The sequence below is a fragment of the Triticum urartu genome, chromosome 6A (genome assembly GCF_056163025.1).
Source record: "Triticum urartu cultivar PI428250 chromosome 6A, HENAU_Tu73, whole genome shotgun sequence".
Classification (NCBI taxonomy): domain Eukaryota; kingdom Viridiplantae; phylum Streptophyta; class Magnoliopsida; order Poales; family Poaceae; genus Triticum; species Triticum urartu.
Genome location: NC_141878.1, coordinates 24,444,124 through 24,516,212, shown reverse-complemented (window position 1 = coordinate 24,516,212; position 72,089 = coordinate 24,444,124). Strand labels below are relative to the sequence as shown.

Below are 72,089 nucleotides of genomic sequence, written 5' to 3'. Positions count from 1 at the left end.
TTTTTATCTCCTCGATGGAAAATACTGTATGACGGCCACGTCGTTTTCGGGTAATAAAACAACCTGTGGGGCGTTGCCCCCCGTCATTCTCAAAAAAAAAACAATTTTCCCTTGTTCGAAATGTTGGCGACCAAGATTGGCGGTGGAGCACTTTTTGTAAATGGACTAAAATTTTAACACGAAATAGAACACAAGGTCGGAAGGCTAGAAAATTTAAGCGACTGGGAATTGATAAAATTCGTCAATTTGGCATATGTAAGATTGTTTGACAACTTGCCAATGTCGGACTTAGGATTTTTTTTTTGCATCGAATGTGGGACTTAGGAGTTTGGAGCACTGATGGTCGATGCATGTACGGCCAGATCAATATATATAACCAACATTCATTTTCGCCAACGTTTGTTAATACATGCTAAGATATAGAAACTAAGTAAACAAATTAAGAGACGAAACGTGAAGCAAACCATCCTTCCTGTCGCTAACACAAATGCGCAGAGTACGGGGATTAGGCTGCTGATAATGATGCAGGTACCGTACTACACCGGCTGCAGTCTTTTTTTGACACTAATATCTGAATTATATTAACTAAGTAGAGTACAAAAGAAATAGCCAAACATAGGACAGTTGTACTTAATTTTATACAAATAATAATGTAAATTTTTTTTGAACTTGGTACAGATACATATGCTCAAGAAAATGCGAGTACCAATGTCAAGTCTGAAACTTGAACCTTGATAGGCTGGGGATAGCACTGTCTTCTAACCACCCAAGCACAGGTTAGTTCACAAATAATGTAAAATTTAGGACACGTATCTATGCCCTCAGGTAAATCCTTGTAGCCTGAATCCACCGCAGCTTGATTGGTCATCCCCCAATAGCCGGAGGAGAGAATGGTGACCCAAGATGAGCAGTAAGTGTGTCGCTCACACAAACTTATGGAGGGAAACTCCTCTTTGATGTTGCCGCAGTAGCCACCAGTCCTGTATGATGCAATCAGAGGGAAGAAGTCGAATCCAAAAAAGAAGAAAACTCTTTGCAGGCATCACGGTTAGTCACGGCAAATCCAAGAGCGGTAGTACGTAGCTGCCCTCGACAGGAAGTTTACAATACGGTCAGATCCGCATCAACCACGGTACGTGACCAATCCGTACTCTTGCCCCTGAACGGCATGGCTGATGTCAACTCTTTGGACTTGCTTACGATCTCGATGGCAGCTAATGAGAGTTCAAGCTATAGATCACCCACCTTTGAAACCAGGATATTACACTCCGTACGCTTCCGTAGCAGCCACCATACGCTTGCTGTTTAATTGCATAGGATGGAGAGACTTAAAGTGGAGCCATGTGCTTGCAGCCCTGACAAATCAAATCAAATGGGACACATCATGAATCTCCGTGTCATTTCCTTGTTTGACCATTTTTTATTCTCTTTTTCTTTCTATTGCACAATGAAAATTAGAGCCTTTAAGATAAGAAACACAAGATAGGCGAACAATAACCTAAGAGACAAGATCACCAAGTACGGAGAGGTGTGGTTCCATGCTAGTATATGCATAGAAATTCTAGCTGCGTATCGTCATCGGTAACCTAAAGTCTGACCGCATCCGTATATGTTTATCTACATTGACATCATAGTACGGTGTAATTTGTCTTGACATGTTTCCTTACCAGACAAGTATGCAATTTGAGAGGCCAGTCGCTCATTGACCAACCTGGAGTGCTCATGCTAACCAGGAGCAGATTCACTAGTAGAAAATAGGGCTTTGGTCCAGGCCGGGTCAGCCCATTAGTCCCGGTTCAGTCTAGAACCGGGACCAATGTGGGCATTGGTCCCGTTTCGTGAGCCCGGGGGGCCGGCCGGGCCACGTGGGCCATTGGTCCCGGTTCATCTGGATCTTTTGGTCCCGATTGGTGGGATGAACCGGGACCAATGGGCCTCGCTCTTGGCCGACCACCATTGGTCCCGGTTGGTGGCTTGAACCGGGACCAAAGGCTCCCCTTTAGTCCCGGCTCATGTCATCAACCGGGACCAATGAGGTGCCTATATATACCCCCTCGCGCAAGAGCAGAGCACAGTGCTCTGTTTTTTCTGGCCGAGGGGGAGAGGGCTTTGTGGTGCTCTAGCTCACCTCCTATGCACATGAGGTGTTCGATGGAATGCCCGAGCCACACTACTTAAACTTTCTCCTCTCGAAGCTCGACCTCCAAGCTCCATTTTCCTCGAGATTTGTCTAGATTTAGCGGTCCGTCACGCCCCGTCCCCGTCTTCACCGCCGTCGATCACCCGCGCTGATCTCATCACCGACACCACCGTGGTGAGCCTCTTGTTCTTATCTTCTTTCTGAAAGGAAAAATATTCTTACTTGTCTGTTTAGATAGATACTTGTATCATTTTCTTACATTTATTATTGCATCTTATATAGTGCGATGGTTTTGGTATCCGCCCCCGTCGGCCCTCGTCCTGTCTATGATTCGGATTTGGTATGTATATTATCTTCATAACTATTGGTTCATTTATTGTTTATGAAAATTATGCCGACCAACGTGACATAGATTTTATTTATCTAGGATGTATGTGAATCGGAAATGCCAACCGACCCTATTGTCGAGAGGTTAAATTTAGTTGAAGAAGAAAACAATTTGTTGAAGGAAAAAATAAAAAAAATTGAGGAGGAGAAGATGATATTGGAGTTGCATGTTGCGGATGTCGTCGATGATCACAAGATCAAGATGGATGCAATGCGCTTGAAGATTAGAAAGATTAGAAAATATGTCATTCATACCGAGGCTTGGTATCATTATGCCGTTGGATCAATTGTTACCTTGGTTGCGATTATGATCGCATTTGTTTTCGCATTGAAATGTTTTACATAGTTTCAATGTATGGTTTAATTAATTAGATGCTCTGGAGAGCTATATGTTGTTAGATGAGAACTATGCATGCACTTTGGTTTTAATGTGATGATGAACTTCTATTAATTTGGACACTTAATTATATATAATGCACGCAGATGAACCGGCAATGGATGTACGGTGACAGACACACCCGCGAGTACATTAAGGGCGTGCATGAGTTTCTCGATGCGGCTGAGGCAAACAAGCAGAATGGTTTTATGTGTTGTCCATGCACTGAATGTGGGAATACGAGGTCTTACTCTAACCAGAAAATCCTTCACTCCCACCTGCTTTACAAGGGTTTCATGCCACACTATAATGTTTGGACGAGGCACGGAGAAATAGGGGTTATGATGGAAGACGGCGAAGAAGAAGAGTACGATGACAACTATGTGCCCCCTGAATACGGTGATGCTGCAACGGGGGGAGCTGGTGAAGATCAAGAGGAACCAGACGATGTGCCCAATGATGCTGCCACAGGTGAAGCTGCTGAAGATCAAGAGGAACCAGACGATGTGCCCGATGATGGTGATCTCCGCCGGGTCATTGTCGATGCAAGGACGCAATGCATTAGTCAAAAGGAGAAGCTGAAGTTCGATCGCATGTTAGAGGATCACAAAAAAGGGTTATACCCCAATTGCGAAGATGGCAACACAAAACTCGGTACCGTACTGGAATTGCTGCAGTGGAAGGCAGAGAATGCGGTGGCTGACAAAGGATTTGAGAAGCTACTGAAAATATTGAAGAAGAAGCTTCCAAAGGATAACGAATTGCCCGACAGTACATACGCAGCAAAGAAGGTCGTATGCCCTCTAGGATTGGAGGTGGAGAATATACATGCATGCCCTAATGACTGCATCCTCTACCGCGGTGCATACAAGGATCTGAACGCATGCCCGGTATGCGGTGCATTGCGGCATAAGATCAGACGAGATGACCCTGATGATGTTGACGGCGAGCCCCCCGGGAAGAGGGTTCCTGCGAAGGTGATGTGGTATGCTCCTATAATACCACGGTTGAAACGTCTGTTCAAAAACGAAGAGCATGCCAAGTTGATGCGATGGCACAGTGAGAACCGAAAGAAAGATGGGAAGTTGAGAGCACCCGCTGACGGGTCGCAGTGGAGAAAAATCGAGAGAAAGTACTGGGATGAGTTTGCAAAGGACCCAAGGAATGTATGGTTTGCTTTAAGCGCGGATGGCATTAATCCTTTCGGGGAGCAGAGCAGCAATCACAGCACCTGGCCCGTGACTCTATGTATGTATAACCTTCCTCCTTGGATGTGCATGAAGCGGAAGTTCATTATGATGCCAGTTCTCATCCAAGGCCCTAAGCAACCCGGCAACGACATTGATGTGTACCTAAGGCCATTAGTTGAAAAACTTTTACAGCTTTGGAATGGAAACGGTGTACGTATGTGGGATGAGTACAGACAGGAGGAATTTAACCTTAAGGCGTTGCTGTTCGTGACCACCAACGATTGGCCCGCTCTCAGTAACCTTTCAGGACAGACAAACAAAGGATACCACGCATGCACACACTGTTTAGGTGACACTGAAAGTATATACCTGGACAAATGCAGGAAGAATGTGTACCTGGGCCATCGTCGATTTCTTCCGACCAACCATCAATGTCGACAGAAAGGCAAGCATTTCAAAGGCGAGGCAGATCATCGGAAGAAGCCCGCCATGCGCACCGGTGATCACGTGCTTGCTATGGTCAATGATTTACACTACGTAATCTTTGAAAAGGGTCCCGGTGGACTAGCTGTTCCAAATGACGCTGAGGGACACGCACCCATGTGGAAGAAGAAATCTATATTTTGGGACCTACCCTACTGGAAAGACGTAGAGGTCCGCTCCTCAATCGACGTGATGCACGTGACGAATAACCTTTGCGTCTACCTGCTAGGCTTCTTGGGCCTGTATGGGAAGACAAAAGATACACCTGAGGCACGGGAGGACCTGCAACGTTTGCACGAAAAAGACGGCATGCCTTCGAAGCAGTATAAAGGTCTTGCCAGCTACGCTCTTACGAAAGAAGAGAAGGAAATCTTCTTTGAATGCCTGCTCAGTATGAAGGTCACGACTGGCTTCTCGTCGAATATAAAGGGAATAATAAATATGCCAGAGAAAAAGTTTCAGAACCTAAAGTCTCATGACTGCCACGTGATTATGACGCAACTGCTTCCGGTTGCATTGAGGGGGCTTCTACCGGAAAACGTCCGATTAGCCATTGTGAAGCTATGTGCATTCCTCAATGCAATCTCTCAGAAGGTGATCGATCCAGAAATCGTACCAAGGCTAAGGAGTGATGTGGCGCAATGTCTTGTCAGTTTCGAGCTGGTGTTCCCACCATCCTTCTTCAATATCATGACGCACGTCCTAGTTCATCTAGTCGACGAGATTGTCATCCTGGGGCCCGTATTTCTACACAATATGTTCCCCTTTGAGAGGTTCATGGGAGTCCTAAAGAAATATGTCCGTAATCACGCTAGGCCAGAAGGAAGCATCTTCATGGGCCATCAAACAGAGGATGTTATCGGGTTTTGTGTTGACTTCATTCCTGGCCTTAACAAGATAGGTCTCCCTAAATCGCGGTATGAGGGGAGACTGACTAGAAAAGGCACCCTTGAAAGAGACTCAATAATATGCAGGGACGGATATTCTTGGTCTCAAGCACACTACACAGTTCTACAGAACTCTACCTTGGTGACCCCGTATGTCGATGAACACAATAACAGTCTGCGCTCCAAACACCCGGAGCAGTGCGACGACTGGATTACATGTGAACACATCAGGACTTTCAGCAGTTGGTTGGAAACACGTCTCAGAGGTGACAACACTGTTTGTGATGAGTTGTACTTGTTGTCCAGGGGACCATCTTTGACTGTATTGACTTACAAAGGATACGAGATAAATGGGAATATATTTTACACGATCGCCCAAGATCAAAAGAGCACCAACCAAAACAGCGGTGTCCGCTTTGATGCAGCAACCGAGAGCGGAAAGGATACATATTATGGTTACATAGTGGACATATGGGAACTTGACTACGGACCTAATTTTAAGGTCCCTTTGTTTAAGTGCAAATGGGTCAATCTGTTAGGCGGCGGGGTACAGGTAGACCCACAGTACGGAAGGACAACAGTGGATCTGAAAAATCTTGGGTACACTGACGAACCGTTCATCCTAGCCAATGATGTGGCACAGGTTATCTAATGGTACTAACAGAAAGTTTATAATTTTTCTAAAACTAAAAGCAAAAAGAATTAAAAAATAAAGCAAAAAACAAAAGAAAATAAATAATGCAGAAAACAAAATAAAAAAACTAGAAAAAATAGGGCTCACCCCTATAATATTTGTTATGACTAACTAAAATTACCAAATTGAGTATAATGATAAAACACAGTAATATTAAATAGCAGGAAAAAGATTGACTCAAAAATTAATTTTTATAGTAAAGTTATTCATAAACTAGTGATTCACACAAATTTTAAAAAAAATTAAATTTAAACTATTCAAATTTTAAAACTAATGGCACTAACAGAAAGTTTATAATTTTTGTGACCTAAAATAAAAAAACACTACAAAACTATAAGTATTTAGTTCTAAGTAGAAACAAAAAAACAAAAAAAGTGCCACCTACTGGCCCCCCACAGCCTGAATACGACTAGAAACCCTATCATGGGCCACGATTCAGGCCCGCGGGAGGCCCTGTAGGCCCACAGGCACAGATTGCAGTGTTAGGCCCGAAAGCCTGCTTTAGAGAGGAGCTCGAGAGGGAAGGCGCACCGCACCTTATAAACAGGTGCGCCTCCCTCTCAACTAGCGAGGTGGGACTAAATATTTGGGTTCGGGGCAGCACAGGCCTTTGGTCCCGGTTGGTGGCACCAACCGGGACTAAAGGGGGGCATTAGTCCCGGTTGGTGCTACGACCCGGGACGAATGCCATCCTTTAGTCCCGGTTGGTGCCACCAACCGGGACCAAAGGCCGCCGCTTCCCGCCCTTTGGGCTGCTGAAAAGAGGCCTTTGGTCCCGGTTGGTGGCACCAACCGGGACTAAAGGGTGGCATTCGTCCCGGTTTGTGCCATGAACCGGGACCAATGCTGTCGGTATATAAGCTGGACTTGTGAAAATTTCACAACTTCACCGTCAGTTCGTGCCCGACGCCCCAGTGCTGCTCCTCGTCGTCGTCTCCATCATCGCCCCTGCCTCCAACGCCGTCGCCACGCCGCCCCTGCCCCCGACGCCGTCGCCGTGCCGCCCTACCTCCGACGCCGTCGCCGCGCCGCCCCTGCCTCCGGTGCCGTCGTCGCGCCGCCCCTGCCGCCGACCACGTCGTCGCCGCGCCGGCCCCTGCCCCGCGCCCTAGCCCCTTCCCGCGGCCCGCCCCCGCCCGCCGGCGCCCTTGCCTCCCTCGCCGTCGCCATCGCCAGACGCCCCCGCTGTGAGCCGCCGCGCCGGTCCGGCTCTGTTTTGATTTTGCATTAGATTAATTTTTTGTTCATATATATAATGTATATTTGTATGTATGTGGCTATATGTAAGTTCATAGCATGTTTTTTATTAGATTAATTTCTTATTACATTTATTACATTAATGTTTTTGTTCACAGCATGTTTTTGTTCATATATGTATTTTTTCGTTCATATGTGTATTAATGTTTTTGTTGCATATATGTAATTTTTTTCAATGTATATATGTATGTGGTAGCTATATATGCATGATGAGGGGGGTGGGGGTCGATATACCCCCTCCCCGATAATTTCAACATGAGCAGAGGTCGATATACCCCCTCCCCGACAACATGAGAGAGGGACGAGGGGTCGAGAGAACTAAATAAGAAGAAGAAGAGGAGAGGAAGAAGAGGAGAAATAAATAAGAAGAAGAAAAAAGAAGAAAAAGAAGAGGAGAAGAAGAAAGGAATAGTGGAGAAGAAGAGAAAATAGAATATATTCTATTTTTTATTCTTATCCACTATTCCTTTCTTCTTCTCCTCTTTTTTTTCTTCTTTTTTTTCTTCGATCTTCTCCTCTAGTTATTCCTTTCTTCTTCTCCTCTTTCTTCTTCTTCTTCTTCTTCTTCTTCTTCTTCTTCTTCTTCTTCTTCTTCTTCTTCTTCTTCTTCTTCTTCTTCTTAATTTTTATCGGGAATGAGGGTGTCGAGGATCGCCGAGGGGTCGAGGGTTGGGAACTAGGGTAGAGGGTCGAGGGTCGTTAAGGGGTCAAGGGTCGAGGGTTTCAGGGTCGAGGGTTCGAGGGTTCTATAGGGTCGAGGGTCGAGGGTTCCAGGGTCGTCTAGGGGTCGAGGGTTCCGGGTCGTCGTGGGTTCGAGGGGTCGAGGATCGCCGAGGGGTCGAGAGAGGTTTCCTAGTGTCAAAGTATTGAAGAAATCCATGCCTTCATCATTAGCCGGAAGTAACCAGGGCATGTTGGTACGAAGTTCTGCAAAGTTGTTCTGGAATGGAGTCCCGGATAGGATAATCCGCCTTTTGGTACGAATTCAGCAAAGGCCTTCCAAATAGCGATATTCGGAAGGCTCTTCCTGAACTTTGTACCAAAAAGCGAATTATCCTATCTGGGACTCCGTTATAGAACAACTTTGAAGAGCTTCGTACCATCATGCACATGTTACTTTCGCCTAATGATGAAGACATGGTTTTGTTGAATCCTTTGACACTACGCAACCTCCCGACCCCTCGGCGATCCTCTCGAACATGAGAGGAAGAAGAGGATCGCCGAGGGGTCGAGGGTTCCAGGGTCGTCGAGGGTTCGAGGGGTCGAGGATCGCCGAGGGGTCGAGAGAGGTTTCCTAGTGTCAAAGTATTGAAGAAATCCATGCCTTCATCATTAGCCGGAAGTAACCAGGGCATGTTGGTACGAAGTTCTGCAAAGTTGTTCTGGAATGGAGTCCCGGATAGGATAATCCGCCTTTTGGTACGAATTCAGCAAAGGCCTTCCAAATAGCAATATTCTGACTAGCCCTGTGATGACTAGCTGATTGATGCATTCATTGTTTTGGTATGTACACATATTAATTAAGTCTTTGTTCTTTTTTCTAGCCCTCCGGATCGAGCACAACTTCGGTAAAGAGACGAGGCCCGAAGAAAAAGTTGAGCTCGGATGAAAAGTTTGAGATCATAGCAATCGCGCCCGACGGCCAACCGATTGAACCCATCCGAACAAAGAACGCATTTGTTGCTCAGTGCGGGGTTCTGGTTAGGGACAAGATCCCGATAAGCATCCAGCAATGGTTTAAGCCGGCTACAGAAGACCCTGAGGTGTCTTATGTCAATGATATGCACAAAAATGATCTTTGGACTGAGCTGAAGTCAAATTTCACCCTACCGCCAGAGGATAATCCAGAGAACCCAGTTAAAGAGAAATTAATCAAGTCTTTTGCTCTTAAGAGGATGGCAGAACTATTCAGGAGGTGGAAGAAAGAGCTGAATAAGTTTGTCGAAAATAATGAGACACCAGAATTCAAGGGCAGATATGAGAAGATCAGAGATCACTGGCCCGCATTTGTGGCCCACAAGACATCGGAAAAGAGTAAGAAGATGTCGGCGACAAACAAGCAAAATGCTTCGAAGAAGAAGCTTCACCATCGCACGGGGTCAGGTGGCTACCTCATAGCCCGGCCTAAGTGGTCCAAGACTGAGAATGATCTGGTTGATAAAGGGATCGAACCATAGACAATTAATTGGCCAGACCGTTGCCGGACTTGGTTCTTCGGGGCTGGCGGAACCTTGGACCCTGTAACAGGGAAGTGCATTTGGACGAACGATCAAATGGACATACCAGTCAGGAAGCTTAAGCAGTATATCGAAGCAGCGCAGTAAGGGGCGTTCTTTCCAGACAGAGAGAACGACGAGCTCACAATGGCCCTCGGGAATCCTGAGCACCCTGGACGGACACGAGGCACGCCAGGCTCCATTCCGTGGAAGGTTGGGTTTCCGGACGCAGGCGGTTACAAATCCCATGAGAGGAGGAAAAAAGTGCAGCAGACCCAAATGCAGGCGCTGCAAGCAAGGGTAGATGCGATAGAGGAACGAGAAGCAAATCGCAGCAAACGTACTGCCGAAGCCTCCCCCGAAGCTACCCCGCCATCTCAGCGCAGAAGCAGCGTGGCTTCCACCGAGCTGCTTCAGCCGGAGCATGCCTTGACGGCTCCTGCCAGCTATCCCGTGGATGCTATCACGGAGTCTCAAAATTGCCACCTTATGACGCAATGGATGAATTTGAAGGTCAAGGCGGCTGTTGGCTCTGTTTATCCTACTGAACCCGGCGCAACTTTTCACTGCCGGCCGATTCTAGAAGGATATGCTAGGGTGACGGTGGATGAAATAATGGAGGGATTTGAGGACCTCCAGCTTGACCACCCTACCGGTGAAGGGGAGACTCGGCTGGGGTCTACTCTGAAGACTCCATGCCTATGGCGGAAGGAGCTCATCAACCTTCCGAACTGGACGCCTCCGCCTCCTCCTCCTCCTCCGGCGAGTCAGGGCACTCCGCCTCCTCCACCGCCTCCTCCTCCGACGAGTGACGATCAGGGCCCTCGGCCGGCTCCTTCTCCGGCGCGTGGCGACACTCCGCCTCCTTCTCCGCCTGCGCCGACGCGCCCGAGCAGCCAGCCTCCTCCTTCTCCGCCTCGTCGGCAAGGGCGGAAGAGACCTGCCGCCGCTCCAGCTGCTCCGGCGCGTCGTAGTCCTTCTCCTCCGCCTCGTAAGCAAGTAAAGAAGACAACCGCTCCGTCTGCTCGGTCGGCGTCTAGCAGTACAACCAGAGGCGGGAGGACATACAGATTCGGTCCTTCTCTGAAGACTCCAGAGAAGTTACCATACGAGAGGACCCCGGAGGAGAACGCGAAGATCGCGCGAACCGAAGTGGATGACTGGTTTCAAGGGTTGAAAGCAAAGAGACATCCACCTCCGAAGGAGAAGGTAGATCCGGTGAAAGTGAAGCGCACTCTGGCTGCCCTGGCAAAACCACCCAAGTATCCGCCGAAAGGCAACTATGAGCGCATTATTGCAGAGACATGGGCCGAAGCGGAGCGGTCGGGAAGTACAGTCAGTGATCAAAGGCTGAAAGAACGACGAGCAGCTGGGAAACAAATTGCCCAGCTCGGCGAACAAGCGAAGCAATCATGCCCCCCCCCCTCAAGGTGCCTAGCGACATCGTCGATCCGAGGATGGTGCCCGGTTATGGCAATGTTGACGATTACCTGCCCGACGATGTACATTATGATCCCATGGAGGTGCAGATACACAGATACGAGTACGGGAAGCCTCTCGTCAAAGATGAAAAATCTTTAACAACGATGATGCGAAGATTACATGATTGGTACTTGAAAATCTGCAGAGAGTCTGGGGGGAGGAGTACTTTGTATGCGAGAGTTAAACCGGAGCATGACCTCGTTGGAATTGAACTGTTGCCTATTCCATTTGAGGAGTTCTATCAGTTTTTCAGTCAATTGGCCCTCGATAAAACAACGATCACCTGCTACTGTCTCTAAGTACTACTACTTTTGTCATTAAGTCTCTCTATATAGCTCATCTCTTTCATTGCATGTATTTATAATTATCCTCACTATATTATGCAGAATGAAGATCGCCGAATTGAAGAAAAGACAAATCGGTGATATTGGGTTCGTTAACACATATCTCATAGATGCAACTGAGGTTGAACATCGTCCCGGAGATACCGAGGCCAACTTGCTACGATCATTCAAAAAAAATGAAAACAAAGATATAATACTCTTTCCTTACAACTTCAAGTGAGTGTTACTGTCTTGTGCATATTCGGTTTCCCTTATATATTAGTCCAGGTTATAGTAATGTAATTGATGAGTTATGCATGTGTGTGCAGTTTCCACTATATTCTCCTAGAGATTAGGCTTGAGCAGGGAGTAGTAACCGTCTTGGACTCTAAACGAAAAGATCCCCAGGAGTATGCGGACATGACTGAAATCCTCAAGAAGTAAGTTAAATCGATCATTATCCACCATATCAGCAACTTTGTTCATTTCTTGATATCAAGTAATTGTTTTCTTTGTCCGGCAGGGTTTGAAGAAAATTCACCGAAAAGTTCCGGGACTGCCGAAGGAGCTGGAATTTAGACACCCGAAAGTATGTACTATAGTAGCATGTTCCGCGCATCTCCTAGTGATTCAAGCGCTAGTTTCATCAATACCATTTAGCATTCTTGCTTATCAGTTTGATTGATCTCTATTTCTTGTAAAGTGGTTATGGCAGAAACAAGGGAATGATTTCTGTGGATACTACGTCTACGAGTCCATCCGCCACACGACCTGTGAGCGGGGCGGGTACTCTGACGAACAATATGAAGTACGTAAATAACAACATTCACAATTTTATTTTATTACCATCATTTGTATTGAGTTTCATTCATTCATATATATATGTATTGACCCCCTTCTTCAAATTAGATGTTTCGGAAGCGGGATGAACTCCTAGCACCAGCTCGCATGCGAGCAATTCAAGAGGAATTGGCGGCATTCTTTCTTGACCAAGTGATCGCTGAAGACGGAGAATACTATGTGGACCATGAGTCCGTATGATTATATTTGTAAGAGATAATTATTGGATATATATGTAGCCGGTAGTGTCGGATAGATATACGAGAACTTGTTGTTTGACCAATCTCTCGGAGAAGGAGAGGTGGTCGATATCACTTCTCTCTGTATGCATATATGTTCATGACGATCTTCTGTTTCCTTCGTTTGCTTACTAGCTAACTAGCGTGTCTAGTCCTCTCTATACGTATGTATAGTACGTAACGTCGACCAAGCACGGACGTATGAGAGGACACTTCTCTTTATTAATTATAGCTAGCTAACACAATATATGAAACACCTAAATTAACCCCCAAAACCCCCAAACCCCCCCCCCCCCTTTCAAAAAAAAAACAAAAACTCCAGGCACAGAAATGCTGACGCGTGGATGCCTATTGGTGCCGGTTGGTGCCACCAACCGGGACCAAAGGGTCTCCTGCCTGGTCTCTGCGCACTGCCCACGTGGAGGCCCATCAGTCCCGGTTCTAGATTGAACCGGGACTAAAGGGTCGGAGTATTAGTACCGACATTTTAGTCCCGGTTCAGGAACCGAGACTAAAGGTCCTTACAAACCGGGACTATAGGCCCTTTTTCTAACAATGATTGGAACTCTTCAAAAAGGTTACGCACGTCCTCTTTTGTCGTCTTTGACCTCGCCAGCTATGTGACAAAGGACAAGTAGTACTTCTGCATGTACGGCAGATCGAGGCAGTTGCATAGTTGAATGTGACAAAGTTGGCTCTTTAATTTGTTGTTTGTGCCTTGAAATCAAGGCTTGACGAAGGAAGATCGTGAAACCTCTGGTACTGAGTCGACCATCCAACCCAACCAGGGTCCATGGAAACACTCGAGAGTCTAGACGATGATCTCCATGTACTGAGCAACTCTAACCGGCCCCTATAACCAGATCATTTTTGGAGCATCGCTTTTTCTTTTTGCCATGACTTTAAAATATGTCATTTCATAATAAAGTTTTGTAAGCACATGAAACATCTGACAAAGTTTGCCATAAAAAATTAGAATTTTTGGAATATGTTAGTTTCCTTTTTGATTTATTGTTTATCAGGGAGCATTTGAGATTAGGTCTAGATCTCGCGGCCTGCCCACACTTTCCTGCATGAACACTAGTGCAAGTGACTGGCTTGCTTCGTGTTGAAGTACTCCTTTCAACTTTGCTCAATGATCAGGAACAACCTAAGCTAAACTAGTTTTTGTAATAACCTACACACAACATGCAAGTCTTTGGCTTAGTTCTCGGCGCCAACTGAACCAACTGATTAACTGAGAAACCTGCAGACAGCACCGACCGTACTCTTGCATGTGCAACCGCCGCAACTAGCAAGTTCTTAATTTGCACAGTTTTTGTAGTTAGCGTACTACTCCTTAATTTTGCAGCTAGATCGAATCTGAATAAACCCTCAATATATTGACATACTCAACTCTTTGCACGGCTCCTCTGAGGCGACTCGGGGGCCAACCCTAGCGCTGCCGCTGCGTTTCCCCCAAGCCTCCCCTACCTCCACCGCCGCCTGAGGGTCTCCGAGGCGTGTGTGCTCGGCCCCAATGATGATGGTGGCGGGATCTGGCGCCTCCTCTCCGTTGGAGGGCCTTGGCTCCCCGGGGCGGCGGCCCCGGCTGGTGGACGCGGTGCAGCCGGCGGGCTGTGCTGGCGCGCTCTGGTGGGCAGCTTCCCACGGCCGCGCAGGCGGCGTGGGGGCTGCGGGCGCTGGCGCAGTGGTGGTTCCTCGCAATCTGTCATGGCTCCATGTAGAAGATCCGCCCCTGCTCCGATCTGTCCCGATCCGTGCTGGTGCCGGTCCTTGGTGGCTGCTTTCGGCGTCCCCTATTGCCGGCCTGGCGGATCTATGCGGGTGAGGTTCCGGGGGAAACCCCTGGCTGGCGCGGCGGCCTCCCCAAAGTCGACGCCTTTGGTGTCGATCCCCTTCCTGGAGGCTTTGGGGTGGATCCTCTCCCTTCCGCCTCCTCCTCAAGCTATGGCAAAAGCTTTTGTTCCCCTGTTCTGGGCGTCGACGGCACTCTGGTGTCGTGTCCTTCTTGAAGGCGGTGGCTGGGAACATCTCTTGGTGGCGGGGCTGCTGGTGGCGTGGTGGCCATGCGACTTCGGTCTTCTACTTGGTGTTGCGCCTTGCTTCGCAGGACTAGCGGATGGTTTCTTTGGTGGAGCGGTGCTTCATCCATACATTGATGGCGACGGATCTTGACGGCGTGGCGCAGTGCAGATTCGGAGTTCGATGTGGGAGGATGGACTCGCGCAGGAGGACGACGCTGTCTGGCATCATGGTGGCGTCGATGGCAGAGAGACCTGGCATGGTAGATGCAACAGTACAGCTCTGAAGATGGACTCGTGGAAGGTGGCTGCGGCGGCCTCATACCCGGCAGGCGTCCTGATTGAGGAGTGCGCCGGACTAGGAGGTGCCCCATACCAGGCAGGCGTCCTGGTTGGGACCTCGGGTCTTAGATGTTTATATTTGGCTACGATATCTGTTTGATATTAGGCCCAGGCTATCAGCGCCCCTTCATCAATTGGATAGGTGTAGCGACAGTTGTTGCTTAGACGGTGACTTTAGTCTTGCTGTTGTATGACTTTATAAGGTCTTGTGAGAATAATTAATAAAGTGGCTGTATGCATCGCTCAGATGCAGAGGCCGGGGGTCATCCTCCTTTTTTTTTAAAAAAAACACTTTGCACGGCTCTGTACTTGCAACAACTGTGCATGCACTTAACGACTTTTTAACGTGCAGTCCCATTCAAAAATATAGCTTATCTCATATAAGTGGTTGAGCAGCCCAGAGATAGGCCCGACGGCGGAGGACAGACAGACGCAACTTGATGCCGCCAATTAATAATTTGTCTATGAACCGATGAAGACGCAGCCAGCCACCGTAGAGTTGCATCCATGTGCTGGTGTTTTTCAAGAGTCAACTGATCTTGTACGGTGCACCTACAATTTTATATATCCACTTGATCGGTAGCTCTAGTTTTCAAATTACAACCACGCAACTTGTGTCCCCTACACTCTTTTGGCGACTAGTTAACAGTACGTATGCAAAACCCACGGCCAGTTACTGTCGGTGACACTTTTTATTTCGTCGTTTTACCATTTGCCAACCGGCTTGATATCGACGGATCTTGAATTCAACGTGCATGCATGCATGTGCACTGACTGAGGCTAGCAAATTTGACTTCCACACAGGCCGGGAATCGCGCACGGAAAACACGTCGCTGACTCGCAGCTACGTACACGACGTGCCTGCAACAGTACAAGCCCTGCTGACTCAGCTAGTTAACCTGCTCTGATAAATTAAGGTGAATGAGATACGTATCTTGACGATCGATCTCTAGATAAATCTTGATGACAGCTAGTATAAGGAAGGATCGATCCAATTTGTTCAAGTGCCGATGACGAGGTACCAACACAACACTCATCCAGACTCTTGCATGTGTAAGGCCTGGCCTAATGTTGTTAATACAGCTGATCATAGTCATGTTTGTACTTCCTCCGTTTCAGTTTATAAGTTCTACGCGTATACCTAGGTTACCAATTTTATCACTACTAGCAAAAGAGCCCGTGCATTGCAACGGGAGAGAAAACATAACGCACGCTCGTAACTCAACAACCATCACTCAAGACCACAATAGGTCCATCTTTTTTATTTTTCCGAGGCATCATATTTGTGTTACCACTTATCCTCCTTCTCACCCTCTTCGACGATTGCCTCGGTGCTCACACAAAACAACAAAAAACGTGTGTTGAATATGATTAATCCTAAAGCGTCTCTCTCTCCCTCTCCCTCTCTCTCTCGCTCGCTTTCTCTCTCTCTCTTGCGATGAGAAATCTGTTGTTTTCCCCTGCGACATTTTTCAGACGTATGCATGTGTAGTTATCGATGTTTACTTTTTCGTATATGGTTATAGTGGGGTGTTTATTTACAATCCGGATCGCCGCCGGTACGAAAAAAAATGAATCTTGCGCTATAAATTACAAGTTTGCTTCCATAACAATATTTTAAAAATATTTAATAGGTAAAATTAACATCATATTTAGATTCCACACATTTTTCTAATAAAATTACATAATATGTTAAAATCGAAGTTACGGTTTAAAAGATACAGATAATTTAGAAAATCATTTGGTTTGACTCAAATATATTCCAAAATAATATTTAAAAATACTTAACAGGTAAAAATATTCTCATATTCATATTCTATATATTTTTCTAATCAAATTTCATATATAACATGTTCAAATCGGAGTTACGGTTTAAAAGATATGTATAATTTTAAAAAGCATTTGTTTGACTTAAATATGATCCGCGGATGAATTACCTAAAACATCAGGGGGGGTTTAAAAAATGGAAAATAACGGTTCGGGTGTGACTTAAATCCGGACGGTGGGTTGATTTCAAGAAAAGACAGGGACTTTTATGTAAAATACGAAAATAACGATTCGTTTTAACTTAAAACAGGACTGCGGGTTGAATTCTCTAAAATAGAGGGACTTTTCTGAAAAATGCCATGACGGACGAAATAAACCCAATTTGCTTTATATATATTTGGGGCATCTAGGTGCCTGGGCACCTTGATGCTCGTTATAGCAAGTGGTATTCATGGTGCATGATGTACAATCCATGACATTTGACTTTCCAAATTTTGTTTTCGTACGCTATAAATTTTAATAGGCAGTGATTGCTTTCCAAAAATATATACTACTGATTTCCTTGCAATGATTCCTTTCCAAACAAAAAGGGTATGTATATACGCTCTAATTTTTAAGGTATCCAATATGACCAAACTATACAAAATATCATCACAAATGTTTGTATGTATAATTACGACGTATATTATGCAGTTTTCTGATGTTTTACTTTTCAAGGTATCTAGTATTAAAAAAAAGTTAAGGCCGGTTCACACTTTTACCAACTAATATTTCTATACAAAATAAGATGAACAAATAATATAAATGTGATCCTAATTATTTTTACTTTTAGGAATATATGATGCATGCTGATACCCACACATGATTTTTTTCCTATGTACATATACCCACGCACAATTCTTTTTAGTCTAAGTAATGTCCGATTGCATATCAATACCCACGTGCGGTTTTTTCGTACGTACATGGACGTAAGATATCATACCCGCAAACTCTTTTTCAATACATGCATGCTTTGGAGATATACACAAAACTGATATACTTTGAATGGTACATAACCCAAAAAATAATACACTATTTTTTAACACACGTAAAATATTTTGAGATATACCCATAAATGATATTGGGGATATATCCAGAAATAGTACAATTTACATATACGTAAGATCTTGACTAGGTATATGAAAAAGTTAGTACGTGACTAGTTATACGATTTTTATAGGTATATGAATTAGTACGTGACTAGGTATATGAATTAGTAAATGACTAGATATATACAAATACCTAAGATATTGTATGCACAAATTAATTTTTAATACATATATATGCCTTGAAGACATACCTACAATATCTTAGTGCACGTACCATGCATGGATCATTAATTGCTAATTTTCTCTTTCTTGTTTAATGAGGGCATTAAGTGTCCATATCAAGTAATAATTCTTTCCTAATGACAGAGTCAACATTTAAGGCATTAGTTCTAGTACTAATACAAGTGCACACATCTTAGTGTAATCCGACGGTTTGTAGGCAAGGTGCCCCATGCACCTAGGTGTCCCATATATATATATATATATATATATATATATATATATATATATATATATATAGAGAGAGAGAGAGAGAGAGAGAGAGAGAGAGAGAGAGGTAAAGATAATATGAACTGTATGACACAAAAATTATACCGTTTGAAAATAAAACATCTGAAGTTTATATTGGTATATTTTTTGTAATATATGACTTGTATTAGGTTGGTCAAATTGATGACTTAGGAGTACGCGCACGCCCTGTAAACTGAGAAAAAGGGAGTACCAGCTAGGACAGTTGTATTTAATTTTACTAAAAGAATGTAAAATTTTGGAAATACATCTCGAGTAAATCCTTCTTACCACTCGATTGGTCGTCCTCCAATTTACAGAGGAGAGAACGATGACCCAAGATAAACAGTATGCGTGTCGCACACACAAACCTATAGAGGGAAACACCTCTTTGATGTTGCCGCAGTAGCCACCTGTCCCGTATGATGGGATTAGGTGGAAGAAGTTGAATCCAATAAAAAGAAACAGGTGTGCTAAATCACATCTAAATGTGTACTCCCTTTGTAAATAAATATAAGAGTGTTTAGTTCACTGAGTATAAAATAATGCACATCTAAGTAATATGTCATTGATTTTACGCTCAGATTTATGTGTGTATTTTTCTTCCTTTTTTGTGTTTAATTGTGTCAATTAGATGTGCAATACTTAGGGTACGTCTAGATATACCCTAGACAGATCCAAAAAGAAACTCAAATGACAAGTACCATGCAGTAGGTGCATGACACTCTAGTCCTGGCGTTTTTCGATGGCAATTTCAGACATGCAAGGATGGCAGTTTTCAGTACACATGACAAGTTCAGTCAAAAATAAACTGAAGAGCGACTTGCCATCCTCGCGTCACTAAACTCACCGTCGACTGGAAGTTATCATGTGCTCATACCTGACATTGTTACTTATCAGAATCCAAAAAGAAAAAAACTCTTTGCGTGCATCACGGTTAGTCATGGTAAATCCAAGAGCGTTACTACGTGGCTGCCCTCGACTGGAAGTTTACAATACGGTCCGATCCGCATCAACCACCATAGGTGACCAATCCGTACTCTTGCTCCTGAACGGCGTGGCTGATGTCAACTCTTTGGACTGGCTAAGGATCTCGATGGCAGCAAATGAGAGTTCAAGCTATAGATCACCCACCTTTGAATCCAGGATATTACACTCCGTACGTTTCCGTAGCAGCCACCCTACGCTTGCTGTTTGCTTGCATAGGATGGAGAGACTAATTTTCTCTTTCTTTTCGTCGCACAAGATCACCAAGTACGGAGAGGTGTGGTTCCATGCTAGTACTCCCTCCGTTCGGAATTACTTGTCCCAGAAATAGATGTATCTAGAATTAGAATATGTCTAGATACATCGTTTCCGCGACAAGTAATTCCGAACGGAGGGAGTATATGCATCGAAATTCTAGCTGCATATCGTCATCGGTAACCTAAAGTCTGACCGTGTCCGTATATTTTGACTTAAGCGTGCAGTCCCATTCAAATATATAGCTTATCTCCTATAAGTGGTTCAGCAGCCCGGAGATATGTAAGCTCAACAGGTGGGGACAGATCGACGCCACTTTGATGCCGCCACCTAATAATTATTCTATGAGCGGAGCCTGACTTTTGTTGCCACCGTACAGTTGGATGTGCTGGTGTGGTGTGTTCCAAGAGTCAACTGATCTTGTACGGTGCACCTACAATTATAAACGTCCACTTGATCGGTAGCTCTCCTTTTCAACTGATTAGGCTGTTACTAGTTAATTACCACTACTCAACTTGTGTCCCCTACACTCTTTTGGCGTATGCAAAACCCACGGCCAGTTACTGTCGGTGACACTTTTACATCGTCGTTTTACAAATTCCCAGCCGGCTTGATATGGACCGATCCGGCCCTTACGTACGTGCGTGCTCTTGAATTCAACGTGTGTGCATGCATGTGCACTTACTGAAGCTAGCAAATTTGACTTCCACACCCGGCGGGAATCACGCACGGAAAACACGTCGTGGACTTACTCAGCTCCTGAACCTTAACCTGCTATGATAATAAATTAAGATGAAGCGATATACTTACGATATCTTGTGGATCTCCAGATATGTACATCTCGACGACAGCTAGCTAGTAGAGTATAATGAAGGATCGGTCCAGTTTGCCCAAGGATCGATGACGAGGTACCAACACAACACTCATCCGTACTCTTGCATGTGTGTAACGCCTGGCCTGGGCTAATGGTTGTCCACACAGATCACAGCGTCAACTCTTGGATCGCTTATCGACGTCAACACATAGGAGTTGTACGTTTGGATTGCATCTCTGGTGACTGATTTGAACCATTCACGTATAAGCTTTTCATATAGTACGTAGGTAGCTTCGCAACCCTGATAAGCTCAACGATTGTCATAGGCTATTACTTGGGACATGGAGTATATGCTCCCGAGTTCAAATGCTCCCTCATGAACAGTAAAATCGAAAACAATAGTAAATAAATTCAAAAAATTCTTATTTTTTAGGGTAATTAAACTTTGACCAATGTTTTGCATGCTTGCAAAATTTCAGCACGAAATAACATTTGTGGAAGTTGTGGCCAAAAAAACAAAATCAATGTTCCAAAAATGCTAGTTTTGAACACATTTTGGAGTGACAATTTTGTTTTTTTGGCCACGTCTTCCACGAATGTCATTTCGTGCTGAAACTTCGCAAGCGTACAACATTTGTCAAAGTTTATCACAAAAAAAATTCAGATTTTTTTGGAATTTTTAACTATTTTTTATTTTATTGTTCATATGGGTGCATTTGAGCTCGGGAGCAGAATAGTACTTTCGCATTACTTGCAAGTAATTACATGAGCTCCTTCCACGGCGTTCGCTTTCACTAACAATGTCCTCTAAACTTTGGTCAATTGGTTCTCTCCCAAACTTGTTTGGCGCTGTATAAACCTTAAACTAGTCTTAATTACTACTTTCTCTGTCCGAAAAAGCTTATCCCTTAAATGAATGTATCTAGCATTAAGTTAGTGCTAAATACATCCATTTAAGAGATAAGCTTGGTACAAACTTTTTTGGACGGACGGAGGGAGTACCAGCTAGCCGCAAGCTAGATCTTGATTAATACTAGTACTACTCACATAATATTACAACTACTGCTACCACAGCTAGCACCTGCATGTGCAACTACAATAGGCAAATTAACATTTCTCCACCGTCAACTCTTCACACGGTTTGCAGTAACACAACACGTACTGTAGCTAGCTCTGCAGTTACCTAGAGTCAACTCATGATCTATACAAGTACATCTTTGCAAAAAAGAAAGAGCTCTTGATTTGTACTTAGCGTAGGATCAAGTACGTTTAGGAATATCTCAACCTGCAAGTTTCGCAGTCAGATCGAATAAACCCTTTACTTACAGTGTCAACTGTTTGCACTGTCCTGTAAGTACTTGCACACTGCATATAATGCCCTGCACTGCATATATAGTATCTTCATGTAGTACAATCGTTGCAACAACTTCTTACTAAGTTACTATGTTAATTAAGGAGCAGAAAAATGTCAAACATATAACAAAAGATGTGCATTAATTTGAGCAAATGAAGGAAAACGATTGAAAGAGACAAAGGAAACCCAGGAAGCATATGCCAAACCGAAGCTGCTCCTGGTCTATAAATACATACCTCCTTGTAGTCTCTCGAGCAGCAACTCAAGCATCAGAACCTTGATACCTAGAGCTACCCCTTGCCTCCTAGTCCACACTTCAGCTCAGCTCCAAGGAGCAAGCAAAGCTCCCCGTCTCCCCAGCCTCAGAACAAGAGGATATGGAAACGGAGGTTGGCTCCCCGGCTGCCGCAACTGCGGCGCCCATCCACTTCTCGCTGCCGGTGGACTCTGAGCACAAGGCCAAGTCCATCAAGATCTTCTCCTTCGGCAACCCACACATGCGCGCCTTCCACCTCGGATGGATGTCCTTCTTCACCTGCGTCGTCTCCACCTTTGCCGCTGCGCCGCTCATCCCCATCATCCGCGACAACCTCAACCTCACCAAGGCCGACATTGGCAACGCCGGGGTCGCCTCTGTCTCCGGCGCCATCTTCTCAAGGCTGGCCATGGGTGCAATATGTGACCTCCTTGGCCCGCGGTACGGCTGTGCCTTCCTCGTCATGCTCTCCGCACCAGCGGTGTTTTGCATGTCTGTCATCGATGGTCCTGGGGGATACATCACTATCCGCTTCCTCATTGGTGTCTCTCTTGCCACCTTTGTGTCATGTCAGTACTGGATTAGTACCATGTTCAATAGCAAGATCATCGGGACGGTCGGCGGCTTGACAGCGGGTTGGGGTGACATGGGTGGCGGTGCCACACAACTCATCATGCCTCTTGTCTTCGACGGCATCTTGGCATGTGGTGCGACGTCCTTCACAGCATGGCGCATCGCCTACTTCGTGCCAGGAATGATGTTGGTGGTGATGGGCTTGCTTGTGCTCACCATGGGGCAAGACCTTCCCGACGGCAACCTAAGGAGCCTTCAGAAAAATGGTGACATGAACAAAGACAAGTTCTCCAAGGTTCTCCGGGGTGCCGTCACCAACTATCGTACATGGATCTTTGTCTTCATCTATGGCTACTGCATGGGCGTCGAGCTCACCACCAACAACGTCATCGCCGAGTACTACTACGACAGCTTCCACCTCGACCTCCGCGCTGCTGGTACCATCGCAGCTAGCTTTGGCTTGGCAAATATCTTTGCACGGCCAATGGGAGGTTACCTTTCCGACCTTGGCGCTCGCTACTTCGGCATGCGTGCCCGTCTTTGGAACATTTGGATCCTCCAGACAGCCGGTGGAGTCTTCTGCATCTGTCTTGGTCGCGCATCCAGTCTCCCCACCTCCGTCACATGCATGGTCCTCTACTCCATTTGTGTCGAGGCTGCATGCGGCGCGGTCTATGGTGTCATCCCCTTCGTCTCCCGCCGCTCCCTCGGGCTAATCTCTGGCATGAGCGGTGCTGGTGGTAATGTCGGTGGAGGGCTCACACAATTCCTCTTCTTCACATCATCCCAGTACACCACCGGCAAAGGACTCCAGTATATGGGCATCATGATCATGGTGTGCACGCTTCCTGTCGCGCTCGTTCACTTCCCGCAGTGGGGCTCCATGCTCCTCCCTCCAAGCGCTGACGCCACCGAGGAGGAGTACTACGGTGCCGAGTGGACCGAGGAGGAGAAGAGCAAGGGCCTCCACATTGCCGGCCAAAAGTTCGCTGAGAATAGCATCTCTGAGCGTGGCAAACGCAATGCCATCCTCGCCGTACCTTCCAGCCCACCAAACAACACGCCCCAGCACGTATAAGTCTTCGGTTTTTTTTTACTCTAGTGTGTGTACGGACCCTGTATATACAGACGTACATGCCCCTGGGATCGAGGTGGTAGACCCCATTAGGACGGTGTGGTATGTTTTCCACCCACACCACATGACTTTTGGGGCACTTACCAAAATCCCAATAGAGGAGGCCTTGGTCTGCAATAAGGGCTTGTAATATGTTATGAGAAGATATCATATGTGAATATGTATTGTTCTGACTCCTTGTGTGTCCTTAAATTTCCTTTTGTGCACTTGTAATTTGATTGAGTTGCAACGTTTTGCAACTTGTACTCCTATTTTCCCTTGTCCGATCGAGTTTGGCGACAGACGGTGACTTTGGAGTAGTACTATATGAACTGTATGTAAGACCACATGCCGGAGCGCTGCTACTTGTTAACTAACACATCGGTCAAGAGCTGCCTTGCTAGTGACAGGAGGTGTATTTTATTTCGGCAGGTAGCTTTACTAGCTCCTGAGTAAGCAAGTTTAGGAGACCACATGCTCTTGATACTATATGGAGCACCGTGAGACTTTAGGTTACATGGCAATCCAGCTCTGACACGCTGCTATTAGAAATAAGGATCCGTCGCGGAGTGATCCATATAAGCTATGCAAACTAGCTCATTTACTTAATTTTTTGGCACTACCAAACTGGTTATTTAGTCCGATAGAAGCTTTACATTGAATGTTTGAGCCCTCGGATTAGTTTGTGAGTAGGTTGTCTGTCCATATGTTGGTGTTGCTAAGTAAGTGTTGTCATCTACTAAAAGCGTTGCTACTTATCTGATACTCTAAGAGAGATGGAAGTGAAACTCCTCTCTGCCATAGTGCCATACGTTGCACTTTCCAGGTACTTACTTCACCGAAGTCCAAAGTGTAGAGCCATTCAAAGAGTTGACCCTAGCGGCAGCGTACGGCTGTACGGTGCCGTTGCTATGGAAGCATACGGACAACTATTATATTCTAGCATGAAAGGTGGGTGATCTATAGCCTGAGCTCTCATTAGCTGGCATTGAGATCAGCTATCTACTACATAAACTAATATCTACTAGCTAGCAACAGGACAAGTGCATTTTCTCTAAGCAATTCCGTCTATAGAGTAGGTGCGTTTGAGAGAAAAATAAGTCGAGATTGCCAACAAAAAGGAGACAAAATGTCAATAGAGTCAGTGATCAAAACAAGTACTCTATGGTGATTAACACATAAATATGCAAGCAGGCAAAGAGTTGACATTAGCACCGCCCGTATAAGCATATGCAAGAGGTGACATTACCCACGTCGACACCATGATTGATTCCGAAGAAGTGACCGGATATTTTTGTTCTCTGGATCACTTGATTATTTGTTTTGTCAATTTCAAAACATGAGTTGATTTAAAAGAAATCTAGTGTGTAGATATTAGAATGATTCTGGCCGCTAGGAGCGGAATATATTTTCTCAGATCACGATATTCATTTTTCCTCAAAATATTCAAATTGAGTTGAAAAGTTTCTACAAAAATTGAAAAATGATTTTCGTGGAAATCCAAAACAATCTGGTGTGTAGATATTGTGTGAATATATACCCTAGGAAGCACCATCAGTAAATTTTATTGTATATGGATCACAATATTCTACTTCTCACAAAATTCTAGAATTGAGTTGAAAAGGTTTTTTAAATAAAAACAAAAATAATCTTGTGTGTAAATATTAGAGTGAATCTGACCACATGAGTGCCGGCACTAGACTTTTATTACTCTGGATCACCATTCTCTTTTTCAGAAAATTCAAAGTTTAGTTGAAAAGTTATAGAAATATCAAAAAACAGTATAATGTGTAGATCTTAGAGTGTGTCACATCTCACATGCCATCAAGTTTTATGGGGGGACATGGATTTCTCTGTGTGAAAATAACAAAAGTGGCATTTATAGTAGTATTTTAAGATTTTGAAAAGGGGATTGAGTACATTATTTTTCCATGGCACACAAATTAGTTGCGATGTTTAGGAAACTTGAAATCTGGAAAGATATTGAAAATCATTTGCGTGGAAGTTTTCTTTAATATTTGGAAGAGTGATTTTTTTTATAGAAGGGATTACATGATCTCAAGTGCAATTAAGAGTTTCATGGGGGCACCTCTTTCTTTTAGATAGAAGTCTTGCTCAGATTCATATATTTTATATCTTTATAGAATTCATTACTACATAATTTTCTTGCGATGAAATAATCTATCTCTAGTATACATATTCATGCATGCTCTTAGGCACCTTCCAAGAGAAATTATGTTTATGTGTGTATATAATCACAGCCGAGGCATGACATGGCGGTTTGGCCTTATTCATGTGTCAAATAAGAATACGCCAGAATGATGATGAAACAATTGTGAAGGTCGTATTAATGGCCGGAGGTAGCAATACATATCACTAACCAAGAAGCATCAACAAGTCTTGGCATCAAAAAGTAATAAAAAGATCCTATCACACATAAGCATGTGTTTCTACACCAAAAGGATGTCCAAAGTCCTTGGCCTGCGTCACCTGCGTTGTTGTCTCAAATGGATGCTCTGACATTGGAAGGGGGAGGGGGTGGAAGGTGTGCGTGTGCGTGTTGAAGTGGGGTGGGTGGGGGGGGGGGGGGGGTGATACCTCACACATAACAAGTTTGTGTCTAGGTGTTTAAATGGTAATCATCATGGTGGTGATAACATCGGTAGATGCAAAAAGATCTTTGTGGCACTTATCTGTCCTGATGGCGTCCTTTGTGGCGCCGATGAGGAGCACACGAAAGATGTATTCCTGTGAGTGGTGACCTAATTTTGCGAGTTCATGTGCTCTTAAAGTCTTCTAGTACTCCACTTTGGCGAGTTCATGTGCTCTTAAAGTCTTCTGTACTACACTTTCTCGAGTAGATATGGATCACTCTAGCGAGATGGAGTGGTCAAACTAGACATCAGGTCTAAGGGCTAGTTTACACCGTTTAATTAAAGTCCAATTCAATCGCGTGCAAGATTTTTCTGGTTGTGCTTGGTCATCTTACTTGGCTGGTTCTCTGGCCGGTTGAGGATAAGAACATGTACAGCCAACCATGTTAAGGACCAAGAATACTGTATTTTCAGTCTGTGTTCCGTCGTTTCCATTGCTTTCTGTGCTAGTCTGCATCATATCTTCAGATTCTAATAACATATTATATAGTGATATACCACATTTTGTCCAACAATGGTGAAATCGACTAGGTAGCCGTAGCCCGTAGGTAGTACAAGTCAAACTAACAGTGCATTCGAAGAATTGACTCTAGCTGCAAGTACATGCACGGTGCACCATGGCCCGAGCATGCACATGGAATTAATTGTACGGTATGGTACTGACCGCCCGATTGAGTCGTGATCCTTAAAGTCATTGGATCCCGCACAAGCACATGACAAGTTTTAAGTTTTAATTGCCAAAACTTATGATATTTTTGGTCGCTCGTACCAAGATTTAGAAGTTGAAACAATTTTCTTGTCGCGGGTTCTGTAACTTACGGTTTTGCTAGTCGCTCGTACTAAGTTTTAGAAGTTGAAACTTAACAAAAAATTTAAAACTCATCAAAACATATTCAAAATAGATATCATTTGAAAGCCCTCCCTCGTCACCAAGAACATGAATATGCAAAGAGTACTTCATTTGAACTTTTGATTCAAAAGGTATGAAATATTAAAAATTTAAAGCGAAAAGAAAAAAAATGGCCCACCCCCATGTGCTACAAATCCCCGGTATTTGCTTCACGTTTTGTTGCTTAGTCAATTCAATAGGGTGGTACTCAGGATTGACCAACGTTGGTGAAAACGATTGTTGGTGCTGGTTGTCATATCATAGTCTAAAGCCATATATGGATTCTGGCCGTACGTACACCCATCGTCATGACACTCCGTTAGTTGGCAGCAAGTTGTAGCCAGCGACCAAAGATGTACTTTCAGCATGATGTACACAAGTTTGATGAAAACGATATGCAGCGGGCATATATATATTCTTGAAAATCTTACGGCGTCGCACTCAAAGAAAAATACGTGAAAGGGTGACTTTCGGCGAGAAGAGGACAAAGCTGAATCTTAGCTAAGATACAAATCGAACATCGTCATCAATTGATGCTTATAGTTAAATAATTGACGTCTTCATTTGCTTATAGCAGGGACTTGTGTGTTAAAAAGAAAAATACAGGTACGTCTCCCGTTGAATTTTCCCAGGGGTGCAAAACTACGTACACTACGATAAGCTATCCATCTATCTATGTGATTCAGATTGTTGGATGCACTGCACGATTTCTTCTCACTCCAGAGATAATTTCATGGCTAGCTGCTCCTCTAAGATTTGATACCCGAAAGATAGGAGTTGATGCATGTTTGATAAGTGCTAATTAGAGAGATGACCTCCTTTGCGCGGAACTTCAGCTGATTAGAGAGATGACCTCCTTGGCGATTAAGATCTCCTTGCGGTATTCGTGGGCACCTTTGCTGGTTACGAAAGCCAAACGGACTTCTTTGTGACACAAATCAATGTAGAGAACCGTTCAAAGAGTTGGCTATCGCTAGCATGGACGGCGATCTGAAGTCTCAAGTCCCATTAATTTGCCATCGACTCGTACATGTATGGAGATCAAAACAGTTGCTACCGAGTACCGACTGGTTTAAAGGTGCAGAGCAATTAGTCTCAGGTCGGCGCAAACTTTGGAAGGTGGCAACAAGCACACGTTCAATAATATAAGGCCCATGCATTAGGGACCGTGGGCATCGTCATCGGTAACCTACAAAGTAAGACCTGCGAACATGCTTACTACATCTACATGAATCAAGAGCTGGTTAGCTAGCGACCGGAGGTGTATTCTTGTCAGCTGGAAGGTTTTGCTAGCTGGACTGCTGGAGTAAGCAAATGTTAAGTTATAGGACTAGCTGGCTTATGGTTGATACTACAAGGTCCTCTGGGTCGTCGCCTTGGATGCCGGCCACACGGTGGCGGTCTGGCAGACCTATCATTGGGGCGAGTCGGGCCGGGCCCAGATAGCCGGAGGTGGTGCTGGGCACCATTGCCTATCAGCAACCAGACCTTGAATTTTGTGAACATTTAAAACAATATATGAACATTTTTATAAAACGAGATCATTTCTAAGAACTTTGTGGTTTTTTTATATTTTGAATACTATTCAAAAGTTTGAACTTTCATTTAAATAAGAATTGTTTTTTTAATCTTTAAAAAACAGGAAAATGAGAATGCTTTTTATAAAATGTGATCATTTTCAAATAAAAGTAAAATATAAACAATTAAATGGAAATAAGAAAAACTGAAAAACCCTAGTAAAAACTAGTAAGTAAAAACAAAAAGGAAAAACAAAAAACTGACCGGAACGTCCTAGAAAGTTCCTAAACCAGGAAAATCAGAGTCAGAATCTTCCCAAATTGGAATCTTGTACAAATGGCTAACGAGCTAAATGGGATTGGCACAGTCAATCACTCGCCTCGCTAGCTCTGTGAAATTTAGTCAGTCGCTCACTTGACAAATGGTTGTAAAGAGCACCAAATAGGGTATAGCGTTGAAGGTGCCCTTATATTTTAGAAACTGTTTTGATATCCAAACATCAACTTTTTATCTAACTATCCATGTGATTGAGAATGCTGAGTCCACTGCATGATTACTTCTCACTCCATAGGTAACTTCATGGCATCGAAAGGATTAATTTTGAATTTTCAAAATTAAGGCCTCCAAAATGCCCTACTCCCTCCAGGGCCCCATTTTCATTGTACTAGAAAATAGAGACTTACAAGTACTCCACAAAATTTTGGCCCCCTGAGAGATAGGAGTTGATGCATGTTCGCTGATTGCTAATAAGAGGGATGAACCTCAATGCGTGGCACTTCAGTTTCAAGCTGGTCTATAAAAGAAAATTGTGGTCAAAGTTATGTTTTGAAAACGGTTTTCATATCCAAAGCATCAGCTTTTCAAGGAGTAGCGCCGCACTGCAAGCAACTTTCGATCCTGTTTTCACTGTTTTGTTGGCTACGAAGTCTAAATGTAGTTCTTGTAGACAAAGTCATGGTAGACCGTGCAAATGGTCGTTGGCTCTAGCTGCAATGCATGCATGGAAGCGCACGGTGGTGCTGACTGGTTGCTGATTGTGTGTGGAGTGGTATGATGGCTGCAAACATGGACGGGTGATCTATAGCCTGAGCTCTCATTAGTTGTAGATGGTTTGGTGAAGTGTGAAACAAGCCATGTAAAGTGCAGAGAATTTGACCTAGCGCACCGTCATCACTAATCTAATGCCAAGAACCGGACAAGTTTTCCAAGGCAAGATACCTTATAGCCTAAATAGTTGTTGAGTAGAGAGACGCGTTCCTTTCCGTGGCACCCTTTTGTGCCGTATGTTCCTTATGAAGCTGTAATCACTCTTCTCCAAACCCATTATATGATAAGCAATGCATATCATATAAGATCTCCTTGCAGTATTGGTGGGCACATCGGTCATTGGTTACGAAATCCAAACGGGATTCTTTGTAAACGAAACGCAAGAGCGCTCCAACCTCAAAGAGTTGACTCCACCTGAGCTAAACACGTCGCAAGGAGTACGGTACGGCAATCGAAAGTCTTACGTCCCATGAAAATGGGGAGGTGCATTGGATTTAGACGTACGGTTGGTGAAGATAAGGAAATAGATCGATGAACGGTTGTTCAGAGCAAACTTTGCAAGGTGGGTACAAGCATGTGCTGTTATGCGGCACTTCAAGATAATATAAAGTCCCACGCATTGGGGCCGTACACATGCAAGATCATCAAGTACGGAGTACGGTGGTTGGTACTTCTATCTGTACTATTCTCGATGCATTGTCATCGGCGACCTAAAGTCCATTGACCATATATACGTGGTACTCCATGTATCAAGAGCTAGCTTGAGACAGGAGCTGTATATTCGTCAGCAGCAGGTACGTTTTGCTAGCTTTTTTTTCGAGAGCATACGTTTTGCTAGCTGGAGTAAACAAGTTTAGAGGACTATCTAGCTCATAGTTGACACTCTTCGTGGTGTCTATCGACTGCATGCTAACTTCACAATGTTTTTTTTCAATCAAAGGAGCCTCCAAGCCCAACAATGCTAAATGAAGGCTGGCCTCTATGGAGGCCTTAATTTTGATAAGATAAATCAAATACACGCTCTTACGTTTCAGTTTTTTTTTTGAAAAAAATACACGTATACCGAGAGACATAGTGTACATGTGTGCAATTTTTCATGATAAAAAACAAATTTGCGGCTTTTCAGCACACATACTGTTCATCCTCAAAGTCCTAGATTTTTGTTTGCAGCTTGCAATTCAAGGTATTTCATCGTGAAATTTTATATTACATCCTTGTATATGTATATATACTTTCTCAGAATTTCCTAAAACTGAAAATTTTCAATTTAAAAAAAAATTAAGGCCTCTATGGACCACAGCCTTCAAAACGCCCTACTCCCTCCAGGCCTGCAGTTTCATTGAAGGAAATAGATTCTTACAAGTGCACCACGAAATTTGACCCCCCGAATGATACGAATTGATGCATGTTCACTGATTGTTAATAAGAGGGACGAGCCCCTTTGCGTGGTACTTCAGTTTCAAGCCGGTCTAAAAGAAAATCGTGGTCAAAAGTTATGTTTTTAAAACGGTTTTGATATCCAAAGCATCAACTTTCCGAGGAGCGCCGTATTGGAAGCAACTTTCGATTCTGTTTTCACTCTTTAGTTGGCTAAGAAGTATAAATGTATGTAGATCTTGTAGAGAAAGTCATGGTAGATTGTGTGTGGAGTAGTATGATATTCGGGTTGCAAACATGGACGGGTGATCTATAGCCTGAGCTCTCATGAGCTGTAGATGGTTTGGTGAAGCCTGAAACAAGCCGTGTAAAGTGCATGGCAACCAGTACACGGTATACACACGTCCAGAGAGTTTGACCTAGCGCATTGTCATCACTAATCTAATGCCAGGAACAGGACAAGCTTTGCATGGCACCCTTTTGCGCCGTACGTTCCTTATGAAGCTGTAGGCAGTAGGCTCTTCTCCAAACCCCTTATATGATAAGCAAATGCATATCATATAAGATCTCCTTGCAGTATTCGTGGGCACGTTGGTCGTTGGTTACGAAATCCAAACGGGCTTCTTTGTACACAAAGTTCAAGATCGCTCTCTCGGAGGTGCTTATAAGGATAAGGTATGCGTGTGTACGTTCATAGGGGTGAATGTATGCGCGTATATATGAGCGCTTGTGTCTGTACCAATGTTAAAAAAAAGTTCAAGATCGCTCAAACCTCAAAGAGTGACTCTAGCTGAGCTAAACACGTTTGCCTAAAAAAAAAGCTGAGCTAAACACGTCGCAAAGTTATTCGCCGGCCTCTCTCTTGCACGCACGTGCAACAAAGAGTACGGTACGGCGATCGAAAGTCTCTGGCGTCCCTTGAAATGGGGAGGTGTATTGTATTTAGACGTACGGTTGGTGAAGATCAAAAAACAGATCGATGTACGGTTGGTCAAAGCAAACTTTGCAAGGTGGCTACAAGCATGTGCTATTATGCGGCACTCCAAGATAATATAAAGTCCCAGGTCATGTCGCCGTACACATGCAAGATCATCAAGTACGGAGAACGGTGGTTGGAACTTCTATCTGTATACTCGATGCATTGTCATCGGCGACCTAAAGTCCATTGACCATACGTGGTACTCCATGTATCAAGAGCTGGCTAGCTAGAGACAGGAGGTGTATATTCTTCAGCAGATACGTTTTGCTAGCTGGAGTAAACAAGTTAATAGGAGTAGCTGATGGCTCACACTTGACACTCCGAGGTCATCTGGGCCTCGCCTTCTACGCCAGCTACAGGACAAGGAGAAATTGTGTACTTGTAGTCTTGTACAACGTATTGTATATGTTTTATAATGTACTTGTACTCTCTATGTACTAATAAGTGTGCACGTGCAACGCACATCTCAAACAAGCAACACATGAAACTAATATGCATATTGAATTCCGAATCCACATTCTGGAAATTTAATAAAACAAACGACTATATTGTCTGATGATCCCCAGTCTAAAGGTCATATAGTAAAGAAATTTAATACAAAGCCCATCAATGCTTGAAGAGTTGCAAGCTTGAGGAGTCTGTCGGTTTTTAGGACCATTTTTGCACCCATTCTGAGTTTCTCTCATCTCCTGGAGTGCAACATTCATGAACAAAAAATGAAGGAAAATTAAGATTTTTTTTTAGTATGACATGGATTGAATGCAAGCGGCAAGCCACACTTTCTCTAAGTAAATCTTAGTTCTGGCCATATTAACCATGAATGAAACCTGTCCTATCAACATACAGTTTATTGCATAATAAAAGGAAAAATAATATAATATCTTTATTTTCTTGACACACATCTCATCAGTGAAAAAGCCCATGCTTTTATTACTCTCTATTACTAAATCATGTAGTGTTTATAGGGTCAGCCTGTTTGAGCATCCTCTACTTTTTCTCCTTTCTTTCTTTGCCATTAGAGTATGGCGATTGTTGCATCCCAAGTACGGGAAGGGCCTAAATGATCATATCGTGATGTGAATACTTAATATGCAAATATAAGACGCTATTAGATAGCAGGCAATGTTCACTTCTGTTAAAAAAATACCAGCATGATCACACATTTAATCGAGATGCATAAATACCTATATAGAATTCTCATGTATGTTTCCGAACTAACCTACACTTTAAGGCCATATTTACCAGCATGTAGGAGATCAGCTCTAGAGAAATAGCAATTCAATGCATCGGAAACAGGATGTTGAAATGAACAACAATACCTGGCAAACTCTATACATAACATGCCTGCTGTATTTGGCTCCTGAACTTTAGCTCCTCCTCCGTCCATTTTAGAGTCCCCATTCCTAGAAACAAAACATTTCATACATGAAAATCTTATATGCTCCAAGGAATAGTGGTAACCACAATGTTCAATTCAGGAGCTATTATCAGTATAAAATATAAGATGAAAAGTGAGAAATTTATTGTATGTGCTAAAAGTGCTTTGTAAGTAGAATTAATAAATGATGCAGATCTCTAACATCATAATTGGGAACCTAGAATACTCGCCGATGAGTGTCTGTATGGCATCAAGGGACGAATAAGGTCAGGGGCTAAGGCGGGTGGTTGAGGATTGAACATGATCTTGCCTGTCATCTGATTCTATGACTCTCGGGGCTGAGCATCCCCATGCCTTCTGCTTAACCGTGTCCTTGTCTGCGGCATGCAGTGTATGCAGCTCAGCTCGAGGAATACAACCCTTAATTCCCTCTATCAATGGAATAGTACGCAACCTGTGTATTCACGGAAAAAAAGTCCTCTCTTCTTTTTCATCACCATCTAGATGTTCTAACCAAATTGAATAAAACGTAGGAGCAAGCTAGCGCTCTTTATACAGTAGTTAAGCACGCGAAATGCACATCTTGACTACTATAAATACAAAAAATATAAATTGCAAGTGTTAGGAGTGTAAAAAATACATATGCGTTTAGAAGTATGCCAGCCTATGTGTTATGCTTATAGGTGAAATACGTACATGGCCAGCCACAAGATAATGCAAAAGATTGTCCATCACTTCCATAAGAATAAAATGCTCGGTTGTACCGAGTGCAGATTTTCTTTTCTTTTTACCTCTAGGACATATTAATGATCTATCATCAAAAGATTCAGTCAGGTCAATGAGGTCATGTATAGTAGGTTGCCGCCAATAGACGATTGCCCAGGCTTCTTTGTTTATCTTGTTCCTTCAAAAGCTCCACATAGTCACTTGTCGGAAGAAGACTTCAGTATACCAATAAATGAGTTCACGTATTTATAGTTAAACATCCCTTCATGATCATCTATTCGCTTATTAGATTTAAGAAAAATACTCAGATGAGTATTAGATCAGTACTCTGCAACCACAACTGAATTGGCATTGCCATCATCATTGTTGCAGACCTGCAGTCCTCATGCAATCACACACACCACCGTCATCACAATGACATTCATGCCATGGTAACTGTGTTGGTCAATGCCATTATTCTGGTCTCGTGTTTACAGAATCCAATACATACCATCTCGTTGAACCAACATGCATGCTGAAGTGACATGCTTGCGTATTGAAAGAACAGGTTCGAGGGGGCTCTTTTTATATATATAAAATATGATAAGTTATCTCTTTTATACCTGAGGTTGTTTTACATCGTTACATTCAGAATTTATGTCTAGTATAGGAACAGTTATGTTTATATTAATTCACTACACAAAAACGGTATAAGAAAAGTAAGATATGAGTCATAAAACCACAAAATTTACCTTCATGTGTATATTTTATACTATACTTTTACATTTGTAATTTTACATCACGTTATATTTCTTTACCGTTATAACTTTTTTACATTCTATTTTCATATCGGACGTAGGACAAATTTACGGTACCTAAAAATATGGTGTAGTGATGTAATTACAGAAGGGGTGAAAATAACTATTCTTTGCCCTCTGGGTGTATCATTGTTGTTTGGAGAACTTCTTAACGCTCGTTAAGGTCCTAACGGCTTAAATGTTTTGAAAAAAAATATGAAACAAATAGTAGAACAACACACCTATAATATAGGATGACCCAGCGAAGCGATTGAAAAACGGCTTAAATGCCGAGTCCACTGCATGATTAGTACTCACTTCACAGTAACTTTGTGGTGTCCATTGACCGCATGCTAACTTCACAATGTTTTTTTACAATCAGCCTCCAAGCCCGACAATGCTAAATGAAGGCCAAGCTCTATCCAGGCCTTGATTTTGATTAGATAAATCAAATTCACACTTTCACATTTCAACATTTTTTAACCCTCAAAAAAACATTTCAATTTTTTTTAAAAAATACACATATACCGAGAGACATAGTGTACATGTGTGCAATTTTTCATGATAAAATACATTAAAATGAGAGCTGAACAAAAATATGTGGCTCAGCAAATGTACTGTTCATCCTCAAAGTTTTTGATTTTTTTTGCAGCTCGCAGTTCAAGATATTTCATCATGAAATTTTACATTACATCCTTGTACATTCGTATGTTTTTTATGAATTTCTTAAAACTGAATTTTTTTAAAAAAAATTAAGGCCTCCATGGACCACGGCCTTCAAAACGCCCTACTCCCTTCAGGCCCGCAGTTTCGTTGAAGAAAACAGAATCTTACAAGTACTCCACAAAATTTGACCCCCCGAAAGATAGGTGTTGATGCATGTTCGCTGATTGCTAATAAGAGGGATGAGCCCCTTTGCGTGGCACTTCAGTTTGAAGCCGGTCTATAAGAAAATTGTGGTCCATGTTATGCTTTGAAAACGGTTTTCATATCCAAAGCATCAGCTTTTCAAGGAGGAGCACCACACTTCAAGCAACTTTCGATCATGTTTTCACTCTTTTGTTGGCTACGAAGTCTAAATGTAGTTCTTGTACAGAAAGTCATGGTAGACCGTGCAAATGACCGTTGGCTCTAGCTGCAATGCATGCATGGAAGCGCACGGTGGTTGCTGACTGGTTGCTGATTATAGCCTGAGCTCTCATTAGCTGTAGATGGTTTCGTGAAGCATGAAACAACCATGTAAAGAGCATGGCAACCAGTACACGGCATGCACACGTCCAGAGAATTTGACCTAGCACATCGTCATCACTAATCTAATGCCAAGAACCGGACAAGTTTTCCAAGGCAAGATACCTTATAGCCTAAATATTTGTTGAGTAGAGAGACGTGTTCCTTGCGTGCCGGCCTTTTGCGCCATACGTTCCTTAAGAAGCTGTAATCACTCTTCTCCAAACCCATTATATGATATAAGCAAATGCATATCATATAAGATCTCCCTGCAATATTCATGGGCACGTCGGTCGTTGGTTACGAAATCCAAACGGGCTTCTTTGTACACGAACTGCAAAGAGTTGACTCCAGCTGAGCTAAACACGTCGCAAGGAGTACGGTACGGTGTTCGCAAGTGTGAATGACGTCCCATGAAAATGGGGAGGTGCATTGTATTTAGACATACGGTTGGTGAAGATCAAAAAATAAATCGATGTACGGTTGGTTAAAGCAAACTTCGCAAGGTGGCTACAAGCATGCATGTGCTATTATGCGGCACTCCAAGATAATATAAAGTCCCAGGTCATGTCGCCGTACACATGCAAGATCATCAAGTACGGAGTACGGTGGCTGGTACCTCTATCTGTATTATTCTCGATGCATTGTCATCGGCGACCTAAAGTCCATTGACCATACGTGGTACTCCAAGTATCAAGAGCTGGCTAGCTTGAGACAGGAGGTGTATACTCTTCAGCAGGTACGTTTTGCTAGCTTTTTTTTTCGAGCATGCATTTTGCTGAGTAAACAAGTTTAGAGTACTATCTAGCCCATACTTGACACTGTGAGGTCCTCTGGGTCACTCCACAGGTAACTTCGTGCTGTCCATCGACCGCATGCTAACTTCACAGTGCTTTTTTTTCAATCAAAGGAAACTCCAAGCCCAACAATGCTAAATGAAGGCTTGGGCTTTATGGAGGCCTTAATTTGGATAAGATAAATAAAATCCACACTCTTACGTTTCAGTTTTTGTTTTGAAAAAAAAATACACGTATACCGAGAGACATAGTGTACATGTGTGCAATTTTTCATGATAAAAAACAAATTTGCGGCTTTTCAGCACATGTACTGTTCATCCTCAAAGTCCTAGATTTTTGTTTGCAGCTCACAATTCAAGATATTTCATCATGAAATTTTACATTACATCCTTGTATATGTATTTTTTCATAATTTCTTAAAACTGAAAATGTTCTATTTTTTAAAAATTAAGGCCTCCATGGACCACGGCCTTCAAAACGCCCTACTCCCTCCAGGCCTGCAGTTTTATTGAAGGAAATAGAGTCTTACAAGTACACCACAAAATTTGACCCCCCCCCCCCCCACCCCGCGCGAAAGATACGAGTTGATGCATGTTTGCTGATTGTTAATAAGAGGGATGAGCCCCTTTGCGTGGTACTTCAGTTTGAAGCCGGTCTATAAGAAAATCGTGGTCAAAAGTTCTGTTTTTAAAACGGTTCTGATATACAAAGCATCAGCTTTCCAAGGAGGAGCGCCGCATTGCAAGCTACTTTCGATCCAGGTTTCACTCTTTAGCTGGCTATATACGACGTATAAACCTAGTTCTTGTAGAGAAAGTCATGGTCGACCGTGCAAATGGTCGCTGGCTCTAGCTGCAACACATGCGCATGGTGGCTGCTGATTGTGTGCGGAGTAGTATGATATTCTGGCTGAAAACATGGACGGGTGATCTATAGCCTGAGCTCTCATGAGCTGTAGATGGTTGGTGAACCGTAAAACAAGCCGTGTAAAGTGCATGGCAACCAGTACACGGCGTACACACGTCCAAGGCAAGATACCATATGGCCTGAGTAGTTGTTGAGTAGAGAGACGTGCTCATTTGCGTGCCACCCTTTCGCGCCGTACGTTCCTTATGAAGTTGTGCGATCTTCTACAAACTCATTAATATGATATAAGCAATGCATATCATATGAGATCTCCTTGCAGTATTCGTGGGCACGTCGGTCGTTCGTTACGAGATCCGAACCTCAAAGAGTTGACTCTAGCTGAGCTAAGCTAAACACGTCGCCAGCCTCTCTCTTGCATGCACGTGCAACAAAGAGTACGGTACGTCGGTACGGCGATCGAAAGTCTGACGTCCCATGAAAATGGGGAAGCGCGTTGTATTTAGATGTACGGTTGGTGAAGATCAAAAGTAGATCGATGTACGGTTCGTCAAAGCAACCTTCACAAGGTGGCTACAAGCCTACAAAGCATGTGCTATTATGCGGCACTCCAAGATAATATAAAGTCCCAGGCATTGGGGCCGAACACATGCAGTAATCAAGTACGGTGGTTGCTACTTCTATCTGTATACTCGATGCATCGTCATCGGCGACCTAAAGTCCATTGACCATACGTGGCACTCCATGTATCAAGAGCTGGGTAGCTAGAGACAGGAGGTGTATATTCTTCAGCAGATAGGTTTTGCTAGCTGGAGTAAACGAGTTTGGAGGAGTAGCTAGCTCATAGTTGACACTCCATGGTCATCTACGCCAGCTACAGGACAAGGACAAATTGTGTACTTGTACGACGTGTTGCACTGTTGTTGCAAAAGTCTTCATCTCCCAAGCAAATATGTACATTCACAAAAGCAAACACAAGTTGCAAGTATAGACGATGCATTAATTTCCACTTATTGATCTCTTCTCATCACATGATACAAGCAAAGATTAGCTAGCCTCCATGTACACACACACTAAGGGGCCTCCTCTAAGGGTGTTTTGATAGGCGCCCACAAAGTCACACAGTGTGGATGGGAATCATACCACACCGTCGTCATGGGGTGCACCACCGCCACCCGAGGGCCATGTACATGTTTTCATACGGGGTTTACATGAGGTTAAAAAAATCTGAGTCATACGTGTTGTGGTGTGTTGTTAGGTGGGGTGGCGGGTGCGGCGAGGATGGCGTTACGCCTGCCACGCTCAGAGATGCTGTTCTCGGCAAACTTTAGGCTAGCGATGTGGAGTCCCTTGTTTTTCTCCTCCTCCGTCCATTCCGCACCATAGTAGTCCTCCTCGGTGGCATTGGCGCTGGGCGGTAGGAGCATGGAGCCCCACTGTGGGAAGTGAACGAGCGCAACAGGGAGAGTACACGCCATGACCATGATGCCCATGTATTGTAATCCTTTGCCAGTGGAGTACTGCGACGACGTGAAGAAGAGGAATTGTGTGAGCCCACCTCCCACGTTACCGCCTGCTCCGCTCATGCCGGAGATGAGGCCGAGGGAGCGTCGAGAAATGAATGGGATGACGCCATAGACAGCACCGCATGCCGCCTCAACACAAATGGAGTAGAGGACCATGCATGTGATGGAAGTGGGGAGGGAGGATGCACGTCCCAGGCATAGGCAGAAGGCTCCACCTGCGGTCTGGAGGATCCAGATGTTCCAGAGGCGAGCACGCATGCCGAAGTAACGGGCACCAAGGTCAGAGAGATAGCCACCCATAGGCCGAGCGAATATGTTTGCCAAGCCAAAGCATGCAGCAATGGTGCCGGCAGCACGAAGGTCAAGGTGGAAGCTATCGTAGTAGTATTCAGCGATTACGTTGTTGGTGGTGAGCTCGACGCCCATGCAATAGCCGTAGATGAAGACGAAGATCCAAGTGCGGTAGTTGGTGACGGCACCCCGAAGAACATTTGAGAACTTGTCCTTGTTCATATCGCCATTCTTCTGGAGACTCCTCAGGTTCCCGTCAGGAAGGTCCTGCCCCATGGTGAGCACAAGCAAGCCCATCACCACCAGCATCAACCCTGGCACAAAGTAGGCAATACGCCATGCCGTGAAAGGTGTTGCGCCACATGCGATGATAGCATCAAAGACAAGAGGCATGATGAGTTGTGTGGCGCCGCCGCCCATGTCGCCCCATCCCGCCGTCAAGCCACCGACCGTCCCAATGATCTTGCTATTGAACATGGTGCTCACCCAGTATTGGCATGACACGAAGGTGGCAAGCGACACACCGATGAGGAAGCGGATAGTAATGTATCCAGCAGGACCATCGATGATGGACATGCAGAATACTGCCGGTGCAGAGAGCATGACAAGGAAGGCAGAGCCATAGCGTGGGCCAAGAAGGTCACAGATGGCACCCATGGCTAGCCTGGAGAAGATGGCACCGGAGACAGAGGCAACCCCGGCATTGCCGATGTCGGCCTTGGTGAGGTTGAGGTTGTCGCGGATGATGGGGATGAGGGGTGCGGCAGCGAAGGTGGAGACGACGCAGGTGAAGAAGGACATCCATCCGAGATGGAAGGCACGCATATGAGGGTTGCCGAATGAGAAGATCTTGATGGACTTAGCTTTGTTCTCCGAGTCCACCGGCAGCGAGAACCTGCCTGCCACTGTGTCACTGGTAGAGCCGGCCTCCATCTCCATTTCTTCCCCTAAGGCTGGAAGCTAGGCTTCTTCTTTCCTTCCCTCTTGGAGCTCTCAGAGCCGTGGACTAAGATGCAAAGAGCTTCTAATTAAGGCCTAAGTATCTCGAGGTTGCAATGGCTTTGGTTTGTGCTCGAGAGACTACAATGTGATGTGTATTTATAGCGTGCAGCAACCACTTCAGCTGGCATATTCTTTGGCATCTACGCTCCCGTGGCTTGCTTTTGTATCGTTCAAATATTTCACCCATTTTCCCTTGATCTGTTCACATTGGTGTACGCCATTAGTTATATGTTTGACCCGCTTCTGTTCCTTAATTAACGGGGCCCAACTAATTGCAAGGAATAACAGGGATCGTACATTTGTCCTGTTGAACTTATCAGGGCTGCATTAGCCGTTGCAACTACTTATATGATAGTATTGTTTAGACTGCATTAGCCGTTGCAACTTGCAGGTACTGGTCCGTGCAATGAGTTGATCCTGCAGGATTTATCGGATCTCGCCATAAAACTTGCAGGTTGAGGTATCCCAAACGTACTTCTACGCTAAGGAAAACGATCAAGAGTTGACTCTGCCTGCCTTTGCTGTAGGGCTAGATGTAGTCTGCAGGGTTACTGCATCCATGATTTCTTCTCATGGCACATGTGAGCCATCGAGTTGACGGCCCTTAAAGTTGCCACTCAATCCACTATATATCCTATATATAGTTGCTCCGCTCGTAAATATAAGTACTACCTTCGTCCTGGTTTATTGATCCATATTGTATTTGGTGCTGAATTTTGACTATCAATTTAACTAACAAAATGCACATGCATGTCATAAAAAATTATATCAATGGAAACTATGTTCAAATAAAAATTCAACAATATAATTTTTGTTGACATGTATTAACATTTTATTAGTTAAATATTTGATTAAAATTTTGCACATATTACAAAGGGGGCCAATAAACCGGGACGGATGTAGTATATATAGTCGGCTGACACACGTTGGTATTTTGTTTTTCGCTGTCACGATAAGTATTCAATCTTAACAGTGTACTGATAAATGGTGCATCTGACAGTGTAAGCGATACGAGTTTCACCTTATTTGCTGGGTAAATTCGTTACTAGTACTTTTTTCGGTCCTTTTTACTACGCGTATTAGATTTGTCTCAAGTCAAACTTTACAAAGTTTGACCAAATTGATATTAAAAATTATCAGCATTTACAACACTATATATATGACAAATTTTATCTATCACCGGTGGTAGTTACCACCACTTCAGTTTTGTATGTTGTATGTAGTATATATCAAATCGGAGAGTATGTACGCGTAGTATGTAGTATATAAGAATGTTTATATATATTTTGTAGTATGTATCATATTTTGGGTATTCTCCCTTCTACGTACAAATATGTACGTATTTCACAAATATAATAAAAATCATGGGCCAACTTGCAATTTTTTGTGTAACTACTTAAAATGATAAATTAGAATATATACTACCACATGGTGGTATATGAGACATATGGGATAACTACCCCCAGATGGTAGGATGAATTTTCCCTATATACACACACACACACTATGAAACTACAATTCATAGTGAATCTAATAGTATTGGTTTGACACTTTGAATGTTGACTTTTTTCTATAAGTTTAGTCAAAGTAGAGATACTTTGACTTCAAACAAATATTTTTTTTGAAAAACTTTGGATCTATTCATCTTCAATCATGACAGTACAAAGAACGCCAGAAATAATAAAAATTGCATCCAAATCCGCCGACCACCTAGCGATGACTACAAGCACTGAAGCGAACCGAAGGCGTGCCGCCGTCATTGCCCCTCCCTCGCTGAAGTCAGGCACACCTTGTTGTAGTAGACAATCGACAAGTCGTTGTGCTAAGGCCCCGTATGACCAGCGCACCAGAACAGCAACCACTTCCTATGAAAAATAACGTAGATCGAAAGAATCCAACACGCAGACACACGAATATATAGACGGAGAACAACCAGATCCAAGAAAATCCATCAAGGATAGATCTGACGGAGACGCACCGTCACACGCCCACCAATGATACTAAACGCACCACCGAAAGGGGGTTAGCCAGAGAGACCTTTATTCAATCTTCAGGGAGCCGCCGCCGTCTTGTCTTCCTAAGCAAGACACAAAACCTAATAAAACACAAAGAAACGACTAACAACGAAGCCCTCCAACCGGTCCTTGTCAAGATCCACCATGCCTTATGGTCCTAGGGCCACTAAAGACGAGGCGGACCTATGACGGCGCCGACATGCGAACTAAAAAGGACCGAAGTGAGTACAAGTTTGATCGATCTCTTGTACAGGGTAGTGCAAGTTTGTTGTTGAAAACCATGCAGAGGGTTGACTTGGCAATACTATTAGCCTCTCTTGCACATGGGAGAGCCAAGAGCAGGATTTGCACGGGATATGCTATATGTGCTGCTATAGTCTGGATGCATCGGCACATTCGTCAGTGTCGACATGTGCTCCATTATTAGTTGGCATCAAGACTAGCTTATGATACCAAGTCTAGTTTTATTTGGGTACCAGAAGCATTTCCTTCCTCCGTTTAGATGAGTAAGTTATCTTAGATTGTGCACCGCGATCAAGGTGGAGAGGTAAACAAGAGAACTTAATGTTTATTTGTTAATTAATATCATTGTATGCAACGAACTGACCACTGCATGTCATCTTTGATAGTCTCAAATCATTAAAAGCATACACGCCTCACATCTCCTATTGGTTGATTCATTTATTTATGTCAAAAAATAAGAAAAACAACGTGAGAGTTAATGCACCGCGCCTATATGTTTTGGGACTATTTTGTTTTCCTAAGGTGACTTATTCACCTAGACGGAGGGAGTAGTTAGTTTTGAGATATGTACTGGTACTATATAGCGTCTACATTTGTTCATACATGTAGCTTTCTGTTGTTGAATAATTGTAGCGTTTGTCTAACTAAGAAACTATTACGACGAGATGTACGTAGACACATCTGTTCCGCGGAGATTACGCGTCTGCCGTTGCCCAGGCCGTACGTTGAATTTAACAGGGTAGCTAGCTGCCAAGCTGCTTATATGATAAGCTTATATGTGGTTGAAATACATTATATGGGTACCAAGTGCACTGCATGTGCAAGTTGCAGCCAGAAAACACGTACGCCCCAGCACAAAACGTACGCCATCCGTACGTGTATGTATTGTCATCATCGAGGCATCTACTGCCGATGAACTTCTCAGCATGCATGTATCCCTCCTGCCGCTTAAGCTGACAAGCTACTTACGTCTGATATAAGTTCCGTAGAACTAAGGACGCATTTGGTATGCTGCATATACCTCAGCCAGACTCGCGTGGAAAGAAAATGATCTGTTTGGTTACCCGCATTCACAGTTGGGCATGCATATCGCGAACATTAAAGTACCTCCAGGCTTGCATCCAGAGGAACGCTAAAATCGGCCATTTTTGTGGACCCAGGCCCATGCGATGCAACCCTAGGCACGTGGGCGTGGGCGGTTGCACGCGTGGGTGCTATCCCGAGAAGTCGGGTTTTTTCAGAGGCATCGTCATAAATTACCCTCACTCCCTTCTTCACCGCTCTCTCCCCTCTTCCCCACTCACCAGCGACCATGACGACGGTGACCACCTGAGCTCTAGTGCAAATCGATCCAAGACGGCGGCGGCAACCACCGGAGCAACTGCAGACCTCCACTGGAGCGCATCGGCCATGGCGGTAAGACCTCATCCTCTCTGTACATTCACTTCTTTCGACTCGGTCTAGATAAGATTAGAGCACATGCTTGAAGAGTTAGTGAGGGAATTGAACACATCGGGCTGAAGGATTGCCATCAGTCAATTCTGCATCGACGACTACTAGAATTCATAGGTTATTTTTCGATTACATCGGGGGTGGGGATTGGTGTACAAACATGGCCATCTTCTTTTCTTCATCGTCATCTTCGTCCTCATCGTCTTCATCAAGAACGATGGGTCTTGCACGGTCGCCTACCGCCGGTGCCCTGGTCACCATCTGCACCTCGTCATTGTCGGCCTCCGGCGACCTGAACGTGCTACTCTAGTACATCAGGACATGTTGGTCTTGAGGCGCCTTGTACTGAATGTACTTGGCTCATCTTGCTCGTTGTCCGGTGTCGCCGGAGTCTGCCTGATTCATGGCCCAGTGCAGGATGTCCATTGACATCGCGCCCTTGGCTGGGTCCGGAATCAGTGTCTTCAGCTTGTCCGATGTAGCCTTCTTCATCACAGTATTAGCCTCCTTGTGTATGTCATCGATGTTGCTGAAGTTCGAGCATACTTCCATGGTGTGCTCGAACTTCTTGCAGTCACCGAGCGAGCACCCAAGGAAGGACATCCATCCAATACCCCACGGAAAAGGGTTGGGGTTGGAGTTGGAGTTCATGACGAAGGAGAGGTCGTGAGACAGAGATGTGGAAGAGGAGAGGTGGTGAAATAGAGAGGTGGAAGAGTAGAGGTGGTGAAACAAAGGGGGTTTGAGTGCGATGCTGGGTTAGTAGGGTGTGTTAATACAGGAGCGTTAGGCCGATATGAATGAATGTTGACCATTGAACTACATGCTGTTCATAATGCAGATGGACAAGGGCAAGGACGTCGTTCCACCATTCGAGAAGGGAGAGGAGGTTGTGCCTCCATTGGTCGAAGTGTCGGTGCAGGATCACCCAAGCGCTAAGCGAAGGAACTATGGCCACTACCATGAGGAGTCAGAACCAAACAACTTCTGCAAGGTTATCCTTGCTCCAAAGCTGGAGAGTCTGCCATTGCCTCCGGACTTCATGAAGTACTTCCCCTCCATCCCTACAGAGTTCAAGCTTAAGACGAACACCGGCTACGCATGGAGGGTGACAATGGGGGTGATCAATGGCAGGGTCACCCTTGATCAGGGTTGGACCACCTTCGCCGCCGTTCACCACATCATGATCGGGTACATGCTGACGTTCAAACTGCTGAGCCCCGACACCATGAAGGTCATCGTCTTCAACGATGAGGGCGTGGAGGTGGTCACCAACTGCAAGGAGCACGATAACGCCTTCGCCGCGACCGCCTGAGCTACTGTTGCCCGTTCTTTGTTGGTTCTTGCTTTAAGACTGGTTTCGTTTAAAATTTATCATACTATGTTGGTTTAAAATTTGTGATGGGTGGTTAAGACTTGTGTTTATGCCAAAGATTGTTTTGTTGCTCCTAATTAGTTCTTAGTAGTTCATGTGTGGCTTTGGTAACCTCACCACATCGAGAAGAAGCTTACCACACAACTATTCTGGATGTAACCAAACAACCAGGGCCAGCCCTGAAGGGGGGGAGGGGGGGGCAGGGGGGAGGCCGCCCCGGGCCCCCGAAATCCAGGGCCCCCCTCCCGGCATGTGCATAGGTAGCCAAAGGCCCAAGCCACATGCAGACGGGAACGACGCAACATTGTCCTCGTTTTCCTTCTTCCAGCCCATGGTGTATATGCTTCTACATTAGACCAGGCATGAGGCACGAATCAATCAGGAAACCTAAAAAAACGAATCAATCAGGATCCAGCAGCTTGGAGACACAAACATAGAACGCGTCGCCTATTTCGCCTCGCGCCCTAATCACGGCCGTACAACAGGGAGCTTTGATCGAGGATGAGGTCCAGTCGTCCAGATTGCATCGAATATGGCTGCACACGGGGTGGGGCGTCTGCACACCGGCGCTGGATATCACCTATGGATGTGGGCGGTTGCCGCCCGGCCGGCCGATGTATATTCCGTAAGTATCGTTAACCATTATGTTTCTGCAGTTTGATACTTTGTTCTTGTGGTCTAAATCTCAAAGAGATCAAGAACAAAGAGTGATGTTCTGGATAATGATTTTGACGACTAATTTTCAGATGAACCATGCAATGACGGAATAAATTGGGAAATTAGGTCCTGATTTATTAAGTTTTAGACGAACTATCACAATACTTCTGCTTTGATTTTTGAAGATATGAAAGAATATTTTTCATATCATTTATATTGATTTTTCATGATTCTAAATTAAATATTCAGGTATTGTTATTTATAATATTAATCCTACAATTAGTTCGTCTAAGAACTACTGTGCATATCGAATGCAAACATCATCACACTGAATACGGCTTTGCCTTTCGAAACTATGTCTTGTGATAGACATTTAGACACACACACACACCTTTACTTCCTCCATAGGTCATCATATAAAATTCTGGGTTACTCGTGAGTGAACCTGGGCTTCCTCCGGGACGCCTAGTTCGGGCCGGGCTATGCAAAGCCCGACCTCAAAATCCTAAGCCTGAGCCCAGCCCGACCCGGCCCAAATATCGAGCTTTCAAGCACCTTTTTTATAAAAATAATGAACTTTGGGATATTTAAATGATATATTATACCAATTTTCTAATAAAATAATAATTTATGCCATGTTCGGGCTTTTAGGCCGAGTTTCGGGCAGAAAAGCTAAGCCCGAGCCCGGCCTGGTTGTCGGGCTTTCGGGCCGGGCTGTCCATTCCCGGGTTTACTCGTGAGATAGTATAGTGACACAAAATCCAAAGTGTTTACGAAACTGAGTATTATTGTTATGATGATCAAAAGGGGGCCCCGAGTTTTAGTTTCGCCCCGGGCCCTCAAATTCTCAGGACTGGCCCTGCAAACAACCGGACTTATGTTTCCCCTCAAACAAGTCCGTAACCTAGCAGACCTTCCATTTTAGCACATGCAAGCGAGACGGGATGCAAGCAACCAATCAACATGCAGATGTTGATTTTTTGTTTGCATATGCTTAGCCAGACTCAACTGAGACAAGCATGCAAAGTGGCAACAAACGATGTAGGTAACCAAACGTGTCCTAAGTGTTTGTGCTCGATCCGTACATGCGTGGCCGCTCGCCCGCAACGGAGGAGCGCTTTGTCTTGCCCGTGAAGTGAGGGGATTTAGTGGGCGACCATGGGTGATGCTCTCGTCCGTTCGATCGGCATGCACATGTGCGCCGCGAGACCCGACTTTCTTCCCGTTCTCTCTCGTTTTCGACGTACGTACGGAAGATGTGTCCCCAACGACCGTGAGGTAAGATACTCGAGAGCTAGGGCCAACTCCAACGCGCGACTGAGGGCCAGTTCTTTTCGGCGATTCTCCCAGAATCGCCCCCCTTCCCAGATTCTCCCAGAATCGCCACTCCATATATTTTTTATAATCCTATCTAGTTAAAGTCTAATTAGCTAGGATTGTAAAAAAACATATGGAGTGGTGATTCTGGGAGAAGCTAGGGAGGGGCGATTCTGGTAGAATCGCCCAAAAGAACTGGCCCTGAAACGGACGTTCTGTCCAGGCGTTGTTTGGTCGTTTCTACCTTTTCACTAGCCTTTTTTAGGTGTACCTTTTCACTAGCCGTGCGCCCAACTGACAGACGCATTTCATCCGGTCGTTTGAATCTTTTGCAAAGAAAATCAAAAAACAAACAAAAAAACAGAATACATACATGTACCTTAATGCTTATAGGCCGGCCCATGTAGGCGTCTTGATGGCGAAGACAGACACGTGTACCGTGCGAGACCCTATTTGACGCGCGCGTGCATCCAGGACCCATGGTTTCGCTGAAGGGAAGCTACCGACAACATCACACAAGCTGACCCATTTCGGTAGCAATCGGTTCAGGAACTTTCTAGAAGGTTCCCTGAACCGGTTTTTTTTCTTTTACTGGTTTTATTTATATTTTTCATTTTTCTTCTTTTTCTTTCTTTTCTTTTTTTCACTTTTTATGTTTTTTCTCAAAATTCAAAATTCTCAAAAAGTGCTTAGATTTTTCAAAAAAAAATAAATATTGAAATTTCTAAAAAAATCATGTTTTTAAAAAATGTATGTATTTTTCAAATTTTGTTCACCTGTTTGGACTCTGTTGGGACTCTGTATGGCAGGTTGAGTCTCTTTGGACATGTCAGTCGATATTGTAGTAACCGCCATTTTCAAATAGATGAACAAAAAATTAAAAACTGTGAATTTTTTTGAAAGTTTATTTTTTAAAATTTTTTGATTTTTTTAAAAGTTTAAACAAATCTTTAGAATTTAACTTTTTTAAAATATGAACATGTGATGAAAAATGTTTTATTTGAAAATTTCAAACACTTTTTGTAAATTTGAAATTTTTTTAATTCTGGTTTTTAAAATAATTTTTTAAAAAAATTCTAAATATTTTTGAAAATTAAAATTTTTAAAACATGGATATTTTTGAAAATTTATTTATTTTGGAAAATCTGGACATTTTTTGAAAATCTTCTCATTTTTTTGTAAATTTCTGAACATATTTTAAAACACGTTGTCGCTCGCTTTGCTCATGCATGCTAACCAGCGAATGGCTGCTGGGGTGTTCTTTCTTCGTGCATGCTACGAGGGTATTTGAGCTGAGGTCGTGCATGCTACCAAACATCCAAAAGTAGGTTGAGGAGGGAACTTTTGAGATCATGCATCCCATGCACTCTACTTAAGACACCCTATTTACCGCCCATGCGGGGTGGGAGGATAGTCAAGCATTCGTAGAAGGCAAGCCAAAGTGAAAAAAAAGAGCTCTCATGTCGGTCTTTGTGAAATCACTATTTGAGGGTTACTCTTTGCGAAGTTCATTCTCACCTTTCCGGGGTCTAACAAGTGGCGCACTAAATGCGCGCCATCTCAACCTGTGAGTTTTTCCTTTTTTCGTAGATTCATTTTTCAAAACAATTTATCTCTTGAGCCATGCCTCCAAATATCGAATCATTTTCACCGTTAGATTCCTCGTGTCAAGATCTTTGAAACTAGATCCCATGCTAATACGTTTCAACGAAACAAAAACCAAGAAAAATAGTAGAAAAAACCATAACTGAAATCACGTTGTTTAAAAGAAAATCCATTCTAAAAGGCACAATTGTGCTTCTCGGGAAAGCAAATATGTGCCTCTCTTGGAACAAAAAAACACATTTCTTTTCCTTTCTGAGAGGCGCAGCTCGCTGATGCACAAATGCGTTTTCTTTTCCTTTCTGGGACACCTGCATGGGAGGTAAATCTGTACAGTTTTCCGAGAGGTAAAACTGGACTGCTAATGGGTTGTCCTCAATGCAGCCCATTTGAAAAGTAAAAGATATTTATATGTAAATCTCACACGATTTGTTTCACTGATTTTGTGTAGTATGTGTAATAATAAATATTCAGTATTTATTAAAAAAATGTTTCGGTATTTTGAGAAAAATATTCGGTAATTAAAAAATAATTCCTATTAGTAAAAAAGGTACATGCAATAAAATAAACATTTACGAGTATCCAGTTTTTGTAGAGCAATGTCCGTCAACTTGTGTAAAAATTGTTCACAAAGCATTCATGTAATTATGAATAATTACCAGGCATTAAAAACATTCATGTAATTAAAAAGTTCACTTTTATGAAAATGATTAATATTTTTGAAATAATTATATTTACTTAGATATATAATTTTTTGTCTATTGTTACAAAAATGATGCATTTAGAAAAATATCCATATAAATTTTGAAGAGAAAGAAACATATATAATAAATAATAAATGAAGAAAGAGGGCACATAGAAACAAATGTAGAAAACCCAACAACAGGGGCAGACAATGTTGATTGTTCAGTTATCTAGCAATTCAAAGAACATATACAATTCAAGGTGTTTAGGTGTGTTTGTAAAAATGAACCATGTCAAACTTGCCACTGATGTTCAAATAAGAGATTACACCAGTGGTGCTTGAAATTGCCATTGCTGTTTACTTTAATGCCTAAATTTGAAAAATATGCCGAACTAGTTCCACTACTTGTTCCCTTGTTCAAATATGATGTAAATCTTGTTTGGATACATTCGTGTTGCTTACTAGGCATGCCGGCATGCGCACGGGGCCACTTGCAATGTTGGGATAGGCTGACTTACAAAATATGCGTCTCTATGACATCGTGTTCCACCTGTCAGTGCACAAGACAAAGAACAAATTCTATGCGGAAAACTAGGCACTGGACCTCGTCCATATCACACACATGTGCTAAGCAGTTCGATCGAGGAAGTTTGCTGTCCGATAAGAATAGATAGGCCATAAGTAGTTGGAGATCGAGCTCAGGTTAAATGGGTTGTAGTTAGTGTGACCCATTTTTCATATGCTAGTTTTTACTTTCTTTGGAAATTATGAAAATATGTAAATTATAATCTATATCAATATAAAAAGACACAAAGGCCAAATCCAATTAATCTTTACCATCATCAAACCATGTCAATCCGAAGACCTAGATTGTTCCAATGGTGAGCGTTCAACTTGTTCAACGTGCAATTAATATCATAATAATTATTGACAATGACTCTAATGACATAATTAACGTGTAATTGATATCCCACCTAATATAATGTGTAATTAATTTTATTCCAAATTTCAACATGCATTGCATGTATGCATTTAGCAGTTACAATAAATATTCATGTAGTTAAAAAAATTCACGTGATAATAATAATAATTATGAATTATAAATATGTAAAAAGTGCTCATATGTTTAATAAATAATACCAATTTTTAAAAAAATTTATACATTTGTATTAAAAATATTAATACACTTTTAGAAAATCATCATGTTTTTAAAATAATATTCATGTAGTATGTAAAGTGTCCATGTTTTTTAAAAGGATATAGTTTTAAGAAAATTTTCAAGTGTTTTAATAAAAAGTTTATGTGTTGGTCAAAAGTTATATTTTTAAGTAAATAAAAATTGGAAAATATATGTGAAAAAATAATTGAGTAAATGAACTTCATCAAACAATTTGACTTATATTTGAATTTAGTTACACTAAAATCAAGTAAATAAACTATAGTGATTATATTGAGATGATAATTGACTTTAAGTTGAACTTCAATTAAACAATGTGAAGGTAATTTGCCCTAGAGGCAATAATAAAGTTATTATTTATTTCCTTATATCATGATAAATGTTTATTATTCATGCTAGAATTGTATTAACCGGAAACATAATACATGTGTGAATACATAGACAAACAGAGTGTCACTAGTATGCCTCTACTTGACTAGCTCGTTAATCGAAGATGGTTATGTTTCCTAGCCATAGACATGAGTTGTCATTTGATTAACGGGATCACATCATTAGGAGAATGATGTGATTGACTTGACCCATTCCATTAGCTTACCACTTGATCGTTTAGTTTGTTGCTATTGCTTTCTTCATAACTTATACATGTTCCTATGACAATGAGATTATGCAACTCCCGTTTATCGGAGGAACACTTTGTGTGCTACCAAACGTCACAACGTAACTGGGTGATTATAAAGGTGCTCTACAGGTGTCTCCGAAGGTACTTGTTGGGTTGGCGTATTTTGAGATTAGGATTTGTCACTCCGATTGTCGGAGAGGTATCTCTGGGCCCTCTCGGTGATGCACATCACTTAAGCCTTGCAAGCATTGCAACTAATAAGTTAGTTGTGGGATGATGTATTACAGAACGAGTAAAGAGACTTGCCGGTAACGAGATTGAATTACATATTGAGATACCGACGATCGAATCTCGGGCAAGTAACATACCGATGACAAAGGGAACAACGTATGTTGTTATGCGGTCTGACCGATAAAGATCTTCGTAGAATATGTGGGAGCCAATATGAGCATCCAGGTTTCGCTATTGGTTATTGACCGGAGACATGTCTCGGTCATGTCTACATAGTTCTCGAACCCGTAGGGTCCGCACGCTTAAAGTTTCGGTGACGATTGTATTATGAGTTTATGTGATTTGATGTACCGAAGGTAGTTCGGAGTCCCGGATGAGATCGGGGACATGATGAGGAGTCTCGAAATGGTCGAGACGTAAAGATCGATATATTGGACGACTATATCCGGACATCGGAAAGGTTCTGAGTGATTCGGGTATTTTCGGGGGTACCGGGGAGTTACGGGAATACGAGGAAGAAGTAATGGGCCTCATGGGCCAAGTGGTGGAAGAGGGGAGGCAGGGCGCGCGGCCCCCCTAGCCCAAACCGAATTGGACTAGGGGGCCGGCCCCCTTTCCTCCTTTTCCTCCTTCTCCTTCCTTCTCCTTCTCCTCCTTCCTTTCCTCCTCCTAGTAGGAGTAGGAAAGGGGAGTCCTACTCCTACTAGGAGGAGGACTCCTCCTCCTGGCGCGCCCATAGAGGGCCGTCCGGCCTCCCCCCTTGCTCCTTTATATACAGGGGCAGGGGGGCACCTCTAGACACAAGTTGATCAGTTCATCTGTCCCAGCCGTGTGCGGTGCCCCCTCCACCATATTCCACCTCGGTCATATCGTAGCGGTGCTTAGGCGAAGCCCTGTGTCGGTAGCAACATCATCACCATCACCACGCCGTCGTGCTGACGGAACTCTCCCGTGAAGCTCTGCTGGATCGGAGTTCGCGGGACGTCATCGAGCTGAACGTGTGCTGAACTCGGAACACTGAGACCGAAAGGTCGAGCGTGAATCATATAGTAGATATGATCAACATATTGATGTTCACCATTGAAAGCTACTCCATTTCACATGATGATCGGTTATGATTTAGTTGATTTGGATCACGTGATCACTTAGAAGATTAGAGAGATGTCTTTCTAAGTGGGAGTTCTTAAGTAATATGATTAATTGAACTTAAATTTATCATGAACTTAGTACCTGATAGTATCTTGCTTGTCTATGTTTGATTGTAGATAGATGGCCCGTGCTGTTGTTCCGTTGAATTTTAATGTGTTCCTTGAGAAAGCAAAGTTGAAAGATGATGGTAACAATTACACGGACTGGGTCCGTAACTTGAGGATTATCCTCATTGCTGCACAGAAGAATTACGTCCTGGAAGCACCGCTAGGTGCCAGGCCTGCTGCTGGAGCAACACCAGATGTTATGAATGTCTGGCAGAGCAAAGCTGATGACTACTCGATAGTTCAGTGTGCCATGCTTTACGGCTTAGAATCGGGACTTCAACGACGTTTTGAACGTCATGGAGCATATGAGATGTTCCAGGAGTTGAAGTTAATATTTCAAGAAAATGCCCGGATTTAGAGATATGAAGTCTCCAATAAATTCTATAGCTGCAAGATGGAGGAGAATAGTTCTGTCAGTGAACATATACTCAAAATTTCTGGGTATCATAATCACTTGACTCAACTAGGAGTTAATCTTCCTGTTGATAGTGTCATTGACAGAGTTCTTCAATCACTGCCACCAAGCTACAAGAGCTTCGTGATGAACTATAACATGCAAGGGATGGATAAGACAATTCCCGAGCTCTTCGCAATGCTAAAGGCTGCGGAGGTAGAAATCAAGAAGGAGCATCAAGTGTTGATGGTCAACAAGACCGCCAGTTTCAAGAAAAAGGGCAAAGGGAAGAAGAAGGGGAACTTCAAGAAGAACAGTAAGCAAGTTACTGCTCAGGAGAAGAAACCCAAATCTGGACCTAAGCCTGAAACTGAGTGCTTCTACTGCAAGCAGACTGGACACTGGAAGCGGAACTGCCCCAAGTATTTGGCGGATAAGAAGGATGACAAGGTGAACAAAGGTATATGTGATATACATGTTATTGATGTGTACCTTACTAGAGCTCGCAGTAGCACCTGGGTATTTGATACTGGTTCTTTTGCTAACATTTGCAACTCGAAACAGGGACTACGGATTAAGCGAATACTGGCAAAGGACGAGGTGACGATGCGCGTGGGAAATGGTTCCAAAGTCAATGTGATCACGGTCGGCACGCTACCTCTACATCTACCTTCGAGATTAATTTTAGACCTAAATAATTGTTATTTGGTGCGAGCGTTGAGCATGAACATTATATCTGGATCTTGTTTGATGCGAGACGGTTATTCATTTAAATCAGAGAATAATGGTTGTTCTATTTATATGAGTAATATCTTTTATGGTCATGCACCCTTGAAGAGTGGTCTATTTTTGATGAATCTCAATAGTAGTGATACACATATTCATAATGTTGAAACCAAAAGATGCAGAGTTGATAATGATAGTGCAACTTATTTGTGGCACTACCGTTTAGGTCATATCGGTGTAAAGCACATGAAGAAACTCCATACTGATAGACTTTTGGAATCGTTTGATTATGAATCACTTGGTACTTGCGAACCGTGCCTCATGGGCAAGATGACCAAAACGCCGTTCTCCGGTACTATGGAGAGAGCAATGGATTTGTTGGAAATCATACATACAGATGTATGTGGTCTGATGAATATTGAGGCTCGTGGTGGATATCGTTATTTTCTCACCTTCACAGATGATTTAAGCAGATATGGGTATATCTACTTGATGAAACATAAGTCTGAAACATTTGAAAAGTTCAAAGAATTTCAGAGTGAAGTTGAAAATCATCGTAACAAGAAAATAAAGTTTCTACGATCTGATCGTGGAGGAGAATATTTGAGTTACGAGTTTGGTCTACATTTGAAACAATGCGGAATAGTTTCGCAACTCACGCCACCCGGAACACCACATCGTAATGGTGTGTCCGAACGTCGTAATCGTACTTTACTAGATATGGTGCGATCTATGATGTCTCTTACAGATTTACCGCTATCGTTTTGGGGTTATGCTTTAGAGACGGGTGCATTCACGTTAAATAGGGCACCATCGAAATCCATTGAGACGACGCCTTATGAACTGTGGTTTGGCAAGAAACCAAAGTTGTCATTTCTGAAAGTTTGGGGCTACGATGCTTATGTGAAAAAACTTCAACCTGATAAGCTCGAACCCAAATCGGAGAAATGTGTCTTCATAGGATACCCAAAGGAAACTGTTGGGTACACCTTCTATCACAGATCCGAAGGCAAGACTTTCGTTGCTAAGAATGGATCCTTTCTAGAGAAGGAGTTTCTCTCGAAAGAAGTAAGTGGGAGGAAAGTAGAACTTGATGAGGTAACTGTACCTGCTCCCTTATTGGAAAGTAGTACATCACAGAAACCGGTTTCTGTGACACCTACACCAATTAGTGAGGAAGCTAATGATAATGATCATGAAACTTCAGATCAAGTTACTACCGAACCTCATAAATCAACCAGAATAAAATCCGCACCAGAGTGGTACGGTAATCCTGTTTTGGAAGTCATGCTACTAGATCATGATGAACCTACGAACTATGAAGAAGCGATGGTGAGCCCAGATTCCGCAAAATGGCTAGAAGCCATGAAATCTGAGATGGGATCCATGTATGAGAACAAAGTGTGGACTTTGATTGACTTGCCCGTTGATCGGCAAGCAATTGAGAATAAATGGATCTTCAAGAAGAAGACTGACGTTGACGGTAATGTTACTGTCTACAAAGCTCGACTTGTTGCAAAAGGTTTTCAACAAGTTCAAGGGATTGACTATGATGAGAACTTCTCACCCGTAGCGATGCTTAAGTCTGTCCGAATCATGTTAGCAATTGCCGCATTTTATGATTATGAAATTTGGCAAATGGATGTTAAAACTGCATTCCTGAATGGATTTCTGGAAGAAGAGTTGTATATGCTGCAGCCAGAAGGTTTTTTCGATCCAAAGGGAGCTAACAAAGTGTGCAAGCTCCAGTGATCCATTTATGGACTGGTGCAAGCCTCTCGGAGTTGGAAAAAAGCTTTGATAGTCTAATCAAAGCATTTGGTTTTGTACAGACTTTTGGAGAAGCTTGTATTTACAAGAAAGTGAATGGGAGCTCTGTAGCATTTCTGATATTATATGTGAATGACATATTATTGATTGGAAATGATATAGAATTTCTGGATAGCATAAAGGGATATTTGAATAAGAGTTTTTCAATGAAAGACCTCGGTGAAGCTGCTTACATATTGGGCATTAAGATCTATAGAGATAGATCAAGACGCTTAATTGGACTTGCACAAAGCACATACCTTGACAAAGTTTTGAAGAAGTTCAAAATGGATCAGGCAAAGAAAGGGTTCTTGCCCGTGTTACAAGGTGTGAAGTTGAGTAAGACTCAATGTCCAACCACCGCAGAAGATAGAGAGAAAATGAAAGATGTTCCCTATGCTTCAGCCATAGGCTCTATCATGCATGCAATGCTGTGTACCAGACCTGATGTGTGCCTTGCTATAAGTCTAGTAGGGAGGTACCAAAGTAATCCTGGAGTGGATCACTGGACAGCGGTCAAGAACATCCTGAAGTACCTGAAAAGGACTAAGGATATGTTTCTCATGTATGGAGGTGACAAAGAGCTCATCGTAAATGGTTATGTTGATGCAAGCTTTGACACTGATCCGGACGATTCTAAATCGCAAACCGGATACGTGTTTATATTGAATGGTGGAGCTGTCAGTTGGTGTAGTTCTAAACAAAGTGTCGTGGCGGGATCTACATGTGAAGTGGAGTACATAGCTGCTTCAGAAGCAGCAAATGAACGAGTCTGGATGAAGGAGTTCATATCCGATCTAGGTGTCATACCTAGTGCATCGAGTCCAATGAAAATCTTTTGTGACAATACTGGTGCAATTGCCTTGGCGAAGGAATCCAGATTTCACAAGAGAACCAAGCACATCAAGAGACGCTTCAATTCCATTCGGGATTTAGTCCAAGTGGGAGACATAGAAATTTGCAAGATACATACGGATCTGAATGTTGCAGACCCACTGACTAAGCCTCTTCCACGAGCAAAACATGATCAGCACCAAGGCTCCATGAGTGTTAGAATCATTACTGTGTAATCTAGATTATTGACTCTAGTGCAAGTGCGAGACTGAAGGAAATATTCCCTAGAGGCAATAATAAAGTTATTATTTATTTCCTTATATCATGATAAATGTTTATTATTCATCCTAGAATTGTATTAACCGGAAACATAATACATGTGTGAATACATAGACAAACAGAGTGTCACTAGTATGCCTCTACTTGACTAGCTCGTTAATCAAAGATGGTTATGTTTCCTAGCCATAGACACGAGTTGTCATTTGATTAACGGGATCACATCATTAGGAGAATGATGTGATTGACTTGACCCATTCCATTAGCTTAGCACTTGATCGTTTAGTTTGTTGCTATTGCTTTCTTCATAACTTATACATGTTCCTATGACTATGAGATTATGCAACTCCCGTTTACCGGAGGAACACTTTGTGTGCTACCAAACGTCACAACGTAACTGGATGATTATAAAGGTGCTCTACAGGTGTCTCCGAAGGTACTTGTTGGGTTGGCGTATTTCAAGATTAGGATTTGTCACTCCGATTGTCGGAGAGGTATCTCTGGGCCCTCTCAGTAATGCACATCACTTAAGCCTTGCAAGCATTGCAACTAATAAGTTAGTTACGGGATGATGTATTACAGAACGAGTAAAGAGACTTGCCGGTAACGAGATTAAACTACGTATTGAGATACCGACGATCGAATCTCGGGCAAGTAACATACCGATGACAAAGGGAACAACGTATGTTGTTATGCGGTCTGGCCGATAAAGATCTTCGTAGAATATGTGGGAGCCAATATGAGCATCCAGGTTCCGCTATTGGTTATTGACTGGAGACATGTCTCGGTCATGTCTACATAGTTCTCGAACCCGTAGGGTCCGCACGCTTAAAGTTTCGGTGACGATTGTATTATGAGTTTATGTGATTTGATGTACCGAAGGTAGTTCGGAGTCCCGGATGAGATCAGGGACATGACGAGGAGTCTCAAAATGGTCGAGAAATAAAGATTGATATATTGGACGACTATATTCGGACATCGGAAAGGTTCCGAGTGATTCGGGTATTTTCGGGGGTACCGGGGAGTTACGGGAATACGAGGAAGAAGTAATGGACTGTTGGGGAACGTAGTAATTTCAAAAAATTTCCTACGCACACGCAAGATCATGGTGATGCATAGCAACGAGAGGGGAGAGTGTGATCTACGTACCCTTGTAGATCGACAACAGAAGCGTTTGGTTGATGTTGTCGTACGTCTTCACGGCCCGACCGATCAAGCACCGAAACTACGGCACCTCCGAGTTTTAGCACACGTTCAGCTTGATGACGATCCCCGGACTCCGATCTAGCAAAGTGTTGGGGAAGAGTTCCGTCAGCACGACGGCGTGGTGACGATCTTGATGCACTACTGTCGCAGGGCTTCGCCTAAGCACCGCTACAATATTATCGAGGACTATGGTGGAAGGGGCACCGCACACGGCTAAGAGTATGATCACGTGGATCAACTTCTGTCTCCATATGGCCCATTACTTCTCCCGGGGGGGGGGGGGGGTTTGGTAACCCTCCGGCTCTCCGGTTTTCTCCGAAATCACCCGGAACACTTCCGGTGTCCGAATATAGCCGTCCAATATATCAATCTTTATGTCTCGACCATTTGGAGACTCCTCGTCATGTCTGTGATCACATCCGGGACTCCGAACTAACTTAGGTACATCAAAACTCATAAACTCATAATATAACTGTCATCGAAACCTTAAGCGTGCGGACCCTACGGGTTCGAGAACAATGTAGACATGACCGAGACACGTCTCCGGTCAATAACCAATAGCGGAACCTGGATGCTCATATTGGCTCCTACATATTCTACGAAGATCTTTATCGGTCAGACCGCATAACAACATACGTTGTTCCCTTTGTCATCGGTATGTTACTTGCCCGAGATTCGATTGTCGGTATCTCAATACCTAGTTCAATCTCGTTACCGGCAAGTCTCTTTACTCGTTTCGTAATACATCATCTCGCAACTAACTCATTAGTTGCAATGCTTGCAAGGCTTATGTGATGTGCATTACCGAGAGGGCCCAGAGATACCTCTCCGACAATCGGAGTGACAAATCCTAATCTCGAAATACGCCAACCCAACATGTACCTTTGGAGACACCTGTAGAGCTCCTTTATAATCACCCAGTTACGTTGTGACGTTTGGTAGCACACAAAGTGTTCCTCCGGCAAACGGGAGTTGCATAATCTCATAGTCATAGGAACATGTATAAGTCATGAAGAAAGCAATAGCAACATACTAAACGATCGGGTGCTAAGCTAATGGAATGGGTCATGTCAATCAGATCATTCACCTAATGATGTGATCCCATTAATCAAATAACAACTCTTTGTCCATGGTTAGGAAACATAACCATCTTTGGTTAACGAGCTAGTCAAGTAGAGGCATACTAGTGACACTCTGTTTGTCTATGTATTCACATATGTATTATGTTTCTGGTTAATACAATTCTAGCATGAATAATAAACATTTATCATGATATAAGGAAATAAATAATAACTTTATTATTGCCTCTAGGGCATATTTCCTTCAGTCTCCCACTTGCACTAGAGTCAATAATCTAGTTCACATCACCATGTGATTTAACACTAATAGTTCACATCTTTATGTGATTAGTTCACATCTTCATGTGACCAACACCCAAAGGGTTTACTAGATTCAGTAATCTAGTTCACATCGCTATGCGATTAACACCCAAAGAGTACTAAGGTGTGATCATGTTTTGCTTGTGAGAGAAGTTTAGTCAACGGGTCTGCCACATTCAGATCCGTATGTATTTTGCAAATTTCTATGTCAACAATGCTCTGCACAGAGCTACTCTAGCTAATTGCTCCCACTTTCATATGTATCCAGATTGAGACTTAGAGTCATCTGGATTAGTGTCAAAACTTGCATCGACGTAACCCTTTACGACGAACCTTTTTGTCACCTCCATAATCGAGAAACATATCCTTATTCCACTAAGGATAATTTTGACCGCTGTCCAGTGATCTACTCCTAGATCACTATTGTACTACCTTGCCAAAATCAGTGTAGGGTATACAATAGATCTGGTACATAGCATGGCATACTTTATAGAACCTATGGCTGAGGCATAGGGAATGACTTCCATTCTCTTTCTATCTTCTGTCGTGGTCGGGTTTTGAGTCTTACTCAATTTCACACCTTGTAACACATACAAGAACTCTTTCTTTGACTGTTCTATTTTGAACTACTTCAAAATCTTGTCAAGGTATGTACTCATTAAAAAAAACTTATCAAGTGTCTTGATCTATCTCTATAGATCTTGATGTTCAATATGTCAGCAGCTTCACCGAGGTCTTTCTTTGGAAAATTCCTTTCAAACACTCCTTTATGCTTTGCAGAATAATTCTACATTATTTCCGATCAACAATATGTCATTCACATATACTTATCAGAAATGTTGTAGTGCTCCCACTCACTTTCTTGTAAATACAGGCTTCAACGCAAGTCTGTATCAATCTATATGCTTTGGTCAACTTATCAAAGCGTATATTCCAACTCCGAGATGCTTGCACCAGTCCATAGATGGATCACTGGAGCTTGCATATTTTGTTAGCACCTTTAGGATTGACAAAACCTTCTGGTTGTATTATATACAACTCTTCTTTAATAAATCTATTAAGGAATGCAGTTTTGTTTATCCATTTGCCAGATTTCATAAAATGCGGCAATTGCTAACATGATTCGGACAGATTTAAGCATAGATACGAGTGAGAAACTCTCATCGTAGTCAACACCTTGAACTTGTCGAAAACCTTTTGCGACAATTCTAGCTTTGTAGATAGTAACACTACTATCAGCGTCCGTCTTCCTCTTGAAGATCCATTTATTCTCAATTGCTTGCCGATCATCGGGCAAGTCCACCAAAGTCCACACTTTGTTCTCATACATGGATCCTATCTCAGATTTCATGGCCTCAAGCCATTTATCGGAATCTGGGCTCATCATCGCTTCCTCATAGTTCGTAGGTTCGTCATGGTCAAGTAACATGACCTCCAGAATAGGATTACCGTACTACTCTGGTGCGGATCTTACTTTGGTTGACCTACGAGGTTTGGTAGTAACTTGATCCGAAGTTACATGATCGTCATCATTATCTTCCTCACTAATTGGTGCAGGAGTCACAGGAACAGATTTCTGTGATGAACTACTTTCCAATTATGGAGCAGGTACAATTACCTCATCAAGTTCTACTTTCCTCCCACTCACTTCTTTCGAGAGAAACTCCTTCTCTAGAAAGGATCCATTCTTAGCAACGAATGTCTTGCCTTCGGATCTGTGATAGAAGGTGTACTGTCTCCTTTGGGTATCCTATGAAGACACATTTCTCCGAATTGGGTTTGAGCTTTATCAGGATGAAACTTTTTCATATAAGCATCGCAACCCCAAACTTTAAGAAATGACAACTTTGGTTTCTTGCCATACCACAGTTCATAAGGCGTCGTCTCAACGGATTTTGATGGTGCCCTATTTAACGTGAATGCAGTTGTCTCTAATGCATGACCCCAAAACGATAGTGGTAAATCGGTAAGAGACATCATAGATTGTAATATATCCAATAAAGTACGGTTATGATGTTCGGACACACCATTATGCTGTGGTGTTCCAGGTGGCATGAATTTGTGAAACTATTCCACATTGTTTTAATTGAAGACCAAACTCGTAACTCAAATATTCGTCTCCGCGATCAGATCGTAGAAACTTTATTTTCTTGTCACGATGATTTTCCACTTCACTCTGAAATTCTTTGAACTTTTCAAATATTTCAGACTTATGTTTCATCAAGTAGATATACCCATATCTGCTCAAATCATCTGTGAAGTTCAGAAAATAACGATACTTGCCGTGAGCCTTAACACTCATCGGACCGCATACATCAGTATGTATTATTTCCAATAAGTCAGTTGCTCGCTCCGGAGAACGGAGTCTTAGTCATCTTGCCCATGAGGCATGGTTCGCAAGCATCAAGTGATTCATAATCAAGTGATTCCAAAATCCCATCAGCATGGAGTTTCTTCATGCTCTTTACACCAATATGACCTAAACGGCAGTGCTACAAATAAGTTGCACTATCATTATTAACTTTACATCTTTTGGTTTCAATATTATGATTATGTGTATCACTACAATCGAGATCCAACGAACTATTTTCATTGGGTGTGTAACCATATAAGGTTTTATTCATGTAAACAGAACAACAATTTATTCTCTTACTTAAATGAATAACCGTATTACAATAAACATGATCAAATCATATTCATGCTTAACGCAAACACCAAATAACACTTATTCAGGTTCAACACTAATCCCGAAAGTATAGGGAGTGTGCGATGATGATCATATCAATCTTGGAACCACTTCCAACACACATCGTCACTTCACCCTTAACTAGTCTCTGTTTATTCCGCAACTCCCATTTCGAGTTACTAATCTTAGCAACTGAACTAGTATCAAATACTGAGGGGTTGCTATAAACACTAGTAAAAGTACACATCAATAACATGTATATCAAATATACTTATGTTCACTTTGCCATCCTTCTTTTCTGCCAATCACTTGGGGTAGTTCCGCTTCCAGTGACCAGTCCCTTTGCAGTAGAAACACTTAGTCTCAGGCTTAGGATCAGACATGGGCTTCTTCACTTGAGCAGCAACTTGCTTGCTGTTCTTCTTGAAGTTTCCCTTCTTCCCTCTGCCCTTTTCTTGAAACTAGTGGTCTTGTCTACCATCAACACTTGATGTTTTTCTCGATTTCTACCTTCGTCAATTTCCGCATTACGAAGAGCTTGGGAATCGTTTCCGTTATCCCTTGCCTATATTAGTTCATCACGAAGTTCTACTAACTTGGTGATGGTGACTAGAGAATTCTGTCAATCACTATCTTATCTGGAACATTAACTCCCACTTGATTCAAGCGATTGTAGTACTCAGACAATCTGGGCACATGCTCACTAGTTGAGCGATTCTCCTCCATCTTTTAGCTATAGAACTTGTTGGAGACTTCATATTTCTCAACTCGGGTATTTGCTTGAAATATTAACTTCAACTCCTGGAACATCTCATATGCTCCATGACGTTCAAAACGTCTTTGAAGTCCCGATTCTAAGCCATTAAGCATGGTGCACTAAACTATCAAGTAGTCATCATATTGAGCTAGCCAAACATTCATAACATCTGCATCTGCTCCTGCAATAGGTCCGTCACCTAGCGGTGCATCAAGGACATAATTCTTCTGTGCAGCAATGAGGATAAACCTCAGATCACGGATCCAATCCGCATCATTGCTACTAACATCTTTCAACACAATTTTCTCTAGGAACATATCAAAATAAACACAGGGAAGCAACAACGCGAGCTATTGATCTATAACATAATTTGCAAAATACTACCAGGACTAATTTCATGATAAATTTAAGTTCAATTAATCATATTACTTAAGAACTCCCACTTAGGAGAACATCCCTCTAATCCTCTAAGTGATTACGTGATCCAAATCAACTAAACCATAACCGATCATCACGTGAAATGGAGTAGTTTTCAATGGTGAACATCGCTATGTTGATTATATCTACTATATGATTCACGCTCGATCTTTCGATCTCATTGTTCCGAGGCCATATCTGCATATGCTAGGCTCATCAAGTTTAACCTGAGTATTCTGCGTGTGCAAAACTGGCTTGCACCCGTTGTAGATGGACGTAGAGCTTATCACACCCGATCATCACGTGGTGTCTGGGCACGACGAACTTTGGCAACGGTGCATACTCAGGGAGAACACTTTTATCTTGAAATTTAGTGAGAGATCATCTTATAATGCTACTGTCAATCAAAGCAAGATAAGATGCATAAAAGATAAACATCACAGGCAATCAATATAAGTGATATGATATGGCCACTCACTTGTGTTCTACTCGTGCATATAACATCAACATATAAAACCTAGGCTCGGATGCCACTGTTGGGGAACGTAGTAATTTCAAAAAATTTCCTACGCACACGCAAGATCATGGTGATGCATAGCAACGAGAGGGGAGAGTCTGATCTACGTACCCTTGTAGATCGACAACGGAAGCGTCTGGTTGATGTAGTCGTACGTCTTCACGGCCTGACCGATCAAGCACCGAAACTACGGCACCTCCGAGTTTTAGCACACGTTCAGCTCGATGACGATCCCCGGACTCCGATCCAGCCAAGTGTCGGGGAAGAGTTCCGTCAGCACGATGGCGTGGTGACGATCTTGATGCACTACGTCGCAGGGCTTCGCCTATGCATCGCTACAATATTATCGAGGACTATGGTGGAAGGGGGCACCGCACACGGCTAAGAGTATGATCACGTGGATCAACTTCTGTGTCAAGGGGTGCCCCCTGCCCCCGTATATAAAGGATAAAGGGGAGGAGGCCGGCCGGCCCTCTATGGCGCGCCAAGGAGGAGTCCTCCTCCTAGTAGGAGTAGGACTCCTACTAGGAGTAGGACTCCTACTAGGAGGGGGAAAGAAGTGGGGAGGGAGAGGGAAAGGGGGGCGCCGCCCCCCCTCTCCTAGTCCAATTCGGACCAGGGGGGGAGGAGGCGCGCGGCCCACCTTTGGCTGCCCCTCTCTCTCTCCACTAAGGCCCATATGGCCCATTACTTCTCCCGGGGGGGTTTTGGTAACCCTCCGACTCTCCGGTTTTCTCCGAAATCAACCGGAACACTTCCGGTGTCCGAATATAGCCGTCCAATATATCAATCTTTATGTCTCGACCATTTCGAGACTCCTCGTCATGTCCGTGATCACATCCGGGACTCTGAACTAACTTCGGTACATCAAAACTCATAAACTCATAATATAACTGTCATCGAAACCTTAAGCGTGCGGACCCTACGGGTTCGAGAACAATGTAGACATGACCGAGACACGTCTCCGGTCAATAACCAATAGCGGAACCTGGATGCTCATATTGGCTCCTACATATTCTACAAAGATCTTTATCGGTCAGACCGCATAACAACATACGTTGTTCCCTTTGTCATCGGTATGTTACTTGCCCGAGATTCGATCGTCGGTATCTCAATACCTAGTTCAATCTCGTTACCGGCAAGTCCCTTTACTCGTTTCGTAATACATCATCTCACAACTAACTCATTAGTTGCAATGCTTGCAAGGCTTATGTGATGTGCATTACCGAGAGGGCCCAGAGATACCTCTCCGACAATCGGAGTGACAAATCCTAATCTCGAAATACACCAACCCAACATGTACCTTTGGAGACACCTGTAGAGCTCCTTTATAATCACCCAGTTACGTTGTGACGTTTGGTAGCACACAAAGTGTTCCTCCGGCAAACAGGAGTTGCATAATCTCATAGTCATAGGAACATGTATAAGTCATGAAGAAAGCAATAGCAACATACTAAACGATCGGGTGCTAAGCTAATGGAATGGGTCATGTCAATCAGATCATTCACCTAATGATGTGATCCCGTTAATCAAATAACAACTCTTTGTCCATGGTTAGGAAACATAACCATCTTTGATTAACGAGCTAGTCAAGTAGAGGCATACTAGTGACACTCTGTTTGTCTATGTATTCACGCATGTATTATGTTTCTGGTTAATACAATTCTAGCATGAATAATAAACATTTATCATGATATAAGGAAATAAATAATAACTTTATTATTGCCTCTAGGGCATATTTCCTTCATGGGCCTCATGGGCCAAGTGGTGGAAGAGAGGAGGCAGGGCGCGCGGCCCCCCTAGCCCAAACCGAATTGGACTAGGGGGCGGCCCCCCTTTCCTCCTTTTCCTCCTTCTCCTTCCTTCTCCTTCTCCTCCTTCCTTTCCTCCTCCTAGTAGGAGTAGGAAAGGGGAGTCCTACTCCTACTAGGAGGAGGACTCCTCCTCCTGGCGCGCCCATAGAGGGCCGGCCGGCCTTCCCCCTTGCTCCTTTATATACAGGGGCAGGGGGGCACCTCTAGACACAAGTTGATCAGTTGATCTCTCCCAGCCGTGTGCGGTGCCCCCTCCACCATATTCCACCTCAGTCATATCGTAGCGGTGCTTAGGCGAAGTCCTGCGTCGGTAGCAACATCATCACCATCACCACGCCGTCGTGCGGACGGAACTCTCTGTGAAGCTCTGCTAGATCGGAGTTTGCGGGACGTCATCGAGTTGAACGTGTGCTGAACTCGAAGGTGCCATGCGTTCGGTACTTGGATCGGTCGGATCGTGAAGACGTTCGACTACATCAACCACGTTATGCTAACGCTTCCGCTTTCGGTCTACGAGGGTACGTGGACAACACTCTCCCCTCTCGTTGCTATGCATCACCATGATCTTGCGTGTGCGTAGGAATTTTTTTGAAATTATTACGTTCCCCAACACAATGAACATTAGTAATCCTACGGGATTTGTATTTGACATTAGAGAAAACATTAATTGTATTTGAATTGATGTGAACTAGCTTAACCAAATATGAAATTGAATTCAAATAAGATGAACCCTAATTCAAATCCCCCCTACGAGATGTGAACTAGCTTAACCAATTTGACTTAGTAGAACCAAATCTAATTGTAAACTCAATTTAAATTGAATTCAAATAAGATGAACCCTAATTCAAATCCAAATTGAACTGGAAGCTAGACCAGGTTATTATTTTCAGACCATAGTGTTTTCAATCTCATGAAAGGTCAACAAGTTTGAATTGTCATTCAAAATTGAACATGAACTAGCTTATTCAAGATTCATAGACCATGACTCAATTGTTAGGATTCTTTTTCAGAACCTGACCACCACAACTTGATTTCACATACTTCTTATGTGATGAACTCTTGATATCACATGGATTCTTTTCCAGAACCTGACAACCACAAGTTGATATCACATACTTCTTATGTGATGAACTCTTATTCGATACTTGCATGTGAACCCTTATGTCACATGTATTCCAATGACAACCACTATGTTGTTTTCCAAACTCTTAGGCCTCTTTTGGTTCATAGGATAAGATTATCATAGGAATAGGAATTTTGTTGGAAATGAGATGGCATGTATCTCAAATCCTATGAGTAGGAATAGGAAACGAGATGTTATTTGGTTGACACCAAAGTAATTTCTCCATTGAATCTAGGCTCATTTTTATTTTCCTATGAAATGTGAAGGATAGGACCAATCCTATGTAGGAATAGGAATCTATTCCTATGAACCAAAGGGCTCTAAAGGAAAAAATCCTATAAGAATCCTATCATCTAAAATTCCTATGAAATTCCTCCAAACCAAAGAAGGCCTTATGAGTAAACCCTGACACATGATCTCACACCACAATGACACAAACACCATGCACGACACTTATTAGAAGTTTGATTGTACTGTATGGTTGTTTATGATTTCTCTTTACTTGTGATATATTTTATGGAGAGCGAACAATAACTTCATCAACATTGTGAGATTGAAGAGACGTCAATATAGGCAAGTGGAACCTTTGATCATAACCTATCTTTTCATGCATTGTAGTGTTTGAACTAGGAAATCCCTATAGATTTTACTTTATGCTTGACAAAACCCAGCAGAAGAAATATAGGTCCATCAATACCTTGACCTTGTAACCACCGAGTAGTTGCTTAGCTGCTATAACGTGGATTGGGAAACACCTATCGATATTCCACCATACGACCACACGGTTGACTACTTAACTACTGACTAATTAATGAATCATGTGGGTACGTAGTGCTTCGGTATTGCTTGGTGGCCGCGTGTTTTGTGGGTGACCGCCGATGCTCAAAGGGATTGTACGAGTTCAACGTTGAGTAGCTTCCATGTGTAATCGCGAGATATTATGGGCTCTGCCTGGATCAAGTAAGTTATGAGAACCCTCTTGGGCATGACCAGAAGATGTAGTTCTTGCATGTAGGTTTGACTTGGTCTGCCATTTCTGAGGGAGCTACCATTTCCTAGAAGTCTTGCCTTGATCTCCCTAGCTACAAAAGTGAAGTTTAGTAGCAGACGGTGTGATAGGGAATCACAAGCAAAGTACACAAACCTCTGCGCAGTGTAAAAACTGATCATGACCTGTCGTGTCCCTGATTATGGACAACTTTGAGCAACTCTTCTGAGAATTGTCAAGTTGATCTCATCACCACTTCTCTAATAAAATAAATGGGTTGAACCAACAAGGAGTGTGGAGCTGATCTCGGAGGACTGGAGGACCCAGGGTCTCTGGAGAAGGCTTGGGGCAACCGTGTGATGTGGAAATCCACATACTCAAATGCTTATAATTGGGTGATAGCATGATACGATCTGCCCAGGATACTATGTGATGCAGTATGTCTAGCTATATATTAGAATAGACCACTACTACTACAAAAAAAAAAGAATAGACCACTACTACAAAGGTAGCCCATAAGCTAAGCAGGTGTGTATTGTAAAGTACTAGATCTACAAATGTAATACTATGACATGTGGTGTATTCTTGGTATTTCATCGACGACTGTGCATGTCAGCTATTGATCCAGGGATTGACATAATATGCACAGAGATTTGTACCGGGTCCAGGTCGTGACATAGACGAACTATGACCAGATCCGAGCAAATCCACCAAGGATATATCCGCTGGAGACACACCTCCACACGCCCATCGGCGATGCTAGATACATGACTGAGACGTGGGCTAGACGGGAAGAATCTTATTCCATCTTCAGAGAGCCGCCGCTATCTCGTCTTCCTGAGTGGGACACAAACCCTAACAAAACTTGAAAAAACATCTGAAAGCAGAGCCGTCCCGCGGGCAAAGGCCGGGATCCACCGTGTCGCCATGGCCCTAAGGCCACCGTAGACGAGGTGGACCGGCGGTGGCGCCAGCGGGCAGGGGCGGCTCCAGCGTGGGGTCGTGTAGGGTCGGCCGCCCCGGGTAGGGTACCCCCCCCCCCCCCCCCCTAATTTTAGCCAGCGGCCACCATGGAAGGCGAGCAGGTTCGCTGGATGATCTCAGGTCTGGCCGAGCATGACGAGGGAAGAGGAAAACGATTCGCCAGATGCCAGGTAAGATAACTGCTCGCTAGGAAATGGGCCAATCAAGTAAGCCCACCAAAAATTAGATGAGCCCATTAGTACGCAGCCTGATTTTCACGTTCACAAGTCCTTTTCTAATTTCTAATCTATCGATCGTGGAACTGGTCGTCCTAAACTCACACAGTCACGCCTAGCGATCACGCCCTGAAGACGCGGCGCCGCCTCCAGTGCCGTCTTGCCGTCGCCGGCGCTGCCGAGGTCTGTCCAGCTGATGGTGCTAGATGGAGGAGAAGTGAGTCGGCCTGTTCTGGATGCCGTCCACACGGGAAACGGAGTCGTCGCCGCTGCCACGGTCCCCGCTCAAAACAACAAGCGAGCAGCCAACAGAGGCAACAACAACCAGGTTATTTCACTCTCCCTAGTCTTCTCTTCTGTTCTATAATGTTTATTTTGTTGTCATGGTGGCCTAATTCTTGGAAGTTGAATATTGAAACTAAATTAAAAATGTGATGTTACAGAGACCTAAGAAGTTGAAAGGGCTTTCTCAACCATGAATATAATAAAAACAGATTTGAGAAACAAAATAGGTGATGAATGGTTGAATGATATGATGGTTTGCTATGTTGAACGAGATATATTTGCTGGGATTTAAGACAAGAAGATTATCGAACATTTTCATGGCCTAAGGGATCGTAGAGGCCATCTTCCAAATCCTCCACGTATAACTACAACTTAATGGTAAACATTTGCCTTATCTTTTGTTTAAACAAATGGCATACTATGTTGTGATTTAGATTAATCTGATTGTTTTTACATGTTTCAGGTACCTAATGGACTAGAAGAATAAATATTTGGGGTAACGCATGGAAGATTTAGCCAGCGGAAGTCCAAGTTACACTTTATGTGATTTTTTGCATTACAATTTTTTGCCTACTTCTTGAGAATAAAATTACTTAGATAAATTTATTGTGTTGATAGTCTTGCCTGCATGCATACTCTTGGCCAACTATTTTTCTTGATTATATTGTGGCTTAGATTTTTTTTCTTTAAAAGTCCGCCCCGGTAACTTTAAATCCTGGATCCGCCACTGTCAGCGGGAGGCAATGGAACCCGAGGCTTTTCTTAGGGGAGGAGGCGGCTGCGTAAGGAATCACTAGCCATCCCCCACAACATGCATTCGCCAACCAATCGTTCAGTTATTGCAATATCTAGACCATGTAAGAGAGCATGCAAATTTAAGCCGGTTTTTACTCAAGCACCGGTGCTTAGGAAAATACCGGTTCGGATAACAGTGTGTCTAAGTAAGCTTATGTGCCGTACTTTAAGAAATTACCGGTTCCCTTTTTACAAATACACCTCGCTAAAGACCTTGCATTATACAAGTTCTTATCACTCACAATGATCAATAGGTAGCGTTTGGTGAGAAGAGAAATCCGGGAGCACCAATTCGATCGGAATCCGTCGGAGAAGCATGCAACTGATGATTGAGCCAAAATCAATAGAACTGGACGTTGGATCTGTAGGCTTTGTCCGGCCGCCAGTAGGCCGGGATGACATTGTTGGCCACCAGCGTCTTCCCGGAGTCGCTGGTGATGCGCATGGAGAAGGGCCCCTGCAGCGGGCGGCTGGTGTCCATCCGCCAGATGGATCCCCAGGAGCGGCGCATCGGCTCCCAGGACCCCGTGGGGCGGCCGTTCCTGGTCTGCATCAGCTCCATGCGGACCACGGTGCCGTCAACGTTGGCGTACTCCACGAGCACCGCGAGGTAGTTGGGGTTGGAGCCACGCTGGACGTGGAAGGTGACCTTCATGCCCGGGAAGTTGCATCGCACCCTCCTGAACTGCATGTCGATGATGCCGGCATGGCGGAGCTTGTCGTTGAGGCCGTTCTTGGCCATGGCCCCGAACGCCGTGCCACTGAGGTCGAAATGGTACCTGGCCACGGGGTAGTAGTTCATGTCGGTGATGACCACCCTCCTCGGCTGGCCGGAGCAGGAAGGATTGTTGGCGGCGACGCATCGGATCTGAATGAAACACCGGCCGAGCAAACCAAATTAAAGGTCAGCGTCCCCGATGGATGCATCTTTGCATGCACATGGTAGGTTTGAGCTTGACCAACTAATTTAACCGACACTGTCTGGCGTCGGATTTCTTAATGCACCAGTGCGTACTCCCTCCATACTTGAAAGAGTGTGCCTTCAACTTTGTTGAAACTATCTCAAAATTTGATCGAGTTTGTGTAAAAATACATCAATATTTGTGAAACTAAATAGATATATGATAAAGAATATGTTTTATCATGAATCTACTGCTATTAATTTGATGACATAAATGTTGGTGTATTATTATATAAATACGATCAAATAAAAAAAGTTTGACTTTCCAGTAAAATTGTAAATACACTCTTTGAAAGACAAAGGGAGTACATACCTCGTAGCAGCTGCCGCAGCCTGCGCCGCCGTCGAACAGAGGCTCGTTGCCGCAGGACGTCATGGAGGAGAAGGGGTACTGGTTCACGTTCTTGAAGCCGCAAGCACCACCTGCAAATCCATCCGTAGATCAGCATTATTACTATGTAAGTTGGCACTACGACGTGATGCATGCAAATGAGTATATATGGGCGTACCGTTGTCGTTGGGTCCGGCGCCGGTGGGCGCACCGTACCAGGTGGCCTTCGCGGGGAGCCAGCCGGAGTTGTACGATCTAGCGGCGGAGGTGTCGTAGTTGGCCGCAGAACGGACGGACGTGACGAGCACGGAGAGAAG

At 43.4% G+C, this 72,089-nt stretch overlaps 3 protein-coding genes across 3 annotated transcripts in view; 1 reads left to right on the top strand and 2 right to left on the bottom strand.

The window, feature by feature from the left end:
• Window positions 1-21,912: 21,912 nt before the first annotated feature.
• Window positions 21,913-23,791, top strand: LOC125515566 (high-affinity nitrate transporter 2.1-like). The gene has a single exon (XM_048681058.2). The coding sequence runs from the start codon at window positions 22,030-22,032 to the stop codon at window positions 23,557-23,559; it is 1,530 nt and encodes a 509-aa protein (XP_048537015.1). The 5' UTR covers window positions 21,913-22,029; the 3' UTR covers window positions 23,560-23,791.
• Window positions 23,792-38,838: 15,047 nt separating this feature from the next.
• LOC125515990 (high-affinity nitrate transporter 2.1-like) lies at window positions 38,839-40,695 on the bottom strand. The gene has a single exon (XM_048681469.2). The coding sequence runs from the start codon at window positions 40,581-40,583 to the stop codon at window positions 39,060-39,062; it is 1,524 nt and encodes a 507-aa protein (XP_048537426.1). The 5' UTR covers window positions 40,584-40,695; the 3' UTR covers window positions 38,839-39,059.
• Window positions 40,696-70,555: 29,860 nt separating this feature from the next.
• Window positions 70,556-72,089, bottom strand: part of LOC125514914 (expansin-B6-like) — a 1,655-nt gene continuing 121 nt past the window's right edge. Inside the window, exons 1-3 of the mRNA XM_087528451.1 lie at window positions 71,951-72,089; window positions 71,755-71,864; window positions 70,556-71,348 (exon numbers count right to left, since the gene is read on the bottom strand). The exon at window positions 71,951-72,089 is cut by the window's right edge and continues 121 nt beyond it. Of these exons, the coding sequence (XP_087384577.1) occupies window positions 70,821-71,348; window positions 71,755-71,864; window positions 71,951-72,089 (777 nt within the window). The 3' untranslated portion in view covers window positions 70,556-70,820. The remainder of the gene's footprint in view (window positions 71,349-71,754; window positions 71,865-71,950) is intronic.

Coding starts and splice junctions, on each gene's coding strand:
- LOC125515566 (XM_048681058.2), top strand. CDS start 22,030: ATGGAAACGGAGGTTGGCTCCCCGGCTGCCGCAACTGCGGCGCCCATC.
- LOC125515990 (XM_048681469.2), bottom strand. CDS start 40,583: ATGGAGATGGAGGCCGGCTCTACCAGTGACACAGTGGCAGGCAGGTTC.